Here is a 72,089-nt window from a genome sequence, read left to right on the forward strand (position 1 = left end):
GAACCAAGAAGTTTGTAAGGGCAAGGAGATCGCCTACTTCATGAAGATCTACCCGAGTGAGGCAAGTCCTTCGTGGGCGATGGCCATGGTGGGATAGACAAGGCTGCTTCTTCGTGGACCCTTCGTGGGTGGAGCCCTCCGTGGACTCGTGCAACCATTACCCTTCGTGGGTTGAAGTCGCCATCAACGTGGACGTACGATAGTACCACCTATCGGAACCACGCCAAAAATCTCCGTGTCTCCATTGCATTTGCATACTCCAAACCCTTCCCTTTACCTTCATATGCAATGTTTTACTTTCTGTTGCTATAATCTTAGAATTGCATGTGTAGGTTGATTGCTTAACTTGTGCTAATTGCTATAATCTTTCCACAACTAAAATTGGGAAAAAGATAGAATTTTATTTGGTCAAGTAGTCTAATCACCCCCCCCCCTCTAGACATACTTTCGATCCTACAGCTACCCACTACGGTTGGCCGAATTACTAGTGGATCATTTGACCATATCATTGAGAGGATTCGAAGTAAAGTTTAGGTTCACAATCAAGGTGAGTGGGGAACTCCTTCCATTCTTTACTCCTTCTAGAGGACTTCGCCAAGTGGACCCCTTGTCACCCTATTTGTTTCCCATTTGTGCTCAAGGCCTCACATCTTTTTATTTGTCGGAGTACAAATTGACAAAGGTATTCGGGTTAGTGTCCATGCACCCTAGGTTAATGACTTATTATCTGCTGATGATAGTTTGATCTTTCTCAGTGTTGATTATAATAATAACACATCATCATCATCATACATAGTCATATAACAACTCATCATCCGTGGTCATATATATATAATAACTCATCATCATTCTAGCACATGACAAGTAGTACGACCTCCTCATCATCATCTTAGTCATATAATGACTCATCATCCGTAGTCATATAATAACTCACCATCGATATAGCACATGAAAAGTTAACCAACATTAACTAATGGTTATCATCCTAGGTAATAACTCATCATCATTCTAGCACATGACAAGTACTAGCTAGGACCTGCTTCTCTCTCTAAGGTAAAATAGCATAAAACGGGATAGCCCCTCCATCTCCATTATGGAGAGTCGATATCCACATGTCTCCAATTTGTGGGTTGCGCACCATGTTGCCTCCAAGTAGTTCCCTGCGATCATTCATAACTTTTCTCCATCATTTGATTGTGAGGTCTTCATCTCTTCGAGAAATCGAGTATGGACTATGGAAAACCATAGGCAGACTTGGTCGTAAGCTAATAATATCTAGTCACCTTCCATATACATCATATGAGGCACACAATCCTTCGGGAGTTTTTGTTGAAGAACATAATAATAACATAGTTACCAATGTGGTTTAGCTTAAGAAGAATGTATGCAAAAGATGCACTAGTGACACAATAGTAAAACATCTTACCATGCTATTTCCATGAATGTTATCGTAGTTCAACACGTGGACTAGTGGCACGTACTGATCATAATTTTGGTTAGTTTCATAATTGTTCTTGAAAGTCTCAACATCATTAATAAATAAAACAAGATATTTTTCTCCTCGCGAGTTAGTTCTGAACCATAACTGTACTAGGTATTGTCTACTACCTTCCATATATTTCTTGGAGAATGGAAATGAACTGTCAATGGAAATAAGCCGTCAACTATTTTTAAATAAACAATATAAATTACTAACAAATTTGTTTGACAAACTCACATAGGGGTAGAACTGGAGGCATATCGACATCCACCCAAATGCCGACATTATTTTCAATATCATCTTCAAGACGATTATCAAAGGTTATTTTCATATCCTCCTGAAATCCATAGGCCTTGCATAGTGCTCTCCAATTTGAGCAACCAAAATGTGAGTGATTTACTGCATTGTAGAGCTTAACCTGAAAAGCATAACCATGTTGAGTCCTAAGGTGAGCTATCGTCGTCTTCATACTCTCACTATGTTCGAAAGAGCTTCCCCAAGACATATCGTCTTGCATGACAGGGGATGCACTACTCTAATTGTAAAAAACGAAAATTATACGTTGAAGCAAAGAAACAAAAGTCATGCTTAATTAAGAAAAAAAATACTTCTCATTGTTACATACCGTAAAAACTTCGAAGGTCTCGTCCATCTTGATGGTGAAGAACCTATCATTTTCTAGGTGAGCCATGTCGCACATCCCCCGGTAGTCACCGCAATAATCGCACTCAGGGATCCTATCATCGTCAGACATTTCATGTGTTCATAATTGAAAGATTAAAAATCAACGACAAATACCAGGAACTCAACACACATATCACTATTCAGCACGGGTTGACTTTTGGTCCATCGAGTCTTCCTTGAAAACTCTCATCTCACATGGTGTATATGGTGGGCACTCCCTCTCTGATATATTCGACCATCGGTGATGGTCTCTCCTTCCTTCGTTCCTGAGTGCATTACACCAAAATGTCTAGCACACGGGGACAAAGGAGAAGTGACCCCCACGACAATAGTCGGGATTCTTCCTCTCTCATATATGGTGGACACTCCCTTACTGATTTTTCGACCATCGGTGATGGTCGCTACTCCTCCTTCCCCTAGTGCATTACAAAGGTCTAGCACAAAGAGAAGAAGGAGAAGCGACCTCCACGACAACAGTCGGGATTCTTCCTCTCTCATATATCGACCGTCGGTGATGGTCGCTACTCCTCCTTGCCCTAGTGCATTACAAAGGTCTAGCACAAAGAGAAGAAGGAGAAGTGACCCCCACGAAAACAGTCGGAATTCTTCCTTCAAGAACAAATTGAAAGTCACAGAAGGAGCCCCGACAGACTGAAAGTCAACCCGTCACATATATCGAGTAATGATATAAAAAATGGCCTATGTTTTGCCGGAATGTCGTTTAATTCTCTTTCTGGCAAATCCAGGACCTTCAATATACTATATTCTAGCGCAAGTCATGCCAAAATCCACAAAAAATTCCGGCATGACCTTTGCTAAAAATAGGACATATCGAGCGCTTGAAATTTGCAGGAATGGAAATCAATCAACATTCCAACAAAATATAGGCCACTCAGAGGTCCCCTACAAACAAGAACACTAAGACATGGGGACTAGCACTTGCATTTTAATAGAAATAACACATACGTAGAAAGTCCTCGACATCAACGACATGGGGATTTGACTGGTCTAACCTTGAGGTTGGAGGGGGTCGGTGATGGGGATGACGGCGGGGACGATGCAAGGGCAAATACTTGATTTATGTAGAAAAAAATATAAACAAAAACATTATCATGTTGATTTTAGGACTTAGTGAAACCCTAAAAGCTATCAACTAAACCCTAGAAGCTATCCTAATTCAAAGTGTTATATATCAACTAAAACTATTAACCATGTCTAATATTTTACTAATTCAGTTAACCATACTAAATTAAAGTGTTATATATCAACTACAAACTATCAACTAGAAACTATTAACTAAATCAAAGTGTTACAGATCAACTAGAAACAGCAACTAAACCGTACTAAATCAAAATGTAGTAGGGAGGAGGGAGGAGGTGCTGTGGATGGAGGGGGGAGGAGGAGGGGTGGCTAGAGGAGGGAAGAGGGAGGGGGCGACGGATGGAGGAGGGAGGAGCGGGGGCGGCTGGAGGAGGAGGCTTACTGAGCCTAGGGGATGGCAATGATGACAGCCGTGATGCGGCCATGGCAGGAGGAGGATGGCCGCGACGGTGAGAGAGTGAGGATAGGGAGAGTGAGGAACGAGCGGCGCGGGGAGGATAAGGCTGGCTTAGCAGCATCGCAGGTCACGACCCGACGCCACTGCTAAACCCATTAGCTGTATCGCGGGTTTCAGGCCAACGTTGCTGCTATGTTGGGACGGGCAGTTGGGCCCGGGTTGGCCACAGTAGCAGCGTAGGCCATGAGCCAGCACTACTGCTAATGGGTGCACGCGCTGGTACTCTGGCCAGCCTGTGGGGGCATGACGGGGCCCACATAGTGGTAGCGCTGGCCCGTGCTACTGCTAATTCCCACATGTAGTGCGGGTGCCAGGCCCGTGCTACGGCTAAATAACAGTAGCGCTGCCCATTAATCCCATACTACTGTTAATTCTCTATTTATAGGGTATTTTCTAGTAGTGTTTGGGCGAATTGTAACCGAATTTTAGTTAATTTCTAAAGCTCCTAGTTTGATGCAAAAAAGGGCTAATTGTGTCCGTTCAGGACTCTGGACGCAAGGGTCTCACATATTGCTAAATTTCAAACTCCCTTCCTTTATCCTTTTCTAATCAAGAATATATTCATCATGGAAAGTATACTGAAATGGTACTATCTCCATTTCGTTGTATAAGTCATTCACGTAGTTCTAGATCGATAATTTAACTAACTAAATATATATTATATATGATAAAAAAACATTTATTTAGAAACTACATCTGTGTAGAAATATATTGATATACTTTTCATGACATATAATATATATTTAATTTTTTAAATCGATGACCTAAAACTACACAAATGACTTGTACACAGGGACGGAGGGAGTGTACTTCATGATGACGGTGATGAAGATCCGGCGATGGCGCCGAGTATATATGAATCAGCGAATTTGTGTGGATACTTACCAATCGACGGGGAGAAGAATGAGGCACGGTATTTGCGTGGCCTAGCCATGCATGCAACGTTACACAGTTTTCACATACGACATGCAAAATGCAATGTAGACAGCTGGTAGAATTGGTTTCCATGCCATGGTTTGGTTCCGGACTTCCGGTGGATGGATCACACCACCCACACCCACAGTCATACATATACGTGTGCGTGCTCTCATTTTCAACACCCAACCCCACTTTAGTTTAATTTGGTGTACACTAATAATCAACCCGGTTTGTATAATTTCCCTTCTTAATGCACGGGTTGTATTTTTATTATTTGTTACTATATTTTTCTGTAATAAATAAAGAATGCATGTATTTGTAGTAAAACATGGCATCAAGTTACGACCACCAGCTTGTTACATCTTCCATGTAAGAGTGTTATTGTTAATTACTCTGTAATTAAAGTTCTACCGAGGGATGAGAACCATGAAAAGCAAGATCTCAAATAATAATAAAGCAGAAATCAAGAAAGAGGAAACCACAAGAATGAAGACTACTAGAGCCAACTTCAATTTATTTTGGAATTGATGAAGTTACTAAGAAGTCACATTGAGCAGTCCGTCCATCTCTACCAACATAATTGCAAACCACGTGTGATGCGGTGTCGCGCACATCCGCATAGGTTTCACAAATGTATTTTCATCCTTTTTGAACATAAACTGTTTTTCTTATAAGCACCATGAAATTTCATCAACTCTGTCCCATAGAGAGACGATGGTCGAAAACATATCATAGTACTTTTGCACCCACCCACTCAATCCCCTCCCCCCCACCACCACCCACACACACACCCCAACCTCTTCGTTCGTACCCCTCTAAACTCATTGCGTCCCACCTTAGGGCCTCTTTGATTCACGGGCGTCGGGCGACAGACCCCGGGCAACCAGGGTGGGCTGATCCTTTGTAGACTATAAGTACAATATTAATATTTGGCATTGTTCTACATTGTAGCTACGTTGTTGGCCTCGGACATGACTTCAACCTGACATTGTTGTTGCTTTGATTGCTGGAAAACTGGAATGGAGAAAACACTGTGTGTCGAATCACGTGTGATTAGAAACCGGAAATATTTGCATCAAAGAGTATCTGACATTACACAAGAAATACAAATAAATTGTAACAAGAAGTTTGAGTTACTATAATTTTTCTCCAAAATGTAATGCAATAGAACAATTACTAGTAAAACACTCGTGCGCTGCTACGGACTATAATAGTCATATATATCAATCAAACATATGATTAAAGTCGTACTCAAAGACGAAGTTCATTTCTCTCTCATAGGTCCAGGCGTGTTCGGACATAAAACGGGGTCCAACGAGCTCCTCAAAATTCAACCTTCTGGATAGTCCAGACTCTCCCAAATATAGCCTATATATGGGTGAGAAATGTGGTTATTCGGATTATCCATCATATTATTTCCAACGCGCGGTCCCAACACAAAACCTCACCCCACGATGCACTCTTTCATTTTTCTATTGGACCCTCCTTCCCGCTCAGTTTCCCATCGCAGCTGGACATTTCTTGCTGGCTCCCTCTCCTTTAAAATCGGATGACGTCCATCTCATTTTTGCCATAACGCCCACTCTACTTCACACTATACTTCCCCTGGACCGCCAAAAAGCAGTTCCCCATGTGTATCACTTCTCCTTCACCGTCCTCACCATTCAAAAAATCCTCCATGCGTATATTGAGCATGGTTTTTAATAGGGCCATATCAGACAGTCAGTCACATTTTCTCTCCCTTTCATCAACCACCTCTTACACGTACTCCCTCCGTCCCATAATATAAGAGCGTTTTAGTGTTAAAAACGCTCTTATATTATGGGACGGAGGGAATAACTTCAATCCGTACATTCCCCATCATTTATGTTACATAAGTTAAACAAGCAAGGTTTAGAATATATATTTTTCTTAGAATTTTTAGAATTAGGCTCAATTAACCTACCGCTAACATTTGTAAATCTGGGATATGGCGGTGCACAATATTTGTGTGCATCTTACCAGCAACCAATTTGGAATACGCACTAGTATTTCTCTTTCCTCTCGATTTTCTTTGTGAATGCAGTCGCTAAAATACGCCCTATGAATCTCTTTGTTGTTGTTTTCTTTTAACTAGTAATAATGTACGTGCAATGCACGTATTAGATAGGATATTAGTGGCACGTTATATTAGGTAAGGTATATTTATGGCACATTGATATTTGGTAAAATATTAATTGCTTTCTTCACGGGAATGGTAAGATATTAATTACATGGCAGATTTCATGGGATAGCGTTGAGTCTAAACATGTTTATAACCATTCATGGTGGTGAGTAATAAGAGTGTTAAACGTGTTTCGTGCTCAACATTGAAGCGATTTGAACCGCTAGATCACATGATTTGACGGTAGAGATGGTTTGGATCTGCCCCATTAGGTCTTTTTATATTGATATAAATATAGATATAGATAATCAAAAATAAAAAAAGGGTTTCCTTGTGAAGCACCGCCAGATCAACGACTGTATCTGCTAATTTATTTGCTCATGGAAATGCATTAAAAGCGCACGATTGGAAACTCCCATTTTAATAGTATGGGAATGGATCCTCTACACATCTCTCTCTCCGCTCTCCCTCTCTGGAAAAGGCTGCTGCCGCTGCTTCTCTCTCCTCCTCTCTCTTTTCCTTTCAAAACCGATTTTTTGTCCAAAAGGACCCCCTGCCGAACGCTATTGTCAAAAAGGACTATCTGCAGATAAAAACGTCAAAAAGGACCCCCTGACTAGTGGCGGCAGGTGCGGCAGGCGACACGTGGCACCTGCCGCCACACCAGGAGGCGGCGGGCCCCGCCGCCACCGCAGGAGGCGGCCGCGCGGTGCACAACGGATTCGGCACAGTGCAACGGAACGGGTGAGGCCAGGTGGGCCACGCCGCCACTGGCTGAGGCGGCCGCTGCTGCCCATGCCGCGCCCAGGCCGACAGCAGCATCTTCACGGGAAGCGAGGCGCGGGCCCGGCCGCCACCGGGTGAGGCGGCAGCGCGCATGCGGCCCGACAGCCCTGACGGCGCTGATTTCAACGGCGCTGATTTCTATGACAGCGACCTGACGGCGCTAATTTGGACGGCGCTGATTTTCCTATTGCAGATGGCGCTGATTCCCGTGTGCAACAGCGACCCTGACGGCAGTGATTCCCACGAGCGGGAAAATGCACGCTGATGCTTCTTTCGCCCAAGAAACAGTCTTGCTTTAGCTTCTTTTGCCTCAGCGGATAGGACCGCACTGTGAGAATCGCTCTGGCTATTGCTTGAGAGGATGCGACGGCATCAGTCACTCGCTGCGGGAATCCAATACTGCGGGAAGCTATTGCGCCGACACTACAGGGATCCTAAAATTTACTGCTTAATTTTCTCGCCATTATTTATCGTCTGGGCTTATAAAAGGAGACACCGAGGCTCTCGTCCAGCCATCCTTGAAATCGCCACTGCGCAAAGTGTATAACACAATTTTTTTCAGTCGGTATGAGTTTGCCTTGCTCGGATCAAAGCATTAGGCCGAGGAAAATGAAGAACGCAAGTTTGCCTCCTGGGGTGGCAGTCCTGCGATGTTGGTGTGGCGATCTTTGCAAGGTGAAGGAGGTGACGGATTTTTCAGATTGGTTGGGCATGAAGTTTTTCATGTGCGCCAATTATGAGGAAGATCCTGCCGTAGCTATTTCAGAGTACGACAAGCCTCCGGTATGCTTTAACCATCACGAATAGATATTGTTGGTATTTTCATTGATTCTTTAGTAACATTCTTGTTTCTTGTTGTAGTCTCCTCCGCCTCTGTGCATGTACTATCATTGGATTGACACGGAGAAGCCGGCTTGGGCAGTGACTGAGATTCGTGAAAGAAGTCGCCGTGCGTGGAATAGTTTATTTGCGGAAGAGCGACGCGAGAAGGCGGAAGCTGAGGAGAAAGCAGAGCAAGAGAGAGAGTTAAAAGAATACTATGCGGAGCAACACCGTTTTTTTGAGGAAATGGGAAAGAAAAACAGGGAAGAGGCTCGTCGCATGGAGGAGCAGGAACGACAGCGAAAGGAGGCTCGTGAGGCAGAGAGGCAGAGAAAGAAAGAAAGGGCTCGTCAGGCCAAGGCAGCAGAAGAAGCTGGCGATGGAAAAGGAAAATATCCACGCTGGACTCAGTAGATTCCTGTGGTAGTATTTAAAATTCCGCAATCATTTGTATCTTTATTTCTGCACTTTAATGTAGCTTTATTTCAGGAGTTAAATGTAGGTATATTCCTACAATGTATCTTATTTTCAGTTGTGCCGTGTCGTAATGGAAAAAAAATATAGTTTAAGAATAAAGTAGTGGCATTTTCTTTCCCTCCACTAATATCGAACATCGTGCAACAACTACAAAATAAAATTAAGATAGAACATAATGCCCTACAATAACAGAGTACAAACTAATAATGCAAGTACATCCGAATTAAACGGTAGAACTGGAATAAAACTACATGAAGGCATCATCGTCATCCTCCATCGATGCAGAACTCTTGCCCTTCGAGGATGTAGAACTCTTACCCTTGGACGATGCAGAACTCTTGCTCTTCGAGGATGCAGTACTCTTGCCCTTAGACGATGCAGAACTCTTGCCCTTTGATGATGCAGCACCCGGAAGCGGCGGCATGAAGATATCATCTTCATCCTCGCTCTCCTCAGTCCATAAAAATGGATGCATTTCTGCAGTCCTTCTGAAAGTTTCACTCTTCGGCTCCACTACATTCTTCCACCTTGCATGCAACCTAAGAAGTTCTTTACGTACCTCCTCATAGGTCCTTTCAGGCCACCCAGACCTACGTAATTGGTGAGCCAACTCATTCATTATGGTGTCACTACCGGTGAGTTCGTCCCATGGAACTATCCTACTGTCCATCCTGAAATCGGTAGCTAGCCTCAGAAGAGTCCTGCTCATCCCAGGGTGAAAACTACGATCGAAAGGATAATGGGACATCTCGACTACACTACACTCGAATGCTTATCCACCTCCGTCTGAATGGGGTTTTATAGGTAGAGAGGAGAAAATGGCGGGAAAGAACGAGTGCAGTATGGCGGGAAAGGGTTGGCGGGAACATATGGCGGGAAACGAGTGGCGGGAAGATATGGCGGGAAGGGGTTGGCGGGAAACGGGTGGCGGAACATATGGAGGGAAAGCGTTGGCGGGAAAATATTGAGGGGAAAGCGTTGCCTGAAAATATTGAGGGGAAAGCGTTGACTGGTGCATTTTTATTTCAGCAAACATAGATGTTCAAATCGAGAAGTCTGATACACACATATATAGATACAATGGGTCGCGCACGTGCATAGATGAATCACCCTACTTAACGACGACCACCTGGCCTTTCCTTACGACCGGAAGGCGACAAGCGATTAGGTGGCCGGGTCACACGAAGACCGCGGCCGTACTACACTTTGGCTTCATGTGTCTGCGAGTCCTGCGTAGGTGGTGGAGTCGCGAATCCTTGTTGCGAACCTGAAGCGTAATTGTAGGCGTATGGTTGTGACTCCGGGGGGATAAAAGATGGGCCAATAACATCCCCTCCGAAGAACTCTGTAACTAATGATGTAACCGTGTCGCCAAGATCATGTGATGCTCCCCGGAGGCCTGTGTTGACGCCATGATCATGTGATGCTCCTCGGAGGCCTGTGTTGACGCCGCGTTGGGTGTTCTCATCGCCCCAATTAACATCAGGTGTGTCCTGCACATAGAAACATTTTAAACAAACTGTTAGAGGATAATATATGATATCATTGTAAATGCATTGAAATGTAAACATGACTACCTGAGCATATCCCTCTCCTATACTGTCTGGCCATTGTACTTGGTGCTGGTTTAAATCTGGTACACGAGTCTCCTCGGGCATGGGGATCCCTCGCGTGGAGAGAAACGGCTGAGATCCCTCACCTTGGGTGTATGCATCATATCCTGTGTACGCATATGGGTTAGGGGAAAGAAACTGCTCGGGCATCGAATCCAAGCCCGTGCCATGGTCCTGAGATGTTTGCCCCTGACGAAGCTGCATCGAAGAAGAGCGATGCAGTGGCAGAGATGAGTCATGGCGTGGCAATGTCGTTCTAGTACTCGGACCCTCCCCCCATTCCTCATGGCTCGTACGCGCCTCGCTCGGTCTGGACGACGGTGCCGCACTCGGTCTGGCTGACCTCGCTACCGGCATGTATGCTCCAGTGGCAACGTCGTCGCCTCTACCGCATCTGAACTTCTTTGCCACGAATTGTTGCAAAAGTTTCTGGAATGTCTTGCGATATGGGCCCTGGGCCGGCATGCTATCCGTAGCCATCTGCCCTACTTCGTTGACATTTTCAAGCTGAACAATATTTGGATGTTATTTAGTTCCAATGATTATGAAATGATGGACCTAAAAAAGTTACAAGTGATTACCAGGTGGTCACGATAGTAAGCTGCATGCAGCTCAACATGTCTCCGCGCCTGCTCCTTTTGTGTGAGATGTGTTGGTATAGTAGCTGGCTGACTGGCCAGGCTAGCACGTGTGTTCATGCAGTACCACTGCTTGTACGCTTGATCTGTACTTCCATCGTACGGCCTGCAAAATTAAATAATTACATAAACCGTTGTGATGAAAGCAAGGCATCTTCACGCATCGTATGATCATCGTAAAAAAATAATGTACATAAAATATACCTAAGTTGACGCACTATATCTGCTAGCGCTTCATTTGTCCACTTGTGTACCCATTCACTATTCTCTTCCCTCCAATCGTATAAACTCCAACCCCTGCCCATATTGGTTAGCCTGCAAATTATGTAACAAAGTGTGAGTTTAGTAAATTAAAAATGACACTAACTATTTAGGGATGTCACATCTTACTTATGTGTTTCCTCATTGATACGTCTGGGAAAAGGTGGTGGAATTTCTTGATAGAGACCGAACTGTCTCATTACACGCTCTGGGTTGTAAGGTTCAACACACCACAGGAACAATAAGTTGCAGCGAGTCAGCCAGAATGCACTATCGGTCAACATGCCTGGTGTGAAGTGTCGAGCATCAAAGACCATTTTTAGCTGGTCCTGAGTCCACGGGTTCCATGTGACTTCTGCCTCATCAAGTATCTCAAACTGCTGGTGGTACATAGGGTAACAATTTTTCGCAATATCTGGAGACCAACGTTTCCGTGCCTTTGTCCACCTGGTGGCCATAGTTGCGCTAGCACCCTCGCCAAAGTCATATGGGTATATGGGTTGTACTATACGAGGTCGTCCTACAGGGAGGTATTCCCAGGACCACAACTGTAGAAACTCATAGGCGACACAAAGTAATGGAGCTTTTTGTGCGAAAGAGGTTTTTTGCGTGGCATCACACAAGCCTCTGTATGTATGAGATAGCATGGCAGAACCGAAGTTGTATTTTGGCTGCTCGGGTAAAGGTTCATCTACCATATTCTCTGCAATGTAGATGAGACCAGGGACAGCAACGTCCCCATGTGAATTTGGAAATAGATTCCCGAGGAGCCACAACAAATATGCAAACAGATGTCTTTTTCTCGTCTCCTCATTGGCGAAGCTAGATAAATTAAGAAAGTTATCACGAAGCCAGACGAGTGGGATGCCCCGAGGGTTACCAGAACGTTGTGATTCTGGCATTTCCATCCCAAGACGGGCTGCTATATCTAATGCCAAAGATGGAGACACTCGTGGAGAGACTACCGGCTCACCTCTAATTGGTAGAGCAGTGATCATAGAAACATCTTTCAGTGTAGGTGCAAGCTCCCCAAAACGAAAGTGAAAGGTGTGGGTTTCAGGTCTCCACCGGTCAACGAGGGATGTCAAAAGGGATGGGTCCGAACGTACTTGGTCGTCGCATGATGTGAGCCTAGCAAAACCTTGTAATCCATAAGCGTCAAGGTGAGCAAGGAAATGATTGTGTATCGGCCATGTTTTCTTTATGGTTCGAAGTCTGAAAGGCCGATAATCATGCTTAGTATTTGGTTTCAAAAATAGGTGGCAACGGTGCCCGGCATCATGGGGCCCCTGCAAAAGCACTGGCACTTCACCCATAACCTGCACACAAACATACAAATATAAATTACGAGGAAGACAGAAATACAAATGCAAATCTAAATTAACTTAAAAAATACAAAGAGATACGATTTACATTAATTATCTGAAGTTAACATCAGGAGTACAATAATACAAAGAGAATGAATTTAAATTCAATATAAGTACACATAACGAGTACAAATATAAATAGACATGGCGAGTACATATATATCAACATCATGCGTTGTTGTTGGCTCGATACGGGCAGTCTTTGCGTGAATGTCCAGGACACCTGCAAACGCGGCATCGCCTTGGTTCTCCCATCTGGCTATGGTCCATGTCATTGCGATGACGCCTAGACTGACGTCATCCCTTTGCGGTTCTCATCAAGTCGGTGTTCGGAACCCATTTCGGCCCATCTGGCCACAACATTTTGTAGTTCATATCAATGCCCCAAGCCCAGAACTCACCGTTCCAAGTGTTGTACAGATTGTACATGTTAAAGTACGGCGATATGTATGGCTCGACGCTGATTTTTTGAACAGCAGCCGCCCGGAGCACATGACTGCAAGGGTAGCCCTCAAGCTTGGGCTTGTTACAAGTGCACTCACAGGAGGTTGAGCCAAGGGTGACAGCTTGCTTTTTTGATCCTCTGTGGTGACCCTTAACGTACTTGGCTCGCACATTGACCTCCCACTTATTCCTAAGTGTGTCCACTTTCCTGCAGCCATGACTTTGGGACTTCTTTGCTTTCTCGTCCAGATGTCTTTGCATCTTCTCGGACCATGGCTTGTTCAATTCAACTTGTGCTTTGGCGACGGTGACCCTGTCTGCAAAGTATGACAGGGTCCGGTTCCAAGTTTCTTCAATTAGGGCTGTGATAGGCAGTGCTCGCACCCCTTTAAGAACATCATTGTACACCTCTGACATGTTGCTGGTCATTATTCCATACCGAGCCCCAGTGTCGTGAGCTTGTGCCCACTTCTCCAAATGAGGGCAATTCTCGGTGATCCACTGGCTCAAATTTATGGCCGTCCTACGACCCCTCCGGTCTTCTCTCTGCGGCAAGGCCGCGCGGTCGATCTCACCATTGATACCTGCCCATATCGCATTCATTTTGGCTACAGTTTTTTGCATGCACATCCTCTTGAATAACTTGAACCAATCCTTGTTTTTGAATTTGGAGTAAAATTTTGCTGCCAAATGCCTCATGCACCACCTTCCCTCTAGATCGGGCCAGCCCCACTCTTCTTCCGACGCCTTAATTATTTCAAGAGCGCTTAATAATCCAGTGTTGCGATCAGAAATGATGCAAACACCTTTACGCTCTTTCACGACACCAATCTTCACGCAGCTCAGGAACCACAACCAGCTATCTTGTTCTCGCTCTCGACCAATGCATATGCAATAGGAAGAAGCTGATTATTTGCATCCGCTGCAATCGCCACCAATAATGTGCCCTTGTACTTTCCAGTGAGAAAGGTACCATCAACAGATAATACCGGGCGACAGTGCCTGAAGGCTTGTATAGTCTGGGCGAATGCCCAGAATAAGCGGTCCAGGATTAGCTCACCCGGGTTCATTGGGTTTGGACGTTCTCTCCGCCAAACTTGAGTCCCCCTATTAGCACTTGCTATTTGATGAAGCATTCTAGGGGCATAAGAATATGCCTCCTCATAGGTACCATACAAGTTCTTGAATATATTTTCCTTCGCATGCCTAGCCTTGCTGTAGCTAACAGGGAATCCAATTAGATCCTCTGCATCTTTTTGCAGAGCCCTAACACTAATGTTGAGACTTCCCTGCACAATTGTTTCCATCGTCTGTGCCACAAATTTTGCTGTCACATTGCAGTGATCTGAAAGAGTCCCAGTTTGCTCACAGGTATGCTCCACTATTTTTGTGATATGCCATGACTGACATACCCCAGGCTTCAGTCTAGCGAGAACTCTTCCGCGGCAACCTTTCGCGGTGTGGATGCATATGACCTTCAACTCTTTTTTATCAGACTGCTTCACTCTATGCTGGCGGTGGATGCCGATTGCATAGCTACCCATTGCCTGGTAAGCAGACTTCTTATCTGGGAAAACTTGCCCAACCTCCAGGCTTCCCGCTCCTAGGCCAGAAGCAGAGTGAAATTCGTTGGTGATGCTCATATCCTGTAAAAACCCAGGTTGCAGTGCCGCCGCGACCGCCCTCTGAGGAGGAACATCTTCTTCTCCGCTTGACTCCGAAGACGCAGAAGAATGATCATCATCATCTAGCGCCTCCGGCAATCCCTCCACGTGTTCGCTCATGTCAACGGCCGCCGACCAATATCCTGTGTCATACACAGGCTGGCCGCCCGTCGGTTCCGATGGGCCGATGCTAGGGGCTGATGTGATGGCCAACTCGACCTCACCACCCCTGCTACTGCATCCGGCAACATCAGTGACTGAAATGAACTCCACATACACCATCGGCTGACCATACATTGAGTTATTGGGATTGCTTGCAAACCTCATGTACGACCCCCACGACCGATCACCTGTGACAGGCCGCAAACCCCAACGGGCAACTGTCCCATCATTTCCTCCGTCAACGACGAAGGCCTCCATTGTCATTTTTTTTCCTGCATCACTGGGCCAAACACCGCTCGGATGCACCTTCTAACAGCTGCGTAACCCACGTTGACCATGTCTCTCACCACTACTGTAGTCGACTCACAGAAGGACACATCCACCCCGCATGGACCGTCGCGTAAGACGTTCCCATAGTACACTACTAAATTTTCCATAGTACCTAACCAACATACATGTTTACATTTCAAATAATTAGTAACTGAACATTTAGTAACGATGACAACATTTACATATCTTATGACTAAAATAATAACCGTATTTTCGTTATAAATATTCGGTTTGTTTTTAGAATCATTTGCTTAGACTTTAAGGGGTTGTTTGGTTAACGGGTATTTAAAGATCTATTTTTCTCAAATTTGTCTATGAGCGTAACAAACTAAAACTCTGTTTGCTTTTCTCTAACTACCCCAAAAATATCCTAAAATAGTTCTCGTAACATGCAAAAACTTAGCTTCTGGAAAAACGACTTTTCGTAAAATATGGTTTTCTACATAATTTCCTTACAACAGGTTATGACAAAACTGAGGGTAAGTACTCGCTATCCAAACAACCACTAAACATAATATTACGATAATAACATTTAAATATCATATGAGTAAAATATCTAATTTCTTCCGGCATGATATAATGTTTTTCATATCATACGATAAATTTCATTTATTTACAAATAATAATATTTGCAGCGGCATGACAGTACATCAATATAAAAAATATTAACAAAATTACGGCGTCATTTTATACCTTAGGTCCAATATGGATGTGCTTGCAAATGCAATTAAGCGTCCAAATAGTTCGAATAAATATCCGTCACCAGTAAAATATGAACAGAATCAACCTATTATCACATGAACATCAATATTACACACGGATTTTTCTTTCTGCTATCAAAAGTATGAAAATAACACTTGCATGTATGTGGTCATCATCTCAAAAGGGATAGCGAAGATGGTAACACAATTTATTCAATCACGTCATCTCTTCCTTGTTTGCTACTAAGATGAATTATTTTACCTAATTACATTTATCATTAAGTACATTACCACCTAATCTTAACATATAAAATTTAGATTATTGTGACATAACAAAGTAGACCTACGATTTCCTAACCATAGACTTATTAATAAACATACCACATGAAATATCATACCACATGCAATGAAAAATTACAGTGTAATTTTTTCTTAATTACCGTATTAAGAGCTTCTCGCATGTCAATACAAATGTATGCAACTAACATTGATACAACATCTTCAACCTACTCTTATCAAAAAAATAGTTTAAATGTTGTATCCGTCGTTTGAATTTTTTCCGAACATCTAAGCACTAACATCACATAGCTAATGACGAGCTAAATGACTAACTAATTACCACCGTGCATCACAAAAAAATCCATGTATTGCAAAGCTCATACCTTGATCTCCCCCTTCGTACTTCACTTAGCACGGCAAATCCTACTCCAGAAACTCCAAATGACTCCTCCAAGTGCTGAAATAATGCCTAAAACAACATAGAGTACACACTTAGGAACTAATCAAACAGAACTAAAACATCATGCATGCAAACAAAACCAACAAAAATGGATAGATCTTACCTTAATCTATCTTTTCTTCAACTTCACCATCTTCGAAAACCAACTCTAAATCGGCCAAAATCACGAGTGAAAGTAGCTACCAAGTATTTCCTTCTGTGTATTCTTCTAGACTTAGACAGAGTAGAGAGGCAGTGAAGGCAAGGAGAGATATTCGAGAGAGTGTATGCGCAGCCGCGGTTGTGCGTATATAAAGAGGAGGAGCACTGTATTGTCGGCAGAACGAGATACACTCAGCTACCGCAGCCTCGGATTCCAGCATTGCGTTGTCTCATCACACGCAGCAACTAGACCGCTCTCGGGTGTCGGCAAGAAGCGGAAATCACGCAGGCTGCGGGAATCAGATTCCAATTTACAAAGCATCTGCGGAAATCACGCGCTGCAGCAGGCCGTCCAAATTAGCGCCGTCAGGTCGCTCTCATAGAAATCAGCGCCGTTGAAATCAGCGTCGTCAGGGCTGTCGGGCCGCATGCGCGCTGCCGCCTCAGCCGGTGGCGGCCGGGCCCGCGCCTCGCTTCCCGTGAAGATGCTGCTGTCGGCCTGGGCGCGGCATGGGCAGCAGCGGCCGCCTCAGCCAGTGGCGGCGTGGCCCACCTGGCCTCACCCGTTCCGTTGCACTGTGCCGAATCCGTTGTGCACCGCGCGGCCGCCTCCTGCGGTGGCGGCGGGGCCCGCCGCCTCCTGGTGTGGCGGCAGGTGCCACGTGTCGCCTGTCGCACCTGCCGCCACTAGTCAGGGGGTCCTTTTTGACGTTTTTATCTGCAGATAGTCTTTTTTGACAATAGCGTTCGGCAGGGGGTCCTTTTAGACAAAAAATCTTCAAAACCCACGCCGAAGGAAAGAAAGAAAGAAAGGAAAACAAAACCTTCCCTGCTGCGCGCAGACGGACGCAGGACGCAGGACGTCGTACGTGCGATACGAGAGCAGGGGAGTTGGTGGCGGGCGGGAGGGCCGATGTTGGCGAGGGTGGTCGCGGCGGCCGTCCTGGCGCTCGCCGCCGTCGTGGCCTCGGCGTCCGCGGCGGCGGCCGGCGACGACACTTATCCGGTGCGGTGGGAGGTCGGGTACATGACGGTGGCGCCGCTCGGCGTCTCGCAGAAGGTTCGCGTGCAAGGAACAACAACTGATCTCTCTCTCCCTCTCCCTCTGTGTGTGTGATGTTGATTCCGTCTTCGGGCATGTTCTTGTGTTCTTGAAACTTCAGCAAAAAAAAAGGTGTCCTTTTGAATCGTTGTTGACGTTGTTTTGAGGAACTCGTGTTGGAAATGCTGCCTTTGCCTGTTTTCCTTCTCCTTCCCCCCGTGTTGCTAATTTCGCGGCCTCGAACGCACGATCCCGTCGTGCTGCCTTCGGTTCCTCTTGCAGGGGGGCGTTGATCTGATGGATTTTTGTCTTAATTGTTTTCAAGGAATTATTTTATCGTTGTAGGCAAAATAAATAAATATTTCTACGTGGGTTTTTGTCTTAATTTGAGACAGAGTGACGGCCTTAAATCTCGAAATAAATCTGTAGCGGCATCGCGATTTTCTTGTCCTAAAAATAGCAAGTTGCCCTATGTGTACTTGACTTTTCATAGATCATCAATCTTTTTGGGGGTTGGATTACTGCCTCTCTTTCTCGAGGTTCTAGCATTAATTTCTTGGAAAAATTAGGTTTTGTTTTTACATAAAATTCGTTTGTTCGTTTACTCATGCCAAGTAGGAGTATTTTTTCTGCAGCTCCCTTCAAAAAGAAAGGGATTTTTTTACATAATTTATTTATTCATATCCGGTGTGGATGCAAAATTACAAGTAGATGATAAAATTTTTTTTTGCAGGTGATTGCAATCAACAACCAGTTCCCTGGGCCACTCCTGAACGTGACAACCAACTGGAACGTGAGGGTGAACGTCCAAAACAACCTGGATGAGCCTCTCCTCCTCACCTGGTTTGTATTCTACCATCCCAGATTCAAAATAATTATTTATTCTGCATCGCAATTCTTTTCCATTCTTTAGCTATATATATGTTGGAATGTGCACAAATTTGTGAACATGGCGTGCGAATGAAGGAAATGTACAGCTACATCTTTAGTAGTTTCTGTTATCTGTGACGAATTCCCATCTTTAGCTGTAGTCCCATTTGCATGGTCGCAGGTACTATTAGGCATTGTGTCACGCAAATGCTTTCTCTATTTGGGGACGTTTATAAGCTTATTAATACGATCATGCCATGGCATAACCATATGTGCACATCACTATGCTTTTTCCCATGGATTTGCTCAGCTCATCTGTGGACAATTCTCTGTATCATTAGCCCATGCATTTATTGTTGCAGAAAATGTTAACTTCTTTCACTGTCTCTGTAGTTTTGTACAGCCCTTTCTTTCAATACGTATTTCCTGCACATCTAGTAAGCGCTGTTCTACATATAACAAACAACACGTCAACACTTGAAATGCTTACTCATAAGTAAGTTTGGAGATGGTAAAATGCTACTTCTCGAGGGCCCTTTCTGCACATTCCAACATTTAAATGCGCATATGGAGGTCATTGCGCGCCAATTCTGATCAAGTGAATAACTGGGAGTGCTCTCATCTCATATGTATGGCTGGCAGGGATGGCATCCAGATGAGGATGAACTCATGGCAGGACGGCGTCGCCGGCACCAACTGCCCAATCCCTCCCGGATGGAACTGGACCTACCAGTTCCAGCTCAAAGACCAGATCGGAAGCTTCTTCTACTTCCCTTCTCTCGGCCTCCAGCGGGCTGCGGGCGGCTACGGCCCTGTAACCGTCAACAACCGCGCCGTTGTGCCCGTCCCCTTCAACCAGCCTGATGGCGACATCACCTTGTTCATTGGAGATTGGTACACCAAGAGCCACACGGTAAGTCCTGATTCTTCGGTTGCAATATTCAGTTTAGTTTTTTTCTTTTTGCGAAAAATGTTCAGTTTATTGTCTGTCAGTGTTTCATAAATAGTCTGAGAGAACACTGAGTTCTTGACCCCTGACACTGTCTTTCTTGATTCCTGGCAGAAGCACAATACCATATAGAGTTGATACGTATTGTTCTTCTGGCAAGATATAGAGAAAATCAATCTAGTATTGATTAGAAATTCATTTCCCAGTTTATTCTTGCCTTAGACCGATAATAATTGGCAAGGGAATAATATGTTTTTACAGCAATAAATACAAGTATATCATCCAATGAGTTGTCTGATCCATGGACTGTGATTTTCTTAAACACTTTGCCTTTGTGCTTGAGAGGTGCTCTCTGTCACTTGCAGGAACTGAGGGACATGCTAGATGATGGCAAGGATCTTGGGATACCTGATGGGATTCTGATAAATGCAAAGGGCCCTTACAGATATGACACCACACTGGTTCCAGAAGGCCTTCAATATGAGATTGTTGGAGTTGAGCCAGGTAACTTGTCTTTGATCACAAAAAAGAATGACCTTCGAATCTGCACTTGTATATGTGCCCAACTCTCATATTTTCTGGATTATTGTATATTCCTGGTTTAAGCTAGTTATGCATACCAAGTTGTAGTCGACAGCAATTCAATGTCTCCAGGTATGGTGAATATAATTATGAACTGTTTGAGTTAGAATTTGGCGAAAATGTGACTAGAAAATGAAGTGTATCTAATGCTGAGCACAATAGTATGGCATATTATCCTTGTTACAAAATGGTCAGATTTATTACATTTCTTAGTGTGACTTGGAAATTGCACGAGTCAAGGAAACAAGATTAGAAAATTCTAGCTACACTAGGATATCAGTGTCAAGATTGTTAACATACACCTTCCTGATAGTTATTAGCACCACTGCTCCCGAACTCTTTATCATATGAAGTATAATACTCCAAAACCCCAATGCTCTAAACAGGCAAAACATATCGCTTCCGCGTTCACAATGTTGGCACCTCAACCAGCCTGAACTTCAGAATCCAGAACCACAACATGCGTCTCGTAGAGGCTGAAGGAACATACACTTATCAGCAGAATTACACCAACCTCGACATACATGTCGGACAATCATATTCTTTCTTGGTGACCATGGACCAAAATGCAAGTACAGACTATTACATCGTGGCAAGCCCGAGGTTTGTGAGCAGCGAAGCTCGCTGGCACGATGTCAATGGTGTAGCAATCCTGCAGTACTCAAACTCCAAAGGCAGTGCTTCTGGCCCCCTCCCTGATGGTCCAGATGACTTCTACGACAAGTACTATTCCATGAACCAGGCAAGGTCTATCAGGTTAGTGACTGATGGGTGACTTGACAACATTGCTGTAATAATATTTTGTTCATGTAACTTAGGAACATGATTGTTCTTTACCATCAACTCTTGAAACTTGTCTCCATGATGAGTCCTTGCATTGTTGTTCCAGGATGAATGTGAGTTCCGGTGCTGCACGTCCAAATCCACAGGGATCATTCCGCTACGGCTCGATCAACATCACGCAGACCTTTGTGTTGAAGAATGAGTCACCCTTGCGCATTGACGGGAAGCGTCGAAAGACGATAAACAGAGTGTCGTACTCACCTCCTGAGACTCCACTGAGGCTTGCTGATCTCCACAACCTTACAGGGGTCTACAAAACTGACTTCCCCACAATGCCAAGCAATGCGCCACCAAGGATGGCTTCATCTGTGCTAAATGCTTCTTACAAGGGCTTCCTCGAGATGGTCTTCCAGAACAATGAAACCGATGTTCAGACCTACCATCTGGATGGTTATTCATTCTTTGTAGTCGGGTATGCAACATTCTTTGTAGGATACACTTTGCATAGTCTTTAAACCAGCGAGTAGTTACTCATGTAAATGGGCACTGTCATGTTGTGGAATTCCAGGATGGACTATGGTGAGTGGACGCCAAACAGCAGGGGTTCATACAACAAGTGGGATGCCATCTCTCGCAGTACTACACAGGTAAAAGACATCATCTGACCATCATGTGTCAAAGCCATACTACACTTGTGAAGACAAATGCATTCATGGTCATTCTGATACACAATTTTCTCTCTTTTTTCTTTTCTTTTTCCATTCCAAATCAACATCAGGTCTTCCCGGGAGGGTGGACTGCTGTTCTGGTGTCGCTCGACAACGTAGGCATCTGGAATATACGTGCCGAGAAGCTGGACAATTGGTACAATGGGCAAGAGGTTTATGTGAAAGTTGCTGATCCACTGGGCTACAACGTCACCGAAATGATCGCTCCAAACAACACTCTCTACTGTGGTCTGCTGGAACACTTGCAAAAGTATGTCCTGAGCTGAAACACTTGATTTATCCTCTACTGCACCCCTGCTCTTGCGCTGCAATTTCTTACTGTGCCTTTTTATTGTGAAAACCTTTCAGGCCACAGATACATGAGACAAGCAAGAAGTCATCAGGGCATGCCGTGGCTCGATGGAGCACCCAGCTTCTCGCAACCGTGTCACTGATTGTCACAGCTGTGATTTGCAGTTAAATTTGACAAATTGCTAAAAGTTGTTAGTTAGGAATTGTGGGGATTGATAGAACATACATGGGGACGTCAACCATATACAGACTGTAACAGGATGCGTTTTAAATTTTCCTACAGATTCTAATGGTGACTATTAAGTTCCTGAGAAGCACTTTGCGCAAAGGCCAAAGTATTTATACTTGGAAATGAAACGCTGTTAGTTTCTTTACTTGTACGTGTTCTCTTCTAGTCCTTGATGCTTGATTTACTGGTGACTGCTGCTAACCTATGAGCAATTGGAATTTAGACTGAATTTTCTGCATGATGAATGCATTTGCATAAATATGTATACCCGAGCAGTGCAACAAATGCAATTTCATTGATGGATATACTCGTGGACATGTTTTCATCGATCAGTTGTTAAGTAGATTTGGCACTTGTAAACCTGTTTGTTAAGAAAAAGGAAACTCACATGATCAGGCTTTAGAAAACAAGATGACCTTGTTTATTCCTGTCAAAGTAGCGGACAGTGGAAAGATCAATACTCCATCCGTTCACAAATAGTATAAGATATTCTAACTTTTTTCTAATTTGGATGTATATAGACGCATTTTAGTGTGTTTCTTCACTCATTACTCATTTCAGTTCGTGAATGGAGGGAGTACTTATTAAGAGTTTGCATCTCCATCGACACCCACACTCCCTTTCGACCTCTCAACGACTCCGAATAGAGGAGGCAAGTAGGTGCCTTAGCCTCCTTTCAGTTTCTGCAACTCAAGAGCCTCATCTTCACTTGAAGCAACTTCTTTGATTCGACTGCTTATGACCACCTTATTCCATTGAAATTATTGTGGCCTATTAAGCCTTCTAGTTCTAGGTCCATCCAAACATCTGTATTCTTCAAATCATCGAGTACAAGCATGCATTCTCTGTTGCAATGTTCACCCAAGGATTTCTACGAGATCTCTCCCGCTAATTGTATCAGATGGGCATGCACCTTTCAGGATGTTCCGAATCATCTTCCCTTATGATCGCATACACATCCAACTTCTGTGACACTGTGATCCAAATATGACAATCAAAGCAGTCAAGTCTTTATGCTCTCATCTTCACAGATGTCATTGACAAGAGTGGTTATCATAGATCGTCCCATGCATGCCCCAAAGGGTGATGACCGAGGTCCAACTTGTTCTTGCAGCTAACCATTGTATCAGCATTATTTTTCTCCTTCAATGCCCACCGTCTCATCAGCTGGGTAAGGAAAGATAAAGAGGAGTCTTCAGTGTTGGTTGAAACTCTACTACCACCAGGCAGTTGAATCTCATACTGAACACGCAAATTCCGGAGATTCCACAGTCGTAAGCAATAAAAAATATCACATTGCGCTTTTAAGTCTACAAGCTTTACTTATTCAAAAGCTAGATTACATTTCTACAACAGAGGAACATAAATATACCACACTTAGTCCTTCAGTTCGAGTAACTTAAGTTACTCAACTGAACATTGGTGACCAGCTGAGTGGTTAGTGATTAACACATTCTCAAAACACAACAGCGTCGCCATTTTCTGGCCCGTCAATTTCCTAAAAGAAGAAAAACGATGCAAAATTTTGGTACATCATACATGGGCGACTAATTGATACACCCACTTCTGGAAGATCTTGTCGCAATCGGCAAACAAACTGTCAACATGCGTTGTGAGAGCATATGCCATCTGCTGGCTTGTACCAGGCATGCTGTCGCCTCCTCCAGAAGAAACAAAAGAAAATGCATAATGCGACAGAGATATGATGAGTCCATTAACTCAAGACCATGGTGATACGCCTGCTGCGTGATTGTATTAGTAGCTGCTGAGCGACTCCATTGACTCAGGCGTACAGGTGTGTTTTTTCATTTCTGATGTGGCGATAGATGATCTGAGGAAACTCTTATCTTATCCATGTCTCCATGGTGATTAGTACTCTACATCCAAAGCTGTCATCCTTTTTATGCCAAAAAATGCTGCCATCATTTTGCCTGATTGCCTAAAAGCAGTTTGACTTTCAAGAGCTTGACCTTGGCAAGGGAAGTTTACAACATCTATGGAGTACACAGTATGTTGCAAAGTCAGTCATCTTCTAGCTTTCGACAAATTGTCATCCCGTCCCCAATTGGCACCTACAAAGGTGCCCACCCTTTGTTAATTAAGATCAAGTACTAGATAACACATGAGAAGGATGATGCGCTGAATCATAGTATAAGCATATCAAATAAAATTTTGAAACAGCTGAACAAATACAGATATACTATGCACAAAGTAAAATACTCCCTCCGTCCCATGATATAAGATCGTTTTGCAAGCTATATGATGGGGCGGAGGGAGTAAATCCTAAGGTCCACAAGATATGTATGACAGCAGTATGAACATGCCACAATATCAGGAAAATAAATTTCTGAAATTTGGTTATGTACTGCACTGGCACTGCAATACTACGACACATCATTGCTGGTGCCCCTCACATGCTCTAAACAACAGACTAAAGTACAGATATCCCAAGACTTTACAACCAACAGTTGAAAATGGTGACTAATAAGTAAACAAGTGTCAAAAAACATCTTATATTTTCATATGGAGGGAGTATGAGATAGACAAGACGTATGAGAGAGAGAGAGAGAGAGAAAGAGAGCTACCATGCTGATAGTGACACGTTTATCCTCCAAAAGTTTCTTATTGAAATCCCTTATACTGATAGTCTTTGGGTCATTCACCTAAGGAAAAAATGCCAAAAGTGTTATCTAATCTAATATAAAATCTCCATGTAACACCTTTTTTATCATGTCAAAGCTCAAAAGAAAGGAAAAGAACTCACTAGCGGATCAGCAACCCTTCCATACCACAGGACATTGTCCATTACAATTAAACCACCAACTCTTACCTGAAACATAACAAACATAAATACATATATTTTATCTCATCATATAGAAAACATAAGACCCAAAGTGGTCGGACCCTTCCCCAGACCCTGCGCAAGCGGGAGCTACATGCACTGGGGCTGCCCTTTATATAGAAAACATAAATGCTACGGTCGCTGTATGGAAATTGTAGCTAAAATCATAAAAGGTTTGCCATGGGGAATCTTGTATGAAACTACGAGAGGATACTATGGCAAACATAAGCTGAAAGACTACAGGTATTATATCTGAACGAGCAAACCAAAATCTTACTAGCTTAAGTAGAAGCTCAAAATATTCCTCGTACATTCTCTTGTCTGCGTCAACGAACGCAAAGTCATAACTAGAAAAACAAATGATTAGTTAAAACATGCAACGATCAACTAATAAGATGAAGGGTTATACCATACAAAAGTTATTATACCTGGAAGCTTCACCACAGTCGAGCAATGACCTTAGGGAATCTACAGCTAAAGCATGCTTGACATCCACCTAAGCAATTTTTAGGCAGGTAAGAACAGAATCTAGCATACAAGACTACACATTAGTCCTTGAATACTGGTATGCTACACACTCTAGGGGATCCCAAAAAGAGACAAATTTCGATTGTGAGTTTTAGAAAATAAAAAGGAGGCAATTATTATTATTATTTAACCCTAGACCTACCTATGAAACAAATGTGATGTATTACATGTTGGTAATCCTAAATGCAGAAAGTATAGCTACATAAGTCCATACAAGGTTAAATAAATCTAATAACATAGGCGTGGAAAATAAATAATAATGAATAAAGGAGGGAGCAATGAAACTAAAAAGAAGGTTTCGTTGTCCTCCTCACTTCTGATTTTCCCTCCATTATCTAAATGGTTGAGAAATTTAATGTTAAACCACAAAATATGTTGTCCAACGTGCTGAAAGTTACATGCAATTAACTGAAATTACATGCTATGGACCATGAAGTAAACTACAAGTAGATAGAATGATGTAGTTAAGTTGTTACCACCAACTGATCATATCAAGCAAGAGGCTGAAAATAATTACCTTGTGTGCAACCCCAGCAAGCTGATAGTATCTCTTGGCAACTTCTAGACACCTTTCATCCCTTTCACAAGCAACCAAACGACCTGATTCAGGAAGTGCTAATGCGACAGCTAGTGACGAATATCCCTGCAAGAAGATTGAGCAATGCTAAAATAAGCGCAGTGCATTTCCAACAATCTTGTTACTTCTGTACAAGAGTATCTCCTTCACAAGGTATGAAATGATTATCAGTAAGTGCAGCACTTGACAAGTTGACATGCACAATGCACAATCCATGGGTATTATTGTCAAAATACTGTTCAAGGGAGGATGTAAAATCAGGCTTTCAGTACAGAAAAATACCATTTGAATACCATTCGAAGGTTTATTGTGCATATGCTTTTGGAAAAATACAGTGCCCAAAGATGATTTTCTGATTGACTTATGCACACTAGTTATTATTCACGCACTCTACGTTTGGTTTGCTAGGATAACGCATCAGCAATTAGTACAATAAGTATATACGTCAATACAGAATCCTTCGGTTACAAGTAATGATAAGCATTTACTTGCTGAGAGTGGAAGACAAGAAAATCCAGATTAGAAAACACTTGGCTCACATACAGTATAGACGCCAACTTCAATACATCGTTCTGCCCCAAGAATTTGCACAAGCATTGCCAGAAGCTGAGCCTGTGCCGGAGAAACCTAACAAGAGAAAGCAACCAGCTGAAAAATACTTGCCGTCATACTGAAATTTGGTAAAGTATCTACATATTTTTCAAGAATAAAATAGAGCTAAACAATGTACTATATCATCAAAACAAGACAGTGGTATACACATGCATTCCATGCATGCCCGGAATACACAAAAGTTTGAACTTGCTAAAATAGCAAGACCATATGGTTAACCGGACCATCAGTTTTTTCAAGCCTTAACGCATGAGTAGAGGATATAGCTGCCACAACAAGGCAGCTTAAGTTGCACTGTTGTGGATGCAATGCAGGTAGTCTTAGAATCAGATGCGTCACGCATGCACTGAGGCACGCACTCTCAACTCAATGTGAATATCCTAACCCAGTTGAGTTCATGTGTCATGTGTGCTGCCTGTGTACCTGCATCTGGCTCCCCCTCATGGATGCCGTCTCTTCCCGCAGATCCCGAAGCACCTAACGACCACACAGGGTAAGGGCAGGATAAACAAGCACACGATGGGTCAGAGCCGCGGCGAACAGCAGCGAATTTGTGAGAACGGAAAGGGGGAGGGGGAGGGGGCGGACGGGGTGCTCGCGGACGTTGGAGAGGAGGTAGTCGTAGAGCGGCGGGTCCATGCCCAGCTGCTTCCGCCCGCGCCGCGCCTCCTCTACCGCCAGTGCCGTCGTAGCAGCCGACGCTGCCGCGGAGGAGGAGCACAGGCTGCGGCGGCGGCGGGGGCGGCGGGGGCATGGCGGAGAGCAGTGGCCGAGAGGAGGGGGGGTGGCAGCGGAAGCCAGGGTTCGGGCTTGAGGAGGCCCGACGCCGAGTCCGAGAGTCGCGGACGCGAACGCCGCCGGAGGAAGGGAGGGGGATACGGCCCAGCGACGCATCGCGTTTGCTCTTTTTCTCCAGCACTCAAGCGGCAAGCTTTGGCTGACGAGACGCGGATTAGCTTAGCGTCTCCGAGCATGGTTTTCAAAATCGGACCCAAGGACGAACCGGTGAGCCTCCCAGTTTACGCTTTCATCGATCGAACCGTTTGTTCTTCGGTTTAATCACAGTGAGATATGTACACATGCAAGGCATCTCCGACGGCGACCCGTAAATTTCCTCCTTCACGGACTGGACTAGAGCACGGACACAAATATCGAAGGCCGTCATCCAACGTGACCCGCATACATTTCAACCCGCATTTGAACTAACTGGACGAAATTCATGCAAATCAGCTGATATTCTCAAAATTCGGATAGAAAATAGCACAAATCATCCATACATAACATGCAAATTAAGTCTAGTATAACAATGTCTTATATTCGACTAGATTAACTGGTTGTCCAACATTTTTTTCATCAACAGATCATGCTCTCACACGCATACTCCTCCTTCAGCTTCATCCAATAGTGTGTACGTAAATCACTGTCCCTCTGTGATGTGGTACATCAGCAACACGTGCAGGCTACATAATGTGTACACCAACATTGAGTGAACAAATCAATCAACAAGTTGAGCAAGAGAAAGCAAAACTTATGATCTCGTCCTCTGCCGCGTGCAATGGTCACCTTGCCTTCAGCTGACGAACCATGTTACAAAACTTGATGACACTGATCTGGATAGCGTACCAGCGATACGATAACGACCTTACGCTGCGTTGTTGAATGAGTACATGTCGTAAGGCGCAATGTGCTTTCGTGCGTGGTTAAACGATTCATGCACTTGATGCCAGAAGGCCTCCCTCCTCCTGCTTACGAACACTCCGCAGATACGACCAACTACGCATCGCACAACAACTCATCCTCCATGGTCGAGTAGCTCGCCATCCTTCATACTCTACAAAATGTCATAGCGTCCGAAAATAAGCTCAATGGCATTTGACTAAACACCTGCCAAGTGTGGTGTCCGCCATGAAGGTCATCTACAAGGGGCAGAGTGTACCTGGGTACAAACGGCTCCAGGGTGGACAGCGCCGTCGTAGAGACGAGCGGGCACGTTGCTGCTGGTTGCGGGCGTCCCGCAATGCCTATGTAGAGCGGCGGCGGAGGTGGAGGGTGCGGATCCACAAATTTACTCTCGCATCCGTCCGCAGATAGGGGGGGACCAGTCCGCAAATATGGATGCAGAAGACAGCCGTCCACCCTGCCTGCATATATCTGGCCTCCCTCATTTTTTAAAGTCTGCACGTTCAAATAGCAGCATACATAGAGTTCACACGTTCAAATAGCTGCATACATAGAGTACATGCGTTCAAGAATCGTCTGCATCATCGTCGTCTCGTCTGTGTAGTCCTCCTCGTCGAATGAGCCGTCGGACGACACATTATAGTGCTCAGACATGTTCAAATCGGAATTCATTGCTAGAAAGAAGAAGGGAAAACTTTTTTAACTCCGGCAATTCATCGAATAGTTGCCGTGCATGGTGAGTATAGCATGAGCGGATGGTACCTGGCGGGGCGGTCGGAGGAGAGGGGTTGAATGGCGACGGAGGAGAAGCGAGGTGGAGCCCAACTGGAACGTTGGAGGTGACATAGACGTAGAGTTCCGGCAGGGGTGTGGCATGGCGGACGGGGTGGTGGAGAGGTGGTGTAAGGGCATATATATCTCTTAGTTGTTTTGGTGATTGATGACAATGCGTTTGCGGACTAATCGTGTGCATTGAGTATTTCAGACATTTCATCACTAGGCACAAGACGATGTGGTGCCCCCCGGAGACTATTGAAGACGGTGTTTCTCTACGTTTCTTTTCGGTAGATTTGAGTCATAGGAAAGCCGTACTATTAAGAGGGGGTCCGCTTTGAAAAGGTTTGGGTGGAATCATCACGTACACGTCTACTCCTTTGCACCGCCTTTCCTTTGGCACTTTGAAGCATCCTCCGTCTTTTCTTGTCTATGCAAAATGTCGTGTTTGCTGATCTGGGGCATGCGGTAGTACTGCTCCTAGGAGCGGTAGTACCGCAGGCCCTTGCGGTAGTACAACAAGTGCCCACGGTAGTACCGCTTCCTTGGAGCAGTAGTATTGTGGTCTCAGGCCAGGTGCTGCTGCTATTGCAGTAGTAGGGGCGGATGTAATTTTTTACACCCGCGCCCTATGCGGTAAACCATGCCAGGTGCGCGGTAGTACCGTGCGCTCTGGCCAGGCTCAGCAGCTTGCACGACAGTAGGAGCAGATGTAATTTTTTACATCCACACCCCACGCGGTAGTACCGCTCCTGGCTTGTAGTACTACTGATACGTCTCCAACGTATCTATAATTTTTGATTGCTCCATGCTATATTATCTACTGTTTTGAATGTTTATGGGCTTTATTATACACTTTTATATCATTTTTGGGACTAACCTATTAACCCAGAGCCCAGTGCCAATTTCTGTTTTTACCCTGTTTTAGGGTTTTGAAGAAAAGGAAAATCAAACGGGGTCCAATTGACCTGAAACTTCACGGAACTCATTTTTGGAAGGAAAGAAGCCCAGAAGACTTGGAGTGCACGTCGGGGGACCTGCGAGGAGGCCACGAGGCAGGGGGAGCGCCCACCCCCTAGGCGCGCCCTCCACCCTCATGGGCGCCTCGTGGCCCCCCTGACGTACTTATTCCGCCTATATATCTCCATATACCCTAAAAACATCCGTGAGCACAATAGATCGGGAGTTCCACCGCCAGAAGCCTCCGTAGCCACTGAAAACCAATCTAGACCCGTTCCGGCACCCTGCGGGAGGGGGAATCCTTCTCCGGTGGCCATCTTCATCATCCCGGCGCTCTCCATGACGAGGAGGGAGTAATTCTCCCTTGGGGCTGAGGGTATGTACCAGTAGCTATGTGTTTGATCTCTCTCTCTCTCTCGTGTTCTTGAGGTGATACGATCTTGATGTATCGTGAGCTTTGCTATTATAGTTGGATCCTATGATGTTTCCCCCCCCCCTCTACTCTCTTGTAATGAATCGAGTTTCCCCTTTGAAGTTATATTATCGGATTAAGTCTTTAAAGATTTGAGAACACTTGATGTATGTCTTGCCTTGGATATCTGTGGTGACAATGGGATATCACGTGATTCACTTGATGTATGTTTTGGTGATCAACTTGCGGGTTCCGCCCATGAACCTATGCATAGGGGTTGGCACATGTTTTCGTCGTGATTCTTTGGTAGAAACTTTGGGGCACTCTTTGAGGTCCTTTGTGTTGGTTGAATAGATGAATCTGAGATTGTGTGATGCATATCGTATAATCATACCCACGCATACTTGAGGTGACATTGGAGTATCTAGGTGACATTAGGGTTTTGGTTGATTTGTGTCTTAAGGTGTTATTCTAGTACGAACTCTAGGGCTGTTTGTGACACTTATAGGAATAGCCCAACGGATTGATTGGAAAGAATAACTTTGAGGTGGTTTCGTACCCTACCATAATATCTTCGTTTATTCTCCGCTATTAGTGACTTTGAGTGACTCTTTGTTGCATGTTGAGGGATAGTTATGTGATCCAATTATGTTAGTATTGTTGAGGGAACTTGCACTAGTGAAAGTATGAACCCTAGGCCTTATTTCCTATCATTGCAATATCGTTTACGCTCACTTTTATCATTAGTTACCTTGCTGTTTTTATAATTTCAGATTACAAATACCTTTATTTACTATCCATATACCACTTGTTTCACCATCTCTTCGCCGAACTAGTGCACCTATACAATTTACCATTGTATTGGGTGTGTTGGGGACACAAGAGACTCTTTGTTATTTGGTTGCAGGATTGCTTGAGAGAGACCATCTTCATCCTACGCCTCCTACGAATTGATAAATCTTAGGTCATCCACTTGAGGGAAATTTGCTACTGTCCTACAAACCTCTGCACTTGGAGGCCCAACAACGTCTACAAGAAGAAGGTTGTGTAGTAGACATCAACTACCGTGTCGGATTTTTACATAGATCCCAACTCAGCAGAAGTTGCCATGGATGTATCTTTATATGTTCGTGCCTTCCCAAAATCTGGACCATCCCTTCCTTGCGGTAGTATCACAAGGGGGAGCGATAGTACCGCGCCAGCGGTTCTACCGCCCTCTGCTTCATTGCATCTGGGATGTTCTGGTTTCTGCTGCTTGGGCGGTAGTACCGCGGGGCCCTGTGGTGGTATTGTGTGCCCTTGCGGTAGTACCGCGTCCCCGGCGCGGTAGTACCGTGCTACGCAGGCTGACTTGGTGGATAACGGTTGAATTTGTTCTTCCACTATATAAGGGGTGTCTTCTTCTCCGAGTTGACCACCTCTTCCATCCCCAAGCTCCATTGTTGCTCCAAGCTCCATTTTCGCCCGGTCTCTCACCCTAGCCAATCAAACTTGTAGATTTTCTAGGGATTGGTTGAGAAGGCCCCGATCTACACTTCCACCAAGAGAAATTTGATTCCCCCACATTTTCCTTTGCGGATCTTGTTACTCTTGGGTGTTTGAGCACCCTAGACGGTTGAGGTCACTGCGGAGCCATATTCCATTGTGGTGAAGCTTTGTGGTGTTGTTGGGAGCCTCCAATTAAGTTGTGGAGATAGCCTCAACCTTGTTTGTAAAGGTCCGGTCGCCGCCTCCAAGGACACCAATAGTGGAATCGCGGCATCTCACATTGTGTGAGGGCGTGAGGAGAATACGGTGGCCCTAATGGCTTCTTGGGGAGTATTGTGCCTCCACACCGCTCCAACGGAGACATACTTCCCCTCAAAAGGAAGGAACTTCGGTAGCACATCCCCGTCTTCACCGGCTCCACTCTTGGTTATCTCGTGCCTTTACTTGTGCAAGCTTATTTGTGTTATATCCCTTGCTTGATTGTGTACTTGTTCTTGTTACATCATATAGGTTGCTCACCTAGTTGCATATCTAGACAACCTATTTTCATGCAAAGTTTAAATCGGTAAAGAAAAGCTAAAAAAAATTAGTTGCCTATTCACCCCCCCTCTAGTCAACTATACCGATCCTTTCAATTGGTATCAGAGCCTCTTCTCTTTCTTAAGGACTTTACCGTCCGAAGAGTATGGTTGATACCGTATACGGTGAGGAGGAGCACTCTGGTGCGAATCCGATCTCGTCTACGGCAGATGGGGGACCCGCGGTCTCTCGTGAGGAATTCAATGTGGCTTTGGACACACTGAAAACCTCCATGACGACCGAGGTTGAAAGCATGTTTAATAAATTCTTACAAGGGCTTAAACTATCTACCGCGCCGGTGAAAGTGGGTGATCCCACTAACAAGGTGACGGATACTAACTCCGACAAGGGGGGAGCTACTAGTGAAAAGGCTCCTTCTTCTAGTGGTAAAATTGGCAACGAAATATTTGCCCATGTGGAACCTCCACTTACTTATGGTGGACCGATTCTTTCCACTCATTTGAATCATGCCGGTCCTCCCCCTAAGATTGTAAAAATTGAGGACTTTGATTCTTGGGTTTATCGCTTTAAGCGTCATTTGAACCATGTTAATACTAACCTTTGGAGAATCATTGAAGAAGGTTTTTATCTGCATGACCGAAGCAACTTCACCCCTAGAGAAGCCGCGGACAATCAATTCAATGAGAATGCTCTCTTCATCATCCAAGATGCAATTCCTCCTGAAGATCTTGCTCACGTCTGGCCATTCACCATGGCCAAGGATGCATGGCGCCACGTTGTGTCCCTCTACCAGGGAAGCGCAAGCATTCAACGCTCCAACTATGAAGTGGTGCAAGATGAAGCCGATGAGTTTGCAATGAAAGAAGATGAAGAACCTCATGAGCTCTATCGGAGATTAACTACTCTCGCGGTCTCACTCCGAGATTATGGGAGCAAGGATACGAATGACAATTGGATCAAGCGCAAATTCCTCAAGGCCATGATGCCTTACCACAAGGCCGTGTCCTCCGTCATTTGTCAAAGGCAGGACTTCCACACCTCGTCCTCAAGTGAAGTGTTGGCTGAGTTTGTGGCTATGAGCATCTTGGACAAGACCGCCGACAATGCGGTGTTACGCTCTCAACGAGCAAAGAATCCCAACCTTGCCTTGAAGGCCAAGGTTGTTGTGGAAGAAGAGGAAGAAGAGGAGAGCAATCCCGAAGATACAAAGTATGCTTATCATGAACACATGGCTCTTGCTTCAAGGCAATTTTGGAGCAAGAAGAACACAAGGCCCAACTTCAACAAGAACAACTCAAGTGACGCAAAGGTCAAGCAACGAGTGAGGACTTGCTATAATTGTGGCAATGTGACCCACTTTGTTGCGGAATGTCCTTATGATAAAAGGGAAGACAATGGTGGCAAGCTCATCCGAAAAGACAAGGCCAAGTCTTTCCTCAACAAGAGCAACTTCATCAAGAAGACTCCTCCCAAGGGGTTGGTGGCACAAGAAGAGTACCATAAGGATGGTGGTGATGATGAAGACGGTGAGTCAGTTGCCATGGCCTCCGTTGCCATTGCGACAACTCCACGGGTGTCTCTCTTCGACTCACCCAATGAGAACATCACCGCCAAGTGCCTCATGGCTAAAGCCATCAACAAGGTAACTCCCAACATCAAAACTACCATCATTAATAATCCTTCATTGATGGATTGCATTGATGAACATGAGGGGTCTAATGTGGAGGAAAATGAATTTGAGTCCTTTATGAGTAAACTCAAAGGGAAATCCAAGAAGCACTTTGTTGCTCTCTTGTAACAACTTGGTGAAGTCAATGACATGATCGAGGCTCACGAAGATACCATCTCTAAGATGGAGGGGCATAGTCGTGACTATGCCGATGAGATTTTGGATCTTTCCAATGCTCTCGAGGAAGAGCGAGGTCATCGTTTGGCTCTTGAGGAGTCATACAACGGTGAACACGCTAAATTAAAGAAAGATCTTGATCATGCTCTTGTTGTATCTCGTGTGCTAAACTCCGAGAAGGTCAAGCTTGGGGTTGATCTTGCTAGACTCAAAGAGGAGTTTGACTTACTTGACAAGGCTCACAAGGTCTTGAAGGGTGCTCATACTAGTCTCAAAGTGTCTCATGATCAACTCCAAGTAAAGCTAACCAAGGAGAAAGCCACCTTTCCTCATATGGTCTTAATTGATAATGCAAATGCTACTAACCCATGTTGCGAGCATGTGCATCTTGTTGAGGAGAATGCAAAGTTGAAGAAGCAACTTGAGAAAGGCATTGTGTCGTGCATAGAAGGTGAGAAGAACCCAATGACCTTTTGAGCAATCAAAAGGAAGTTGTGGCCAAGGAAGGAATTGGGTTCACACCCAAGTCCAAGAGCAAGAAGAAGGATGACGAGGCCAAACGACCTCCCCCTCTCAAGCAAATGTTTCTGAAGGAGGGAGAGGGTAATTCTAAGAAGAAGAGCAATGTGAAGGGTAGTGATGCAAAGAAGGGCAATGCTACCCCTCCCAACAAAGCCGGCGTCTTTAACCCTTCTTATGTATTATGCCATGCTAGTGATGGACATGTTTATGCCAAATTTGTTGGTTCTTCTTATGAGTACATTGAATGGTCTATTTGGGTTCCTAAGACCCTTGTTACTAACATCAAAGGACCCATTACAAAATGGGTATCTAAAACCAAGCATTGATCTCTTGTAGGTGTTTGCTTTCGGTGGGGGATCATGGTTACTCGACAGTGGAGCCACTAATCATATGACCGGAAGTAAGGACTTGGTGGTGGACGTTCACAAGATTCCATCTATGCCCACCAATGTCGAGTGGGGTGATGCCTCGTCCTCTAAGGTATTGGGACTTGTCAAGGTTGTCATTTCTCATGATCTCACGATCGAGAAGGTCATGCTTGTTGAGTCCCTTGCATACAATTTACTTTTTGTTAGTCAACTTGCACTCATGGGCTTTGCCACTTTATTTGATGTTGATACCATGGCCCTCTTGTGGAGCAAGACTCTTAAAGTATCCTTCTTTGGGCATGTCGGGAACGGTTTTTATGTGATTAACTTTTTGGAGCGACCCACTAAGACCGCGACATGCCTAATGGCTAAAGTTGACGTGGGATGGCTTTGGCATCGCCGTTTAGCCCATGTCAATATGAGATCTTTGCAAAGTCTTCTCAAGGGGTACCATGTTCGTGGACTAACAAATGTTAGTTTTGCTAAAGATCGTTCTTGCGGTGCTTGTATCGAAGGAAAGCTACATGAAAAGGCTCACCCTCCCACGACTATGATTTACTCGAAGAGGCCTTTGGAGCTCCTTCACATGGATCTCTTTAGGCCTCCATCCTTTGTTAGTGTTGGGGGTAGAAAGTATTGCTTGGTGATTGTGGATGATTATTCAAGATACACTTGGGTATATTTCTTCAAGAGGAAGAGCGAGACCCAACAAACCGTCATTGACTTTGCAAATGAAGCTCAACGTCAACACAATGCAAAGATCTTGACAATAAGAAGTGACAACGGCACCGAGTTCAAGAACTACACCTTGGATGAGTTTCTTAGTGGTGAGGGGATCGAGCATAAATATTTCCGGACCTTACACCCCTCAACAAAATGCTATAGCGGAGAGGAAGAACCGGACGTTAATGGATGCGGCAAGGACCATGATGGCGGAGTTCAAGTCTCCATACAACTTTTGGGCCGAAGCCATCAACACCGCATGTCATGCATCCAATCGGCTCTACCTCTGCAAAGGCTTAAACAAGACTCCATATGAGATACTCACCAATAACAAGCCCAACCTCAAGTACTTCTGGGTGTTCGGGTGTAAGTGTTTCATTCTCAAGAAAGGTGTTCGTTTGTCTAAATTTGAGGCTAGAGCTCATGAGGGCATATTTGTTGGTTATGCTACAAACTCCCATGCTTACCATGTCCTCAATAAGTCCACGAGACTTATTGAGGAGACATGTAATGTGGAGTTTGATTAGAATAACAGCTCCCAAGTGGAGCAAAGTGGCACTTGTGATGTAGGTGATGAAATTCCTCCCCAAGCCATAAGAATGGGTGTTGGTTTTATCCTACCCATTGAGGATCCCCTAGTGGCTGAAGGAGAAGGACAATGTTCCACTCACGTGGAGCCATCACCAACCCAAGGCCCACACGCTTCCGAAGAACAAAGTGAAGGCCCGCAATCTCATAAACAACACCAAGGGCAAGATCAACCTCAAGATGGTGTTCAATCACCAAGTGATGCCCAAGGTCAAGTTCTCTCATCCAAGCAAGTTCAAGATCAATAGCAAGCTCAAGATCAAGAACGAGCTCAAGACGACGCTCAAGATGATCAAGTAACCGCTTCTCAAATCTCTCCAGAGGAGGAATTAGAGCACTGTGCCGCCAAGATCGCATCCAAGCTATCCACCAAAGATCATCTCATGACAAATGTGCTTGGAAGCTTAAGAAAGGGGGTAAGCACTCGTAGACAATTAGCAAACTATTGTGAACATCATGCGTTTGTCTCTTGTGTTGAAGCCCAAAAGGTCTATGAGGCGCTTGAGGATCCGGATTGGCTTAATGCCATGCATGAAGAACTCAACAACTTCGAGCACAACAAGGTGTGGAGATTGGTGCCAAGGACAACGGGGAACCATAATGTCGTTGGAACCATGTGGATATTCAAGAACAAGCAAGATGCTCATGGAATTATCATTCGCAACAAGGCTCATTTGGTAGCTCAAGGCTACTCCCAAGTCGAGGGTATCGACTACGGTGAAACCTTTGCTCCCGTTGCTCGCCTTGAATCCATTCGCATGTTGATTGCTTATGCTTCTCATCATAACTTTAAGTTACAAAAAATGGATGTGAAGAGTGCTTTTCTTAATGGTCCTATTAATGAGTTGGTATATGTCAAGCAACCCCCCGGGTTCGAGGGCCCCTATTTTCCCGATCATGTGTACCAACTCGATAAGGCACTCTATGGCCTTAAGCAAGCCCCACGTGCATGGTATGACCACATTACCAAGTTGTTGCAAGATCGTGGTTTTGAAATTGGGAAAATCGACCCCACTCTTTTTACTAAGAAGGTCAAAGGGGAGTTGTTTGTGTGCCAACTATATGTTGATGATATTATCTTTGGTTCCCCTAACAAAGCTTTAAATGAGGAATTTGCCACACTCATGACCTCCAAGTTCAAGATGTCCATGATGGGAGAGTTGAAGTTCTTTCTCGAGTTCGAAGTCAAGCAACGAAGAGAAGGAACCTTCATCAACCAAGCCAAATACACTCAAGACATGCTCAAAAGATTCAAGCTAAGTGATGTCAAGCCGGCTTCCACTCCAATGCCCGTCAAATGCCAACTTGACATATATCCCAATGGTAAAGCGGTGGATCAAAAGGTATATCACTCCATGATTGGCTCCTTGCTTTACCTTTGTGCATCTAGACCGGATATCATGTTGAGTGTGGGAATTTGTGCATGGTTTCAAGCCGCACCTAAGGAAAGCCACTATGTGGCGGTCAAGCGGATCTTTCGATATTTGCCTCATACCCCAAACTTTGGATTATGGTATCCAAGAGGATCTAACCTCAACCTTGTGGGCTTTTCCGACTCCAATTGGCGGGAGACAAAGTGGATAGGAAGTCAACTTCCGGAGGGTGCCAATTTCTTGGTTGCTCTTTGGTGAGTTGGTCTTCCAAGAAGCAAAGTTGCATGTCTCTCTCATCCATGAAAGCGGAGTATGTGGCTGCCGGTAGTTGTTGTGCACAACTTCTATGGATGAGGCAAACTTTAAAGGATTACAGTGTCATTTGTGACAAAGTGCCTCTTTGGTGTGACAATGGAAGTGCCATCAATATTTCTCTCAACCCGGTGCAACACTTCAAGACGAAGCATATTGAGATTCGGTATCACTTCATCGGGATCATATTAGGCGAGGGGAGATCAAGCTCAACTATGTCAACACTCTTGATAACCTTGCAGATATCTTCACGAAGCCCTTGGATGAAGCAAGATTTCGCGAGTTAAGGCATGAGCTAAATATCATTGATTTGAGAAATGTTGCTTGAACCCTTGCACACCCCACCATACTCAACTTGTTATCCTGTTTAGGTGTCGGCACGGACATAGGGGGGAGTGTTGTTCTCTCAATGAACTCTTCCTCCCCCCATTATGCATAAATTGATCAACTCTTTCACATTAACCATTGTTGATGGTACTTGTGCTTCAAAGACGAGTTTTGGACATGGGACCAAGGATAATTCTTCGCAGTGCCATATCAATTGACTGAAACATAGGTGGCTCCGGCCACCGCCCTCTCTTTGGAGAGGTTGGGTTGCTTGTTTAGTCCTTGTTGTCTCTTGTCCTGTTTCTTCATGCCGAGCTTGTGCGTGTTGTTGATGGTACTTGTGCTTCAAGATCAAGAGCAAGCTCAAGATCAAGAACGAGCTCAAGACGACGCTCAAGATGATCAAGTAACCGCTTCTCAACTCTCTCCAGAGGAGGAATTAGAGCGCCGTGCCGCCAAGATCGCATCCAAGCTATCCACCAAAGATCATCTCATGAAAAATGTGCTTGGAAGCTTAAGAAAGGGGGTAAGCACTCGTAGACAATTAGCAAACTATTGTGAACATCACGCGTTTGTCTCTTGTGTTGAACCCCAAAAGGTATATGAGGCGCTCGAGGATCCGGATTGGCTTAATGCCATGCATGAAGAACTCAACAACTTCGAGCACAACAAGGTGTGGAGATTGGTGCCAAGGACAACGGGGAACCATAATGTCATTGGAACCATGTGGATATTCAATAACAAGCAATATGCTCATGGAATTATCATTCGCAACAAGGCTCGTTTGGTAGCTCAAGGCTACTCCCAAGTCGAGGGTATCGACTACGGTGAAACCTTTGCTCCTGTTGCTTGCCTTGAATCCATTCGCATGTTGATTGCTTATGCTTCTCATCATAACTTTAAGTTACAAAAAATGGATGTGAAGAGTGCTTTTCTTAATGGTCCTATTAATGAGTTGGTATATGTCAAGCAACCCCCCGGGTTCGAGGACCCCTATTTTCCCGATCATGTGTACCAACTCGATAAGGCACTCTATGGCCTTAAGCAAGCCCCACGTGCGTGGTATGACCACATTACCAAGTTGTTGCAAGATCATGGTTTTGAAATTGGGAAAATCGACCCCACTCTTTTTACTAAGAAGGTTAAAGGGGAGTTGTTTGTGTGCCAACTATATGTTGATGATATTATCTTTGGTTCCCCTAACAAAGCTTTCAATGAGGAATTTGCCACACTCATGACCTCCAAGTTCAAGATGTCCATGATGGGAGAGTTGAAGTTCTTTCTCGAGTTCGAAGTCAAGCAACAAAGAGAAGGAACCTTCATCAACCAAGCCAAATACACTCAAGACATGCTCAAGAGATTCAAGCTAAGTGATGTCAAGTCGGCTTCCACTCCAATGCCCGTCAAATGCCAACTTGACATAGATCCCAATGGTAAAGCGGTGGATCAAAAGGTATATCGCTCCATGATTGGCTCCTTGCTTTACCTTTGCGCATCTAGACCGGATATCATGTTGAGTGTGGGAATTTGTGCATGGTTTCAAGCCGCACCTAAGGAAAGCCATTATGTGGCGGTCAAGCGGATCTTTCGATATTTGGCTCATACCCCAAACTTTGGCTTATGGTATCCAAGAGGATCTAACTTCAACCTTGTGGGCTTTTCCGACTCCAATTCATGGGAGACAAAGTGGATAGGAAGTCAACTTCCGGAGGGTGCCAATTTCTTGGTTGCTCTTTGGTGAGTTGGTCTTCCAAGAAGCAAAGTTGTGTGCCTCTCTCATCCATGGAAGCAGAGTATGTGGCTGTCGGTAGTTGTTGTGCACAACTTCTATGGATGAGGCAAACTTTAAAGGATTACGGTGTCATCTGTGACAAAGTGCCTCTTTGGTGTGACAATGAAAGTGGCATCAAGATTTCTCTCAACCAGGTGCAACACTTCAAGACGAAGCATATTGAGATTCGGTTTCACTTCATCGGGATCATATTAGGCGAGGGGAGATCGAGCTCAACTATGTCAACACTCTTGATAACCTTGCAGATATCTTCACGAAGCCCTTGGATGAAGCAAGATTTCACGAGTTAAGGCATGAGCTAAATATCATTGATTCGAGCAATGTTGCTTGAACCCTTGCACACCCCACCATACTCAACTTGTTATCATGTTTAGGTGTCGGCATGGACATAGGGGGGAGTGTTGTTCTCTCAATGAACTCTTCCTTCCCCCATTATGCATAAATTGATCAACTCTTTCACATTAACCATTATTGATGGTACTTGTGCTTCAAAGACGAGTTTTGGACATGGGACCAAGGATAATTCTTCGGGGTGCCATATCAATTGACTCAAACATAGGTGGCTCCGGCCATCGCCCTCTCTCTGGAGAGGTTGGGTTGCTTGTTTAGTCCTTGTTGTCTCTTGTCTCTCTTTCTTCGTGCCGAGCTTGTGCGTGTTGTCTCTTGTGTCAGCGTTTTGGTGCCGCGGCATGCCACGGTACTACTATTGGGATATAATGTTTTCGTGTAAAGCAAGGAGCCAATCATGGAGCGATATAACTTTTGATCCACCTCTTTACCATTAGGATCTATGTCAAGTTGGCATTTGACGGGCATTGGAGTGGAAGCCGGCTTGACATCACTTAGCTTGAATCTCTTTGAAGGTTGCTTTGCAAAGGCCCTTTGGTCTTCTCTGTTTTGAAACCTGCATTTTCTTGGGCACACGGTACTACCACAGCATGCCACGGTACTACCGCAGGAGCTGTGCACTGTACTACCGCACCCAGCACGGTACTAATTTTTTACTACCGCCTGGGGGAGCGGTACTACCGCCCTTAGTGCGGTACTTCCGCCTAGGTGGTACTACTGCAATGACACGCGGTAGTACCGCGCTGTCGAGAGCACGTGGGGGTTAAGAGCGGGCAGGGGGAGTTCCAACTCCCCCACACCGATTCACTCCTTCTCGCATGCCGTTTCTCTCTCTCCTGCCCAAGAACGGCGTCGGAGACCCTCGCCGGATCTCCGTCTCCGGCCGCTCTCCTTGCATTCCGTCCGGTGGGATCGTTCCCCACCACTTCCTCTTGCCATGGAACAAGGTTTCTCCCCAAATCCCTCTCTATTCGGTTTGTTCTTTCGTTTCTAGGTTTTTGGGGAGATGCATGTTGTTCTTGCAATTTTAGGCTAAATATGTGCAAGAGTTGGATGTAGGAGAGTAGTAATGCGTAGATATGGTACTTGATATGTTGCCCCGTGGTAGATTTGATCAACCATAGTACCGCTTCGTTGTCACGGCTGTGCTCAGATCCTGTTGAGGTTGGGATCTGACACCGTGCGGTACTATCGCATCTCCTGTGCGGTACTACCGTGTGAGGCACGTCACTACCATTTTACTGCCGCTCCAAGACACGGTACTACCATGCCATCCTAGCGCGGTACTACCGTGGCTAGGAGCAGCACTAAAATTTTAGTACCGCGCACCCATGCAGTACTACCGTTGTTGTCAAATCTCCCATGTGGCACTTACCAAGTGCGAGTCCTACTTGTTTCACTAGTTTTGCTGTGGTCTTTGCATTGATCCTTCTCGTTTCTCTTGCGTGGTTTGTATTTTTGTGTCATAGGTGGTGGCTCCGGTGCCCATGCACTCCGTTCCAATCCCAGCCGTGGCACGGGCTCCAAGCATTTGCGCAACCAAGATGAAGCTCCAGAGGGCTCCAATGCCCCCCAACGCAGGACCAAGACCACTGCCACCAAGCTCAAGGAGCCCTCCAAGGGCATGGGTGAGATACCACTTGCTGAGTTTGCCACTCGAAGGAAGATCAACCCCTATGTGAATCCTCGTGCCAACTTCAGAGGGAATGATATGTTCTGGACCAAGCAGTAGTATCTCATTTATGTGGATGTGATCAAGGCCAAGCAGAACACCTATGTGGACGTGCACTGGATTGACATGCATCACATGAGGGATGATAAGCACCGTGCTTACTTTGGTGAGGCTCTGGACCTCGTGGAGCAGTTTGGCATTGAGCACATGATCTCATTCCATTTGGATTATGACCCTGAGATTGTGGCCCAGTTCTTTGCCTCGGTCCACTTCCATACTGATGAGGAACGGCACATGACCTGGATGACCAACGGACAACAGATGACTACTACATGGAAGGATTTCATGGATTTGCTTCAGGTTCCTGATGAGGGGCTCAACACACCCGTTGGTGTATGCCCTCATGCCAATTCCGAGTCAGCCAACAAGAACAAGCTTCAGCCCTACTATGTTGAGAAGTTGCTTCCCAGTGGCAAGAAGGCGTGGGTGCTGAACTCCTTCATTGACATCATGTATCGCGTCTTCCGCAACTCTCTTTTTCCACGCATTGGTGACAAGGACAAAGCGCATGCCTATCTTGTGGATATGATGCTCATCTGTGAGAAGGCGCGTCTCTCTCAGACTCAACCACTTGATGTCTCACATATCATGTGGTGCAAGCTTCAGTTTGCGGTGTTCACCCGTAAGGTACCCATCTATGGACCTTACCTGTTTTTGTTGATCTCGAGGACTTGGGAGAAGCTCTGTCCCGATGATGAGTTTCTTGCCCCTGACTGGATTCGTCATGAGCCCATCAAGCTCCGTGTCAAGCCCTAATGGGCCAACACTACTACTTGTGCTGAGACAGCGGCTGCTCAGATAGATGTGGATGCAGATGAGATTGAGGAGGATGTTGATGAGGACAGCTCTGCTGGCTACTCGCCTTCATCTCCCGAGCCCTCTTGGGCTAAGAAGCTGAAGAACAAGATGAAGGCTCTGTTCTACATGCAGGCTAAGGGGCAGTACCAGTCTCATGTTGCTCAGAAGGAGAGTCGCCACCGCGACAAGCAGATCTTGAGGACGTTTGGCGAGCAGATATCCAGCGGGTCTGAGAGGGTCATCACTCCAGAGGTGGCTTGGATGGCGAAGTAGGGCTACAAGTAGACTGATTCTGAGGAGGACAAGGGGGAGACCGTCCCTGTTGTCGAGTCTGACGAGGAGCGTGTGAGTGATTAGTCCGCTTGAGCCACCACTTGTGTCGTAGGTGTCCTCTCTGCCTTTTTGGTGTCTCGATGCCAAAGGGGGAGAGAGTGTAGGATTTGCGAGTTGTGTGTCATGTTGTCTTTTCGCTTTGTTTTCATTCCATTGAACCTCATTTGCTTTGGTTGGTTTGTGCTTGTGAGACCTTTCTATCATATGGTGTAAGACATATGCACTCTATCGTACCTTATTGAGCTTATACTATCTTGTGCTATTTACATTATGCTCATATATACTATCTTGCTTAGTGTTAGCCTTATTGTTGCAAGATATGCCTTATCTATAAAATATAAGGGGAGTGTTGATCCTAGTATGCGTGTCGTGCAGTCCAAAGCACTCATCTAGACACCACACATCTAGGGGGAGCCCGTCTATATTTTAGAGGTGTGGGGTTTGCCCATGTTCTATGTTTTCTCACTTTATGCAAATCCCGTATTGTCATCAATCCACCCAAAATGGGGAGATTGTAAGGGCATATTTATCCCTTAGTTGTTTTGGTGATTGATGACAATGCTTTTGCGGACTAATCGTGTGCATTGAGTATTTCAGACATTTCATCACTAGGCACAAGACGATGTGGTGCCCCTCGAAGACTATTGAAGACGGTGTTTCTCTATGTTTCTTTTCGGTGGATTTGAGTCATAGGAAAGCCGTACTATTAAGAGGGTGTAACATCCCAAATTTTCAATTTGGAATGTTTTACAATTATTAGCTAAGCATCTATGCATTTTGTTTGATTTGAGTGGCATTTGGAAATTTCAGAGGCATTTGAGTTTTATTGGAATTTGATTTTGAATTTGGCAATTGAAATTTATTTCAAAAATACCCGATGAATACTTGTGCATAAGTATGAGAGGAGCAAACATGACACTCCAAAAAAATGTCAGAGGAAAATATTGCCAAAAAGTTGAATTCAAATTTGAATTTATTTGGAATTTGTAGAAAATGTTTTTTTTGTTTCTGTTTTGCCTCTGGAAAAAAATTCACGTTGTAGGATTTATTTTTCTGATTTTATTGATATATATATGTCCTATATAAAAATATTATAGGTTTCTCTATAATTAGTTTTCTCTTTCTCTCTAGTAATTCAAAAAAAGGAAAAAGACCCAGGCGCGAGCCAGGCCAACCGGCCCAGCCGACGCCCGAGCCGTAGCCCACCAGCAACCGAGCCGGCCTGCCTCAGCGCCCGACGCCCGAGCCGCCTCCGCTTCGGTCGCCCGATCCCTTTCCTCTCTCCCTCTCTCACTGGAGCACCGACCGCACCCCGTTTGCCTCCTCCCGCATGCCGCGCCAGAGCGCGACCGCCGTCGTCCGTCTCCGCGATCTTTTTGGGATCGCGATCCCGCGTTGCCCCCTCGCCCAAGATCATGCCCTATATAAAGCCCTGCCCCTTCTCTCTCGCACCCCTAAAACCCTAACCCCGAAACCGACCATCGGCCACGCCCTTGCCGAACGCATCTCGCCGTCGTCGCCTCGGTTCGCCGCCACTCCCGACGCCGGTGAGCACCCTCTGCCCCTCCAAGCTTCTTCACCCGAACCTCCTCTTCGTGCCACACCTCCCTGTCCAGGAGCTCCCGACGCCATCGTCCCGAGCTCGTCCACTGCCCGCCGGAGCAGGAGCTCACCCGAGCTCGCCGCAGTCTCCTCCGACGTCCCCGAGCCCCAGCGACTCCACCACCGTCTCCGCCTCGCTCCGCCGCATCGTCTCGACGTTGCCGCCGCCGCCCCGGACCACCGGAGCACCGCCGCCACCAACGCCCAAGCCCACCTCGCCGTCGACCGCCGTTGTAAGCTGCCGGACCCCACTCCACCGTTCGATCTGCAATCTACGGCATAGATTAGAAATAGTGAATGGCTAGGTTTTTTGATTAGATCGGTTTTAGTTTGGTTTTTTTCCAGTTTAGCTACCTGGTTTAGTTAGACCGGCCCGCGCGGTTTATTTCTATTTAGCCGTGGGCGCAATTTAGTTAGTTTCTCCTGAGCGTTAGATACGCCCAGTAGCGCGTGTTGTTTTTTTGTTTAGTATTATTTTTTTCGTTTCTATTTTTATCAGAATAGTTTCTCTTTTGTAAGTCTATATCTTTTAGCTTGTTTAATATTTTTAGTTGATTCTTTTTTTGTTAGTTTACAAATTTCTTGTAGTTTCTGTATAAAATATGTTTAGCCATGTTTTTGTTTATAAAATAGTTTTATATTAATTTTAGTCAGATTAGTTTTTCTGCTATAAATTGAGCTAGAATTATTATTTTTAGGTGATTCTTTTTGTCCCTGCTTAGTTTTCTCCATGCCTAGTAGTAGGAATTTGTTAGGGTATTTTTTTAGATTTAATTAAAATTTGTTTTAGTCAAAATCAAGCTTTTCTAGTTTTTATTAGCTTGCTGCTATTTCCTATTGTTCTAGTAGTATAGAATCTTTTTTTAGCTCTGTTATAATTTATTTTAGTTTGGTTTATGTAGTTACAGAGGGTGAACTTTTATTTTTAGTAGAATAAAAAAATAATTTTAGTTTATTGCTAGTATTGTTTTAGGCATAATAGGAGTTCTATAATAGCTTTTGAGGTGATTCTTTTTGCACCTAGTTTATATGATGTTTTCCTTTCTGTTAGTTAGCAAAACCCTTGTCTAGGTTCTGTTAAGAATAGTTTTAGTAGGATAAAACTATTTCTTAGTTGTTGCTTGAAGTGATACCTTGATTTGCTTTTCTTCGGGTTTTCATTGGTTTTGGTTTGAGTGCTTGTCTGTTTTCCTTTAGCTTGCTGTTATGATATTTAGTGGAATATTTATTTGTGCTATTGTTTGACTCGATAGAATTTCCGGAGTGCGAAGCTTGCTATCTCGAGTCACTAGCGTTTGAAGACCGTCAGCCAAGCAAGTCATTTGATCATGTTTTACAATACCTATGATTTTGTTGCATTAGAATTATTCCTCCCCACCATGCATGCAGTAGGAGAATTTTAAGTTATGTCTTGAGTAGTATCATGAGGTAGGATGAACCCAATTCCCCTTACCATTGCCCGGGACAATGTAGTTTACTTTGCTATGCTCGTAGACGGGGTTGGTTGAGAGATTCATAGGGGAGATGTGAGAGTCAAGATGATGACAATCCCATGACTTCAAGCTCAAGATGGACTTCAAATTCACTACTAGGTGGAGGACGGTTGACGGGCACCCTGGAGGAACCAGCGGATGGCCGGGATGCATGGAGATGCGCCATGACATCTTGCGGAAAGCTTCACCCAGCCACGAAGAGACGGATGGATACCCCTTGACCGGAATCTTACCTGTGCAGCCGCAAGCCATTATGGGCTCTGGTTGGGTTGACCTTAGGCGTGACTCTGGACGGACGGTGCCAACAGATGTAGAAGAACGATAGGACATGGATGGGCACCGGCAGTGCCCAGAGAAACTCTACGGAAGACCCTGTTTTGCTCGTCCCGTCTTCAAACTCCATGCAGTGCGAGGACATAAAGGAGGGAACGAATCTTGCGGGTAAAGTGCATAAGACTCTGCAGAGTAACAACCTAATCGATTAGCCATGTCCCCGGTTACGGACAGATGAGCCTCTGGAATTGGTGTATTTCGGAAATCTCAACACCGAACAAATAAATTAATTGAGTGGTTAATTAATAATTGGGAATGAGACATTGGTTGGAGGAACCATCTCAATAACAACCAACATTTTGTAGAAATTGCAAACAAGTCCTTTGTTGTAGGGAAAAACTGGCTTTTTCGCAAAAACATAAAACTTAGAGCCCCACAGCCAAATTGCATATAGTGTTAGCAATTTTATTGTTGTTCTCTCTTCATGACTTGCCGGCATATTCAAAATGCTGACCTACACGGCTGCAGCGTCTTATGTTGCAGAGGAGTTTTCCGACCAGGAGTGAGGCTACGATCCACGCTTGGCGTTTGCCCTTTGGAGTCGGATGGACTCGCTATTCGTCTACGCTTCCACAACTTTATTTAGTTTATTTCTCATGAGTTGGCCTTCGGCCGAATTTATCATGATGTAATAAAGACTCGATATGAGAATCGTGTAATAAATTCAGGTGTGACTAAACTTTGAATCTTTTCATCAATGTACTGTGTGTGCCAGCATGATCTTGGGATGGTACAGCTACACAGAGACTTGACCGATTTTGGGTCGGGTCGTTACAGAGATGGTATTCAGAGCACACGTTGACCGTAGGACGTAACCCCTAGGATTGGAAAGCCATAGGAAGAACTATTTTATTTTATGTCCTTATCATTCCATAATTCTCCCCTGTTCATTTCCGACTTCTCTCCGATTTCAACATTCTAGATGGCTGTCAAGTTCACCCCAGTTCTGCTCCCGGAGTTTTGCCAGCCAGATGAGACAATGCTTTTCCACAGGAGGCTGGTCCAGATCGCCAAGGAATTAAAGATTGCTCTGTCGTCTATCACCGGGACCCCTATCATGGCATTTCCAGAAGACCCTCGCTATAGGATTAAGGTACACGTACCAAGAAGGACTTTCGTAAGTCTCTCGGCGCCCGTTGACTTCAGGTTCACTGCTCCCACTTGGATCCTCGGGAGAGACATAGCAGTTCATACTGCACTTGGACGCGTCCAGGAGGAATACAGGGCCGAGCTCGTTGGATCAGACCACACCATGATTTCTCGCAGGACTGCAGATGGAGAGCTCATCCGCACCATAGATGATGATTCCATTCACTCATATGTCCAAGACTTGGAGGCTCACATCAGGGCTCTAGAGATTCAGATGCGCACGAGCTTGAAGACGGTCCAAAAGTTGCATCTTCGTGAAATGGAACTGGAGGATGCAGCACGTGAAGCCCACTATGAGCATGAAGAAGAAGTCAAGGATTTTATGGATAGACTCGAGGACCGGGAGAAATATATTGCCACACTGGAGGAGAAGATGGATCTGGGAGAAGACCTTTTTCCGAGTGGAGATGATGGACCCCTCGTGAGCAATGACCAGGATTATGAGGAGAGCTCCACCGAAGGAAGCCTCAAGAGGAGGCACCGCACCAGAGGACGCAAGGATAATTGATGAAGACATTTAGTCGACCGCCATGTTATTTTATTTTTCGTCGATCAGTTAGGCCGTTATTTTCGATTAGTCGTGAGATTTTGTAATCCGAGATTGAACCTTGTTTGAGATGAATGAATAAATGATTGGTGTGATTATGTTTGTGCATTCATTTGGGTAGTGCTGTTTTCTCATTAGACCCTTATTATATTCTAATTTCTCATCCACTCCAAAACACCAGATGCCTCCGAGACGTGACCCCGGTTTCACTTTTCCGCCGGAGCTCACCCAGCTGATTCAACAGCAGAATGCCTTAATGCAAATGCTCATCCAAAACCAAGGCAACAACAACAACAATCCACCGCTACCACCCCCTGTCGATAACCTGACCCGGTTCCTAAGGCTGAATCCGCCGGTGTTCTCTAGTAGCACCGAGCCGATTGTAGCTGATGATTGGCTCCGCAAGATCGGAAGGGATCTAGCAACTGCTGGATGCACGGATGTTGAGAAGGTGCGTTTTGCCGCACATCAACTGAATGGACCTGCAGCCTCTTGGTGGGAGAACTACACTGCCACTTATCCGGTCGCCACTATGACATGGGATCAGTTCCAGCAGGCTTTCCGCATCGCTCATGTCTCAGATGGAGCCATGAGTCTGAAGAAGCGTGAGTTCTGCAACTTACGCCAGGGGAACCGTACTGTGGGGCACTATGTGGATGAGTTTAGCAAATTATCTCGCTATGCCCCAGATGATGTGGCCATAGATGCCGCAAAATAGGAGAAGTTTCTCAAGGGACTCAATGAGGAGCTGGGAATGCAGCTGATGGTGGCTACCTTCAACAACTACCAGGAGCTGGTAGACAAGGCCACTATACTTGAAGGCAAGCAGCAGCAAATTGAAAGCCGCAAGCGGAAATATGGCCAGGGAAAGTACAACTTCAGAGCTCAGCAGAAGCCCCGCTATGCCCCATACTCGGGAGGACATACCCATCACACCCATGAAGGACATAATCATGGAGGACATAACCATGGAGGGAATGGGAACAATCGCAACCACGATAACAACTCCAAGTCAGGCACTTGAGGCAATGGCAACCAGCACCATCCTGCTCCGGCTCAGAAGGATCTGAGTCATATCACATGTTTTAAGTGCCAGAAGGCAGGACACTATGCCACTGATTGTACGGAGGCCAAGCAGAGGAATGGAAATGACAACGGCAATGGAAGCTCAACAAATAAGCCCAGCCCTTTTCCTCGTGCTCAGGTGAATCACATTGACGTGGAGGACGTCTATGATCAGCCAAACACTTGGTTGGTAAGATTTTATTAAATTCACGTCTAATATTGGTACTCTTTGATTCCGGTGCAACACATTCATTCATATCAAGGGTAGTTGTGGAAAAGTATGGGTTACCCACTAGGACCCTTAGAACCCCGCTTCAGGTCACTTCCCCAGGAGGAGAGATGATGGCAGACTTAGGCTGTCATTGAACCCTCAGCTTTAGAAATCATGATTTTCCCGTAGACCTCATAGTCTTGGAATCCCAGGGATTGGACGTGATCCTAGGCATGGACTAGTTGACGAAGTTTGAAGGGAACATCGACTGTGCCCGCAAGACGATTTTGCTCACCACCCCAGAGCAGAAGAGGATCAAGTATGTATCCAGACGCACACCGATGAAGAATCAGGTGAATTCCCTCACGGGAGTTGTTCAGGAGGAAGTGCCTGTAGTACAAGATTTCCAGATGTATTTCCTGAGGAATTACCAGGAATGCCAGCAGACAAAGAAATAGAATTTTTGATCGAGTTATTACCTGGCACAGCCCCAATATCCAAGAGACCTTATCGGATGCCCCCGAATGATTTGGTAGAGATCAAGAAGAAGATCAAGGAATTATTGGAGAAAAGATATATTCGCCCAAGTTTGTCACCTTGGGGAGCCCCAGTTCTTTTGTAGAGAAGAAGGATGGAACCCTGAGAGTGGTTGTGGATTATCGTTCATTGAACGACGTGACCATCAAGAATAAGTTCCCTCTGCCGATGATTAATGATTTATTTGATTAGCTAGTCGGAGCCAAAGTATTCTCCAAGATCGATCTTCGATCAGGGTATCATCAGCTGAAGATTTGTGAACATGATATACCCAAAACAGCTTTCACCACCAGGTATGGTTTATATGAGTATACCGTCATGTCATTCGGATTGACTAATGCCCCTGCGTATTTCATGAGCATGATGAACAAGGTATTTATGGAATATCTGGACAAGTTTGTCGTAGTATTCATCAATGACATATTGGTTTTCTCCAAGAGCGAGGAAGAACACAAGGAACATCTGCGCCTAGTTCTGGAGAAACTCCAAGAACATCAGTTATATGCCAAGTTCAGCAAATGTGAATTTTGGTTGAAGGAAGTTGGATTCCTCGGACATGTTATTTCAGGAGAAGGAATAGCAGTCGACCCCACCAAGGTTGAATCGATCACCAACTGGCAGTCCCCCACCTCAGTCAAGGAGATCCGCAGTTTTCTCGGACTTGCAGGATATTATCGAAGATTTATTGAGAATTTCTCCAAGATTGCTAAGCCCATGACGGAGTTGTTGAAGAAGGAAACTAAGTATGTTTGGACCGAGGATTGTGAAGCCAGTTTTCAGGAACTGAAGAAACATCTGGTTACAACCCCAGTGCTCATTTTGCCGGACATACACAAGGATTACTAGGTATATTGTGACGCTTCTCGCCAAGGACTCGGAGGAGTGCTCATGCAGGAAGGAAAAGTTGTAGCTTATACCTCCAGACAGTTACGACCTCACGAGATGAATTATGCCACACATGATTTGGAGTTAGCAGCCGTAGTGCACACACTCAAGACCTGGAGACATTTCCTTGTCGGAAATAGTTGTGATGTTTACACGGATCATAAGAGCTTGAAGTATATTTTCACGCAGAAGGAGTTGAACCTTAGGCAGAGGAGATGGCTTGAATTGATTAAGGACTATGACATGAGATTGCATTATCACCCAGGGAAGGTAAATGGTGTAGCAGATGCCTTGAGCCGTAAAAGCTATGTGAACACCCTCATAGCTGGAGGATTACCTCAGGAATTAGCCGATGATCTTAGAGATCTTCGATTCGAGATAGTACCAAGAGGATTTGTCGCCACCTTGGATATTCAATCCACTTTGACCGAAAGGATCCGAGAAGCCCAGCAGACGGACAAGGAAATTGCAGAGATAAAGGAAAAGATGAGTAACAGAAAGGCTAAAGGTTTTCGTGAGGATGAACACGGAACTTTATGGTTTGAGGATCGCATCTATGTGCCCAATGACCTAGAGGTCAAGAAGCTAATTCTTCAGGAGGCCCATGATTCACCGTACTCGATTCACCCAGGAAACACCAAGATGTATCTAGACTTGAAGGAAAGTTTCTGGTGGACAGGTATGAAGAAGGATATTGCCGAGTATGTAGCAGTATGCGATGTTTGTCAGCGAGTAAAGGTGGAACACTAGAAGCCGGCAGGGTTACTTCAACCTTTGCCGATACCCGAGTGGAAATGGGAAAAAACTTGGAATGGATTTTATCACAGGATTACCCAGGACCCGTTCAGGTTATGATTCTATCTGGGTAGTAGTTGATCGCTTGACCAAGGTAGCTCATTTCATCCCCGTGAAGACCACATATACCAGCGCTAAGTTAGCCAAGATATACATGACCAAGATCGTATGTCTGCATGGAGTTCCAAGGAGTATCGTGTCAAATAGAGGAACACAATTTACCTCAAAGTTTTGGAATCAGTTGCATGAAACTTTGGGTACGAGGTTGGGATTCAGCACAGCTTTTCATCCGCAGACAGATGGATAGACCGAGAGAGTCAACCAGATTTTGGAGGACATGTTGAGAGCCTGTGCTCTAGACTACGGGTCTAGCTGGAATGACAACCTGCCATACGCAGAGTTCTCGTACAACAACAGCTATCAGACCAGTCTGAAGATGGCCCCTTTCGAAGCTCTATACGGAAGGAGGTGCAGAACACCATTGCTGTGGGATGGTGTTGGAGACCAAAAACTTTTTGGTCCCAATCTTATCAGAGACTCTGAAGAGAAAGTCAAGCTGATTCGAGATAGACTCAAGATAGCCCAGTCGAGACAAAAGAGTTATGCCGACAATAAACACAAGGAGATAACATATGAAGTTGGAGACCGAGCATATCTTCGTGTGTCCCCACTTCGTGGAATCAAGAGATTTGGTGTTAAAGGAAAGTTAGCACCCCGGTTCATTGGCCCATACAAAATCCTCGAACGCAGAGGACAAGTTGCATACAAGCTGGAACTGCCGAAAGGATTGTCAAGAGTTCATGATGTCTTCCATGTGTCCCAGCTGAAGAAGTGACATGCGGAGATGGCCGATATTCCTTTGAGGGATACAGTGCCCCTAGAGGCCATACAGCTCGACATTGATCTGACTTATGAGGAGAAACATGTCAGAATTCTCGAGACTGCGAACAGAGTTACCCGCAGCAAGATCATCAAGTTTTGCAAGGTTCTGTGGAGTCACCATTCCGAGGAGGAAGCTGACACATCTCCGTCGTATCTACTTTTCCAAACACTTTTGCCCTTGTTTTGGACTCTAACTTGCATGATTTGAATGGAACTAACCCAGACTGATGATGTTTTCAGCAGAATTGCCATGGTGTTATTTATGTGCATAAACAAAAGTTCTCGGAATGACCTAAAACTTCACGGAACATCTTTTTGGAAATAATAAAAAATCTTGCAGAAGATGAAGACTAGGGGGCCCACACCCTAGCCATGAGGGTGGGGGCGCGCCCCCTACCTCGTGGGCCCCCTGGAGCTCCTCCGACCTCAACTCCAACTCTATATATTTGGTTTCGGAGAGAAAAAAATTAGAGAGAAGGATTCATCGCGTTTTACGATACGGAGCTGCCGCCAGGCCCTAAAACCTCTCGGGAGGGCTGATCTGGAGTCCGTTCGGGGCTCCGTAGAGGGGCATCCGTCGCCATCGTCATCATCAACCTTCCTCCATCACCAATTTCATGATGCTCACCGCCGTGCGTGAGTAACTCCATCATAGGCTTGCTGGACGGTGATGGGTTGGATGAGATTTATCATGTAATCGAGTTAGTTTTGTTAGGGTTCATCCCTAGTATCCACTATGTTCTGAGATTGATGTTGCTATGACTTTGCTATGCTTAATGCTTGTCACTAGGGCCCGAGTGCCATGATTTCAGATCTGAACCTATTATGTTTTCATCAATATATGAGAGTTCTTGATCCTATCTTGCAAGTGTATAGTCACCTATTATGTGTTATGATCCATTAACCCCGAAGTGACAATAATGGGATACTTACCGGTGATGACCGTAGTTTGAGGAGTTCATGTATTCACTATGTGTTAATGCTTTGGTCCGGTACTCTATTAAAAGGAGGCCTTAATATCCCTTAGTTTCCGCTAGGACCCCGCTGCCACGGGAGGGTAGGACAAAAGATTTCATGCAAGTTCTTTCCATAAGCACGTATGACTATATTCGGAATACATGCCTACATTACATTGATGAATTGGAGCTAGTTCTGTTTCACCATATGTTATGATTGTTACATGATGAACCGCATCCGGCATAATTCTCTATCACCGATCCATTGCCTATGAGCTTTCCATATATTGTTCTTCGCTTATTTACTTTTCTGTTGCTACTGTTACAATCACTACAAAATACCAAAAACATTACTTTTGCTATCGTTACCTTTTTGCTACCGTTACCACTACTATCATATTACTTTGATACTAAACACTTTGCTGCAGATACTAAGTTTCCAGGTGTGGTTGAATTGAAAACTCAACTGCTAATACTTGAGAATATTCTTTGGCTCCCCTTGTGTCGAATCAATAAATTTGGGTTGAATACTCTACCCTCAAAAACTGTTGCGATCCCCTATACTTGTGGGTTATCAAGACTATTTTCTAGCGTCGTTGCCGGGGAGCATAGCTCTATTCTTTGAGTCACTTGGGATTTATATATGCTTATCATTATGAAGAACTTGAGAGATCCAAAAACCAAGATTTATCCCTCAACTATGAGGGGAGGTAAGGAACTTCCATCTAGCTCTGCACTTGATTCACCTTCTGTTTTGAGTAAGCTTGCGACACCTAAACCTGCTTCTGCTATTCGTTCTGATATGTCGCATGTTATTGATGATGCCACTTCTGCTATGCATGATACTTATGATGAAACTACTTCTATGCTTGATACTACTGTGCCACTTGGTGAATTTCTTGATGAACAACTTGCTAGGGTGAGAGAGAATGAAAATATTGGATCTGATAATATTGATGAAAGTGATGATGAAGACTCTCCCCCTAATGAAAATGAATCACCTGTTATTCCTGAGGGTTATGTTTTTGAAAAAGAAGCTGCTTTAGCTATTTTAGCTTGCAAAGGTAGATACAAGCTCAAGAGGCTATTAGCTAAATGGAAGCAACAATCTCTTAATGCTAGAATGAAACCTGACCCTGCTTTTGCTACTTCACCTATCTTTTTTACTGATAAGGATTATGAATTCTCTGTTGATCCTGATATAATTACTTTGGTTGAATCTGATCCTTTTCATGGCTATGAATCTGAAACTGTTGTGGCACATCTTACTAAATTAAATGATATAGCCACCCTGTTCACTAATGACGAGAGAACTCGCTACTTTTATATCCTTAAAATATTTCCGTTCTCATTAAAGGGTGATGCTAAGATATGGTTTAATTCTCTTGATCCTGGTTGTGTGTGTAGTCCCCATGATATGATTTATTAATTCTCTGCTAAATATTTCTCTGCTCATAAGAAACAAGCTGCCCTAAGGGATATATATAATTTTGTGCAAATTGAAGAAGACAGTCTCCCACAAGCTTGGGGGAGGCTTCTCCAATTACTTAATGCTTTGTCTAATCATCCTCTTAAGAAAAATGAAATACTTGATATCTTTTATAATGGACTAACCGATGCTTCCAGAGATTACCTGGATAGTTGTGTTGGTTCTGTTTTCAGGGAAAGAACACCGGATGAAGCTGAAATTCTATTGAATAATATGTTGACAAATGAAAATAATTGGACACTTCCTGAGCCAGCTCCTGAGCCTATTCCTAAACCAACTCTGAAGACGAGGGGTATCCTATTTCTCAGTCCCGAAGATATGAAAGAGGCAAAGAAATCTATGAAAGAAAAAGGTATTAAACCTGAAGATGTTAAGAATTTACCCCCTATTGAAGAAATACATGGTCTTAATTTACCGCCTGTTGAAGAAACATATGATCTTAATCCATCTCCTATTGAAGAAATACATGGTCTTGATAACCCGACACAGGTAGTAAATGTAAATTCTCTTTATAGATATGATAAAGCTGAAATCCCATTTACTAAGTTTGCTACCCCATGCTTAGATGAGTTTGATAAATTTATGGCTAAGCAAGAAGATTTCAATGCTTATTTTGGTAGAGAATTAAAACGCAGTGCTGATATGCTTGAACACTTGGGTGATTATATGGCTAATCTCAAAGGTAAACTTAAACTTATTAGTAAACATGCTTCTATGGTTACTACTCAAGTAGAACTAGTACTTAAAGCTCAAAATGATTTGCTCAATGAATTGAATAGTAAGAATAATGATAATGTTGTTAGAGTTATGACTAGAGGTGGTAGAATGACTCGGGAACCTCTGTATCCTGAAGGCCACCCTAAGAGAATTGAGCAAGATTCTCAGAGAAATAATATAGATGCACCTAGTCCTTCTAAAAGGAAGAAAAAGAAAAATGATAGGACTTTGCATGCTTCTAGTGAACCTATTACTGAAACACCTGAGAATCTAAATGATATTTCTATTTCTGATGTTGAAACACAATCTGGTAATGAACCTGAAACTAGTGATAATGTTAATGATAATGTTCATGGTGATGCTCAACCTAGTAATGATAATGATATAGAAATTGAACCTGCTGTTGATCTTGATAACCCACAATCAAAGAATCAACGTTATGATAAGAAAGACTTTGTTGCTAGAAACATGGTAAAGAAAGAGAACCATGGGTTCAGAAACCCATGCCTTTTCCTCCCAAACCATCCAAGAAAAAGGATGATGAGGATTTTGAGTGCTTTGATGAAATGATTAGACCTATCTTTTTGCGTATGCGATTAACTGATATGCTTAAAATGAATCCTTATGCTAAGTATATGAAAGAAATTGTTACTAATAAAAGAAAGATACCAGAAGCTGAAATTTCCACCATCTTGCTAATTATACTTTTAAGGGTGGAATACCAAAGAAACTTGGAGATCCAGGAGTACCCACTATACCATGCTCCATTAAAAGAAACTATGTTAAAACTGCTTTATGTGATCTTGGAGCCGGTGTTAGTGTTATGCCTCTCTCTTTATATCGTAGACTTGATTTGAATAAGTTGACACCTACTGAAATATCTTTGAAAATGGCTGATAAATCAACTGTTATACCTGTCGGTATTTGTGAGGATGTGCTTGTTGTAGTTGCAAACGTTACTATTTTAACGGACTTTGTTATTCTTGATATTCCCGAGGACGATAGTATGTCTATTATTCTTGGAAGACCCTTTTTGAATACTGTAGGGGCTGTTATTGATTGCACTAAAGGCAATGTCACTTTTCATGTTAATGATAATGATCATACGGTACACTTTTCGAGGAAACAACCTCAAGTTCATAGTATCAACTCTATTGGAAAATTTTCATCGATTATATTTGGAGGTTTTGAATTTCCTCTTCCTACTGTCAAGAAGAAATATGATATTCTTATTATTGGGGATGTGCATATCCCCGTTGAGGTAACATAGTGTTATTCGAAATTTCTCTGGTTCCATGTTATTCGGAATGAGTTCGTTAACAAGACTTGATCAACCTTGTTAGTGGATTCCTTTTGATGAGCATGAGATGGATGAAACTAGAAGGCACAACTCTCTGTACCCTCCTTTTACTTTCTGTTATTTATATTAAATAAAATAAAAATAAGTATGTTTCTGTCTGTTATCTGATTATCCGTGCAATATGAAAATACCCCGAAAATAAAAGTTCTCCAAATGCCCTAAAATTTAAATATGATTTTTCTAGAATATTTAAGAATATTTGGCACCAGAACACAACAGGGGGGTCATCCACCTGGCCACGAGGGTGGAGGGCGCGCCCTACCCCCTAGGCACGCCCCCTATCTCGTGGGCCCATGGTGGACCTCCTCCACTTATTCCTGCACCCACACACTTCTTCTTCCCCCCACAAACACGAATATCCAGTTCATACCCGAGTCCAAGCTCATTTTGCTGCCATTTTCGATCTCCTTGCTCAAAGCACCTCTCACAAAACTGCTTGGGGATTGTTCCTTGGTATGTGACTCCTCCATTGGTCCAATTAGTTTTTGTTCTAGTGCTTTATTCATTGCAAATTTATGCTGCCTAGGTGACCATGTTCTTGAGCTTGCATGCCAAATTTATATGGTTCCAAGTAGTTTTGGTGCATGATATAGGCTCTAGGCACTTGTAGGAGTAGTTGCTAGCAATATTATTGAGCTTTGTTCACTTTTACTTTGAAGTTACTAAAAATTTTAGAATTTTTCAGAAAATAATGAAGATATTTTTTAGGGGCTCATCGAGCCGAAGCTCGAAGGAAAAGGCACATAAGCCCAAATATAATCTGCCTCGCACCACGGAGGTTTGGTTGTGTGAATGGCCTTCCGATGATTTCTTGAGAGCAGCCAGGATTTATGAAGATTTTTATGAATTGGCTGAGAATGCACGCCTCACCGCCTTCCTCCACGACCGACGCGAACAATATCTCTTACTCATCAATATTTTTGTGCAAAACTTTCATTTCCATGCTAGGAGCTCACCACCTGTGGTGGAATTTTATTTATATGATGAGCATAAGGAGATGTCACTTTATGATTTTTGTCGGATTTGTTTGATCCCTTTCGAGGGCAACATAGAGGAACCACTTTGTGACAATGTGGATGTGTTTATTGATACCATCACTGTAGGGGAAACGAGGAAGGTTTCCGATGCACGAATCACTAGCATACATTTTCATGTTTTACGCTACTTTGCAATATTTGCTAGTCATTGCTTAATTGGTTGCGGAAACTGTGGAAACCTTAGTATTCCTGATATTATTATTTTGTTCCATGGTTTATTCAGTGATAACTCTATTAGTATGGGCGGTATTATTGCTAAACGGTTAAGTCTGAACCGTACCAAGGGGCCATCTTTGGAGGCATTTATGCTTCACGCCTAGCTGCATAATTCAACATACCTATTAGGCATTATGAGAAGGAAGAAAAATTGTTGCCCACTGTTTATTTAGATTATAAGAGTATGGTGGCACATGATTTTATTGTTAAGAATAGGGAAGGAGAGCTTAAATACAAATTGTTCTTTGATAAACATCATCCTGAGACTATTACCCTGCCTGCTCCTTCCTTGTTTGATTTATCTGCAGGTAAATACCTTGTTCCGTTAGAGGCTATTCACGCCTACCGGAACCCTACATAAGCCATAGCGCCAGAGTCGGAAGCACAAGTTGATCCTCCACGACAGTCTAATTTCTATTGGGATCCGAAAATGATTGCCAACCAGTGGCAATCAGAGTCTTCTTCTTTGCAGTACGACCCCAACTATTATTATGGATATCCGTCAGGCCAACCGTGGCCATAGACCAACTTATGCTAAAAGCCTAAGCTTGGGGGAGTACGTATTTCTCACCGACGTTACATTTATGTTCGCACACTCATTGCTAGATGTCGGTGCTCATACTTTTTCATTGTATCATCCATGATTCGATTATTTTCCTTTTTATGCTTTCTTCTTGTGTGTTTAATAAACCTTAAGAAAAACCAAAAAAATAGTTGTAGCTTTTAGCTAGTTTTAATTTCCATGCTTGTAGTAGTAATTAAAAAGAAAACCCAAAAAGATTTCATGTTCTTCTTTTGCTTGTTGGGAGCTTTCCAGTGTAAATAGTTTCTTTTCTTTTCTTTTCTTTGGGGGTCAATAGGAGAAGACCATGATTAAGTTGTTGAAGTGGCTCTTATATGCATTATTGTTGATCTGACAAAAGAGCCCATATTAGATTCTAGCTTAGTCCAATGCACGTACATTGTTATTATTATTCACATCGTTCGGTCGTGCAAGTGAAAGGCAATTATGATGATATATGATGAACTTATTGAGATGAGAAAAGCTGGTATGAACTTGACCTCTCTTGTTTTTGTAAATATGATTAGTACATCGTTCCTGATTCAGCCTATTATGAATAAACATGTTTGCAATGACAACTAGAGATCATAGTTTCTTGTGCCATGCTTGATTAGCTAGGAGTTTATAATGGTTTACCTTGCGTGCCAACATGCTATTAAAATGGTTGTGATGTGGTATGATAGGGTGGTATCCTCCTCTGAATGATTTAAGTGACTTGACTTGGCGCATGTTCACGCATGTAGTTGAAACAAAATCAACATAGCCTTCACGATATTTATGTTCATGGTGGATTATATCCTACTCATGCTTGCATTCGGTGTTGATTAATTTTAATGCATGTTATTGACTGTTGTCGCTCTCTAGCTGGTCGCTTCCCAGTCTTTTTCTAGCCTTCACCTGTACTAAGAGGGAATACTGCTTGTGCATCCAGCTCCATAAACCCCAAAGTTATTCCATATGAGTCCACCATACCTACCTATATACGGTATCTACCTGCCGTTCCAAGTAAATTTGTATGTGCCAAACTCTAAACCTTCAAATAAATATCATGTTCTGTATGCTCAAATAGCTCATGTATCAACTAGGGATGTCCGTATCTTCCATGTTAGGCGGGTTATTCTCAAGAGGAGTGGACTCCGCTCCTCACTCACGAGAAAAATGGCTGGTCACCGAGATGCCCAGTCCCATGCTTTATGCAAACTAAATCAAAATAATTGTAAACAAAACTCCCCCTGGGACTCTTGTTAGTTGGAGGCACTCGTTGTTTCGAGCAAGCCATTGATTGATGCTTGTTGGTGGAAGGGCGAGTATAAACTTTACCATTCTGTTTGGGAACCGCCTATAATGTGTGTAGCATGGAAGATATCACCATCTCTTGGTTGTTATGTTGACAATGAAAGTATACCACTCAAAATATTATTCATCTCTATTTCAAAACCGAGCTCTGGCACCTCTACAAATCACTGCTTCCCTCTGCAAAGGGCCTATCTATTTACTTTTATGTTGATTCATCATCTTCTTATCAAAAAGCATCAGTTGGAGAGCACCGCTGTTATCTGCATTCATTACTGTTAGTTTACATTGAGTATGACTTGACTGGATCTCTTTTACCATGAATTACAATGTCTAGTCAGTCCTTGATCTTTAAAGGTGCTCTGCATTTATGTTTTGCAGTCTCAGAAAGGGCTAGCGAGATACCATCTTGTTATATCATATTATGATTGTTTTGAGAAAGTGTTGTCATCCGAGATTTATTATTATTGCTCGCTAGTTGATTATGCCATTGATATGAGTAAACATGAGACCTATGCGTTATTGTGAATTTGGTTAGTTCATAATCTTTGCTGAAAACTTGAATGCTGGCTTTACATATTTACAACAACAAGAGCAAACAGAGTTTGTAAAAGTTTTTCTTTATCACTTTCAGTTTGTCAACTGAATTGCTTGAGGACAAGCAAAGGTTTAAGCTTGGGGGAGTTGATACGTCTCCGTCGTATCTACTTTTCCAAACACTTTTGCCCTTGTTTTGGACTCTCTTGCATGATTTGAATGAACTAACCCAGACTAACGCTGTTTTCAGCAGAATTGCCATGGTGTTATTTATGTGCAGAAACAAAAGTTCTCGGAATGACCTGAAACTTCACGGAACATCTTTTCGGAAATAATAAAAAATTATTGCAAAAGATGAAGACCAGGGGGCCCACACCCCAGCCACGAGGGTGGGGGGCGCGCCCCCCTACCTCGTGGGCCCCCCTGGAGCTCCTCCGACCTCAACTCCAACTCTATATATTTGGTTTCGGAGAGAAAAAAATCAGAGAGAAGGATTCATCGCGTTTTACGATACAGAGCCGCCGCCAAGCCCTAAAACCTCTCAGGAGGGCTGATCTGGAGTCCGTTCGGGGCTCCGGAGAGGGGAATCCGTCGCCATCATCATCATCAACCTTCCTCCATCACCAATTTCATGATGCTCACCGCCGTGCGTGAGTAATTCCATCGTAGGCTTGCTGGACGGTGATGGGTTGGATGAGATTTATCATGTAATCGAGTTAGTTTTGTTAGGGTTTCATCCCTAGTATCCACTATGTTCTGAGATTGATGTTGCTATGACTTTGCTATGCTTAATGCTTGTCACTAGGGCCCGAGTGCCATGATTTCAGATCTGAACCTATTATGTTTTCATCAATATATGAGAGTTCTTGATCCTATCTTGCAAGTCTATAATCACCTATTATGTGTTATGTTCCGTTAACCCCGAAGTGACAATAATCGGGATACTTACCGGTGATGACCGTAGTTTGAGGAGTTCATGTATTCACTATGTGCTAATGCTTTGTTCTGGTACTCTATTAAAAGGAGGCCTTAATATCCCTTAGTTTCCGTTAGGACCCCGCTGCCACGGGAGGGTAGGACAAAAGATGCCATGCAAATTCTTTTCCATAAGCATGTGTGACTATATTCTGAATACATGCCTACATTATATTGATGAATTGGAGCTAGTTCTGTGTCACCCTAGGTTATGACTGTTACATGATGAACCGCATCCGGCGTAATTCTCCATCACTGATCCATTGCCTACGAGCTTTCTATATATTGTTCTTCGCTTATTTACTTTTCCGTTGCTACTGTTACAATCACTACAAAATACCAAAAACATTAATTTTGCTATCGTTACCTTTTTGCTACCGTTACCACTACTATCATATTACTTTGCTACTAAACACTTTGCTGTAGATACTAAGTTTCCAGGTGTGGTTGAATTGACAACTCAACTGCTAATACTTGAGAATATTCTTTGGCTCCCCTTGTGTCGAATCAATAAATTTGGGTTGAATACTCTACCCTCGAAAACTGTTGTGATCCCATATACTTCTGGGTTATCAGAAGCCACCTGGGAGCGAGAAGAAGATCTCCGCCGAGACCACCCGCACCTATTTGCTTGCCAACCCGAATCTCGAGGGCGAGATTCATCTTAAGGTGGGTAGGTTTGTAACATACCAAAATTTTAATTTGGAATGTTTTACAATTATTAGCTAAGCATCTATGCATTTTGTCTGATTTGAGTGGCATTTGGAAATTTCAGAGGCATTTGAGTTTTATTGGAATTTGAATTTGAATTTGGCAATTGAAATTTATTTCAAAAATACCTGACGAATACTTGTGCAAAAGTATGAGAGGAGCAAACATGACACTCCAAAAAAATGTCAGAGGAAACTACTGCCAAAAAGTTGAATTCAAATTTGAATTTATTTGGAATTTGCAGAAAATGTTTTTTTTGTTGTTTCTGTTTTGCCTCTGGAAAAAATGTTCACGTTGTAGGATTTTTTTGTGATTTTATTGATATATATATTTCCTATATAAAAATATTATAGGTTTCTCTATAATTAGTTTTCTCTCTCTCTTTATAGTAATTCGGAAAAAAGGAAAAAGACCCAGGCGTCAGCCAGGCCAACCGGCCCAGCCGACGCTCGAGCCGTAGCCCACCTGCGACTGAGTCGGCCTGCCTCAGCGCCCGATGCCCGAGCCGCCTCCGCTTAGGTTGCCCAATCCCTTTCCTCTCTCCCTCTCTCACTGGAGCGCCGACCCCACCCCGTCTGCCTCCTCCCGCATGCCGCGTCAGAGCGCGACCGCCACCGCCCGTCGCCGCGATCTTTTCGGGATCACGATCCCGCGTTGCCCCCTTGCGCAAGATCATGCCCTATATAAAGCCCTACCCCTTCTCTCTTGCACCCCTAAAACCCTAACCCTGAAACCCACCACCGCCCACGCCCTCGCCGAACGCATCTCGCCGATGTCACCTCGGTTCGCCGCCACTCCCAACGCCGGTGAGCACCCTCTGCCCCTCCAAGCTTCTTCACCCGAACCTCCTCTTTGTGCCACACCTCCCTGACATCATCTCCCTATCCAGGAGCTCCCGACGCCATCGTCCTGAGCTCGTCTACCGCCCGCCGGAGCAGGAGCTCACCCGAGCTCGCCCCAGTCTCCTCTGACGTCCCCGAGCCCCAGCGACTCCACCACCGTCTCCGCCTCGCTCCGCCGCATAGCCCCGCCGCTACCCCGGACCACCGGAGCACCACCACCACCAACGCGTGAGCCCACCTCGCCGTCGACCGCCACTGTAAGCCGCCGGACCCCACTCCACCATTCGATCTGCAATCTATGGCGTATATTAGAAATAGTGAATGGCTAGGTTTTTTTTATTAGATCGGTTTTAGTTTGGTTTTTTTCCGGTTTAGTTACCTGGTTTGGTTAGGCCGGCCCGCGCGGTTTATTTCTGTTTAGCCGTGGGCGCAATTTAGTTAGTTTTGCTTGAGCGTTAGATAGGCCTAGTAGCGCGTGTTGTTTTTTGTTTTTGTTTTATTTTTTTCGTTTTTGTTTTTATCAGAATAGTTTCTGTTTTGTAAGTCTATATCTTTTAGGTTGTTTAACATTTTTAGTTGATTATTTTTTTGTTAGTTTACAAATTTATTGTAGTTTCTGTATAAAATATGTTTAGCCATGTTTTTTTATAAAATAGTTTTATATTAATTTTAGTCAGATTAGTTTTTCTGCTATAAATTGAGCTAGAATTATTATTCTTAGGTGATTCTTTTTGTCCCTGCTTAGTTTTCACCATGCCTAGTAGTAGGAAGTTTGAAAGTGTGTTATATCGACTAGAGGGGGGTGAATAGGCGATTTTTATGAAATTCTTCACTGAGGAATTTGCCGGTGAGGAAATTCCTTAGCGAAGAACTACTAGCAGTGGAATAAGTACTCAAATGTAAACATAATAGAACACAAGCATATTCATCATGATGAAATGAAGAGAGGCACAGAGTACAGGAAGCGTAAGCACAGGATGAAGACAAACAGACTGAAGAAATTGAACTGAGGAAATTGAGAAAGTCTTCACTCAAAGTCTTCAAACACAGATATGAACAAACACACAACACAATTATGAGAAAATGAAAGAGTTGAGGAAATAGAACCAGTAAGCTTGGTGAAGACAATGATTTGGTAGACCAGTTCCAACTGCTGTCTCAGTTGTACGTCTGGTTGGAGTGGCTGAGTATTTAAACTCAAGGACACACAGTCCCAGACACCCAATTCTGAACACGTAGCTCAGGACACCAAGTCCTCACTGTATTCTCCTTGAGCTAAGGTCGCACAAACCTCGCCCAATCACTCGTGGTAAGTCTTCAGGTGACTTCCGAACCTTCACAAACTTGGTCACTCGGTGATCCACAATTTCTTTTGGATGCTCTAGACCATGACGCCTAACCGTCTAGAAGAAGCACAATCTTCAAAGGTAACAAGCGTTGGATCCACGCAGGATCAATATCTTCAGTGATGCTCAATCACTTGGGGGTTGTAGGTGTTTGGGTTTGGGTTTTTCCTCAGTTGATGATTTTCGCTCAAAGTCCTCGGAGGATGGGTTGCTCTCATATGACAAGTGTCAGTTTCTCTCAGAGCAGCCAACCAGCTAGTGGTTGTAGGGGGCGGCTATTTATAGCCTAGGGAGCAGCCCGACATGATAAGACATAAATGCCCTTCAATGATATGACCGTTAGGTGGATAGATATTTTGGGACAGCTGGCGCATAGCACAGCAACAGTCGGAATTTTGAGTAGCAAAATCCTCAGGGCTATCATGTTCCTCACTGTGTAGGCAATCCACACTGGCGAATTACTAACTCCTTAGTGAGAACAAATTCCTCAGAGACCAGAAGAACTATGTCTCCGTCACTGAAGAATATGACTGGACTGTATGAGATTTCCAATGGCTTCACTCGAAGGGATTGGTAGGTGTAGGATTTTGAGTTGAGCATCACATGGAAATTTTTCCTTAGTATTTCCTCGACCCCCTTTAACAGTACAATGATTCCTATGACTCAAGAAAGAGAAAATGAAACTATCAAAACAAAAGTCTTCACGCTTCATGTTCCTCGAATGAATACCAAGTCTTCAAGGTCACACCAATTTCTTCACTTTCAAAGTCTTCAGAAAGTCTTCAGAAATCCAAAGTCTTCAGTCGAAGAACTTCATTTTTAGGGGTCGACTTTCTCTGTAAATATCAAACTCCTCATAGACTTATAGACCTGTGTACACTCACAAACGCATTAGTCCCTTAACCTAGAAGTCTTCAATACACCAAAATCACTAAGGGGCACTAGATGCACTTATAATCTCCCCCTTTTTGGTGATTGATGACAATATAGGTTAAGTTTTCAACGGGGATAAACATATGAAGTGTAAATACTGATATTGAGGAATTTGATTGCAAGATATAGAAGAACTCCCCCTGAATATGTGCATGGTGAGGTATTTGCTTTTGAAGCATTGCACACTTCAAGAGTAGAATCATGGAGATCTCCCCTATATCTTGTAATTCTTACACGCATTTGACATATCGTAATGAAGAATTTGAAATGCATGATGAAATATGGTGACTGATGTAATTCAGCATGCGTGCGTTAGCATATATGAGGAATAAGCATGCAGAAAAACATATCAAAAGTATCAAAGCAGCATCGGGTTTAAGTTTACAACTCAACCCAATAAAGTCCCAGAAGAATGAGAGTTGTAACTTAACAAAAAAAATGCCCATATAGAAAGACCTGCTTGAAGACTAACTCAAAATTCTCCCCCTTAGTCATCAAATGACCAAAATGATCGAATATGAGGACTAACGCCCCTGAAGAATATCAAGTTGATGAAGGAGCGCCAGCGTTGTTGGGGTTGTTTGTCGTGGAAGGGCCTGCCGCAGTGTCGTCCAAGTATTCATTCTCATCAGTGTCGCGCGATGAAGAATATGATCTGGCCACCAAGGAAGGAACCTTGACCTTCTTGAATTTCTTCAGTGGAGGTGCAGACCAGTCAAAATCTTCCTTGAGACCCATTTTCTTCAGATATTCTTCACCATACAGATGTGACAGTATTGCCCAAGTGCGACCGAAGACTTCATGGAGGTAGTAATGGTTTTTCTTCACTATATTGTGTGTAGCAGTCATGTTGTGAAGAAGTGAACCAAACTGACGTTTTGTGATAGCCTGGCTTATTAGGGATGATAGACTACTTATATAAATAAGAAATTCCTTCTTTTCCGGAAGCCCATTCGGACAGAACTCCAAAGTTAAGCGTGCTTAGCTTGGAGTAGTTTTAGGATGGGTGACCGACCGGGAAGTTTCTTCCGGGTGCGCGCGAGTGAGGACAAAGTGCGCAGAAAAGACTAGTATTGATCTATGGGGCCAGTCTAGATCCCGCCAGGAGTAACAACCACCGGCGGGTGTGTCTGGGGTGTTACAAGTTGGTATCAGAGCCGACCCTCGCGGTTACACGGATGTTTGCAGATAGGTGCACGGTCATGTTGTTCATGATGTTTGTGACCCGTCATGGCACACGGCATGGTACATGTACCGGACTGGATGCACAGACGTATGTGCTAAGAGGGAATGTTCCTGTGGCCCGACGAGGACGTCGGTTCCTCTGAGTGGTGGTGTATGTGATAGTCTGGCTTATTAGGGATGATAGACTACTCATATAAATAAGGAATCCCTTCTTTTCCGAAAGCCCATTCAGACAGAACTCCAAAGTTAAGCGTGCTCAGCTTGGAGTAGTTTCAGGATGGGTGACCGACCGGGAAGTTTCTCCCGGGTGTGCACGAGTGAGGCCAAAGTGCGCAGAAAAGACTAGTATTGATCTATGGGGCCAGTCTAGATCCTGCCAGGAGTAACAACCACCGGCGGGTGTGTCCGGGGTGTTACAAGCTGAGCAGTTTCAGGATGGGTGACCGACCGGGAAGTTTCTCCCGGGTGTGCACGAGTGAGGCCAAAGTGCGCAGAAAAGACTAGTATTGATCTATGGGGCCAGTCTAGATCCTGCCAGGAGTAACAACCACCGGCGGGTGTGTCCGGGGTGTTACACGCTTAACCCATTTATGATTTCGATCCACCTTCTGGTGAAGGCTAAGAAGAAGCTCATGATCAGTCATCACACGAGGAGCAGTGGCTTGAGGAGTAGACTTGGGTGCATTGGCAGAGTCGTCATTGGTGGAATAAGAGGCAGCTTTGCGAAACTATCCATCCAATGGACGAATGTCTTCATCTATAACAGCTGGTGCCTTACCCTTTTCATCAACTGAGGAATAGGTCCGCTTGAGGACTTCAATTGGGGGCAAGTAGTTGAGGTGATTCTGAAAATCAGCTTTGTAGTTGAGTGAAGACCTTGTCCTGAGGAATCTCATAATCCAAGGTGCATAAGGCTTCAGCTCAAACGGAGACAGTGCAACATTTGCCAGAGTCCTCATGAAGAAATCGTGATAATTGACAGGAATGCCATGAACGATATTGAATGCCAGATTCTTCATGATGCCAACAATTTCCTCATCAGATGAGTCGTGGCCTTTGATAGGACTCATTGTCCTCGTAAGAATACGATAGACAGTTCTGGGCACATAAAGTAATTCCTTCATGAGGAATTTGGTTCGTGGGGCCTGACCTGGCTTCAAAGGTTTCATCAGAACCTGCATGTAGTGATTTGTAAGCTCAGGTTCACTATAGATGCAACGAGCTTCTTCAAGGGGAGGACTGAGTGGTAAGGCACGAAGCAATTCAGTAGCTGGTGCAGTGTAGTGAGTGTTCTCAAACATCCAGTCTAGCACCCATGAATTCACATCTTCAGAATCTCCTGTGATGTGCAGCGTCGCATAAAATTGAAGAATCAGTTCTTCATTCCAATCACAGATGTCAGAGCAAAAGTTTAACAGTCTAGCGTCGTGATGAATACTGAGGACTGGCACGAAGCACGGTACAGATTCCATATCCACGTGAGGAATATGCTCATGGTAGAAGATTTTCTCTTTGTTGAACAGCACTGAGGAATAGAAATTTGCTTGACTAGCAGTCCAGAAACGCCTCTTCCTTATACGAGTAGAATCATATGGGTTGTAGTCTTCGAAGAATACGTGCTCGCCGAAGAAATCATCAGCCTTGAACTTTTGCTTGCGTGAGAATGGATCCTTTGGCTTGGGCAGAGGAGTGTCAGTGAGTTGCATCATGACCTCAGGAATCGCAATCTTAGGTTCTTCAGGCTGAGGAATTTCTGGTTCCTCTTCAGTGGCAGTCTGCGTCTTCAGATGTTCAGCAGCAGCAGTTTCTTCAGCACTAGTGGCTGGAATTTTCTCACGTATAGATGAAGTGGGGTGAGTTTTTTCAGAGCCCATTTGAACAGTTTGTGCAGGGGACTAAGGTATTTGCTGCAACGGTGTGAACATTGGAGAGTTTGGATGCTGACTTTCCCAGAATTCATCACTCATCACTGGTGTGGAGCAGCCAACGTCCACATCTTCATCTTCCATTTATTCAACGCCAGCCTCTTCAGCTGTGAACTGAGGCATAGGCGAGGAGATAACATGTGTTGAAGGGATCGTATCCACTTCAATTTCTTCATCAATCTGCTCTGACGAAGCAGCAGAATGATTTTCTTCATCAGATCCGCTAGGGATCTCATATTCTTCACCAAAAAGAACAAGGTTCTTTGATGGCATGGTTGAGATCGGAATAGCATCAATGGGATTAGCAAATGAACTGGTCAAAGGCTTCATCTTCTTCGGAGCTGAAGAATCTGAAGTAGCTGATGCTTTCCTTTTCTTCACTGTTGCACGCTCTGCAACCTTGGTCTTCTTCACATCTGATGCAGATGGAAGGATCGGAGTTGGTGTTGGCGCAGGAGGAGCAGAGGATTTTGGTTGATTTTCTTCAGGCACGACTGATGCAGTTGCCATGATTTCTTCAGTTTCTTCAGGCGCACCACTAGTGGATGCCCTGGCAATTTTTTCAGCGGCTGGAATGCAGTCATCAGCCCTGGAACTCACATTTTCTTCAGCATCCTGATTTTCATCAGTGGTGCTGGCATGTTCTTCAGTCGGCTGAGTAGATGCTTCAGCCTGAGGAATTTCCTGTTGCATTGGGGCAGCAACATTGGAAGTGAAGTTATCAGCAAGTCTCACAAAACAAACCTTGACTCCAAGCCAATCAGCGCGGTATGCGTCAAATTCATCACTGAGTTTCTTGATCTCAATTTGAATAGCGACAAGTTCTTCAGTTGTCATAGAGACAACGTTTTTCTTCAGATAGCGCTCCTTCTTGTACTGTGCTTTCTTGATCTGCCTGGCCTTCCCAAATTTTCATTTTTCTTCTTGAATGAAATGGGTCAGCATGTGACTTTGGCCAGGAGTCAGCTTGAAATCAGGCATGGGAGTGTTGGGGTACTTGTGCCAAACATCAATGTATTCGAGGATCAACTTGGGATCCAAAAGCAGTGACACATCTGTTCTCTCTCCACTCTCTAGCCCATCTCCTCTCTATCTTCTGAATGCGCACCTTGCGCTGCTTTTTGTCTTCCTCAGGAGGTGTGCAGTACCCAGCATATATATCATCAGGGATCTCAAACGCTGTGTTGACCTCAGCCCTCTTTCCTCCGTTCTATGGCTTCTTACCGTCAGCCATTTTCTTCAGTTGAGGAATTTGAACAATTGAATTCTCTGAAGAAGTATGCAACTTTTCTTCGAGGAACGTTGCAAATGAGTTAAGTTGATGAGAACCTAGTGATTCAGCAGCTGACATGAGTACCCGTGAACATAGTATAGTTGCGAGGAATTTGGAGAGGTCATATGCGTTCTCAAAAGGTTTTATAAATAACAAATTTGAGGAATTTGACCAGATGAGTCTTGAAGAATTTCACTAAGCGTTCTTTGTCTTAGGTTTCAGAGATGTGTAGATCAAAAATCCACACATTTGAGGAATTTTGAAGAGAAACATAGCTTAGAGAAACAAATCAAGAACAGATGATATGAGAGGTGTTTTAGTGTGTGAAGATATGAAGAAAAACACCTTTGAAGATTTTGTAGATAATCATTCGAATCAACGAGGGCAGTAAAAGTAACTTTTAATTACCCTGGATGAAGAATACGACGAACAGTGAGGTGGAGAGGTGAAGTTCGTCTGTGTAGATCTTCCACGCCCTAACTCGGCGGAGGAAGACGGCTACGGCGGCGGCCGAGTGAAGATTTCCGCGGCCGGCACGAGTACGGCGGCGACGAGGTCGAGGCAGTGAAGCTCTTCCTCACCGGCGACGATGAAGTAGCGGCGGCGCTAGGGTTTGAGAAGCTCGAGCTGGAGAGAGGTCGAGCGGAGTAAAAGAAGTGAGGAAGGGGAAGAGAGGTATTTATAGCCACGGTGAAAAACTGTTCGCCCAAAAAAATTGAAGGAACGTGCCCCTGATCCTTCTCATTCACTTGACATGTGTCACCCACGTACTCAGAGGTGGAGATCGTGTGCGATCGTAAGTGAAAGGATAAGTGTATCGTGGGATACAGAACGGTTTGAGCGGCAAAGCCGAAAATTTAGATAAGATAGGTTTTAAAGTTCCATTCGCAATTTCTTCAGCTGACAAGGACACAATGAAGATTTTGAACGAGTTTCAAATAGAACGCACATGAAGAATTTGTGACCAGATTGGGTTGAGTATAGCATAAAGGGGGAAAGGGTCCGATCACATTCACTTAACAAAAAACCAATTTGAAGAATTAGCAATAAGTAAATGCTGTAGAGGACATAAACTCATATATATTTAAACATATAAGACTGCTAGCCAACTTGTCTCCACGATGCTTCCTCAATTAAGCCTTGGTTGTCCGTTGGATCTAGCATCTAGCTTTCTTCGCGTCCGAGCCACCGGATCTTCACGACTGTCAAACCCGATTTTCACCTCGCTGTTGTTTTCAATGGCCAATGGCGGGTGGGCTCGCGCCGCGTGCCGGTTGGCTGGGTTTGTTGTCCCCGCGTGCAGGAGATTTCAGCCTATCCGCTCCGCGAGTCTGGCAGCCAATCTTGTCCTCGCCT

At 44.3% G+C, this 72,089-nt stretch overlaps 4 protein-coding genes across 4 annotated transcripts in view; 2 read left to right on the forward strand and 2 right to left on the reverse strand.

Annotated features, from left to right (window-relative positions):
• Positions 1–10,067: 10,067 nt before the first annotated feature.
• Positions 10,068–11,838, reverse strand: LOC123153373 (uncharacterized). The gene is made up of 5 exons (XM_044572525.1): positions 11,612–11,838; positions 11,324–11,434; positions 11,063–11,225; positions 10,446–10,988; positions 10,068–10,361 (listed from the first exon to the last, which is right to left on the reverse strand). The coding sequence occupies exons 1-5, from the start codon at positions 11,836–11,838 to the stop codon at positions 10,068–10,070; spliced, it is 1,338 nt and encodes a 445-aa protein (XP_044428460.1).
• Positions 11,839–17,738: 5,900 nt separating this feature from the next.
• LOC123147370 (monocopper oxidase-like protein SKU5) lies at positions 17,739–22,547 on the forward strand. Its single transcript, XM_044566607.1, has 9 exons — positions 17,739–17,988; positions 18,704–18,813; positions 19,483–19,753; positions 20,155–20,293; positions 20,758–21,127; positions 21,261–21,626; positions 21,723–21,801; positions 21,933–22,132; positions 22,231–22,547. Exons 1-9 carry the CDS (start codon positions 17,842–17,844, stop codon positions 22,340–22,342), a joined length of 1,794 nt encoding a protein of 597 aa, XP_044422542.1. The 5' UTR covers positions 17,739–17,841; the 3' UTR covers positions 22,343–22,547.
• Positions 22,548–23,677: 1,130 nt separating this feature from the next.
• On the reverse strand, positions 23,678–27,917 carry LOC123147372 (O-methyltransferase MdmC). Its single transcript, XM_044566608.1, has 9 exons — positions 27,550–27,917; positions 27,385–27,438; positions 26,893–26,976; positions 26,290–26,415; positions 25,673–25,740; positions 25,522–25,591; positions 25,167–25,232; positions 24,988–25,065; positions 23,678–24,474 (listed from the first exon to the last, which is right to left on the reverse strand). The coding sequence occupies exons 1-9, from the start codon at positions 27,853–27,855 to the stop codon at positions 24,424–24,426; spliced, it is 903 nt and encodes a 300-aa protein (XP_044422543.1). The 5' UTR covers positions 27,856–27,917; the 3' UTR covers positions 23,678–24,423.
• A 44,054-nt stretch (positions 27,918–71,971) lies between these two features.
• LOC123153375 (CASP-like protein 4U1) overlaps positions 71,972–72,089 on the forward strand; it is a 960-nt gene continuing 842 nt past the window's right edge. The window contains exon 1 of the mRNA XM_044572527.1: positions 71,972–72,089. This exon is cut by the window's right edge and continues 503 nt beyond it. Coding sequence (XP_044428462.1) covers positions 71,972–72,089 — 118 coding nt within the window.

This window comes from Triticum aestivum, chromosome 7A, assembly GCF_018294505.1.
Source record: "Triticum aestivum cultivar Chinese Spring chromosome 7A, IWGSC CS RefSeq v2.1, whole genome shotgun sequence".
Taxonomy (NCBI): domain Eukaryota; kingdom Viridiplantae; phylum Streptophyta; class Magnoliopsida; order Poales; family Poaceae; genus Triticum; species Triticum aestivum.

Excerpts from the sequence above, each read along its gene's own strand:
- LOC123153373 (XM_044572525.1), bottom strand. The coding sequence starts at position 11,838 with ATGGCCACCAGGTGGACAAAGGCACGGAAACGTTGGTCTCCAGATATT. Across the intron at positions 11,226-11,323 it reads GATATAGTGCGTCAACTTAG|GCCGTACGATGGAAGTACAG; the intron begins GTATATTTTATG and ends TTAATTTTGCAG. Across the intron at positions 10,989-11,062 it reads CTTACTATCGTGACCACCTG|CTTGAAAATGTCAACGAAGT; the intron begins GTAATCACTTGT and ends AATATTGTTCAG.
- LOC123147370 (XM_044566607.1), top strand. The coding sequence starts at position 17,842 with ATGTTGGCGAGGGTGGTCGCGGCGGCCGTCCTGGCGCTCGCCGCCGTC. Across the intron at positions 21,627-21,722 it reads TATTCATTCTTTGTAGTCGG|GATGGACTATGGTGAGTGGA; the intron begins GTATGCAACATT and ends GTGGAATTCCAG. Across the intron at positions 21,802-21,932 it reads TCTCTCGCAGTACTACACAG|GTCTTCCCGGGAGGGTGGAC; the intron begins GTAAAAGACATC and ends AATCAACATCAG.
- LOC123147372 (XM_044566608.1), bottom strand. The coding sequence starts at position 27,855 with ATGCGTCGCTGGGCCGTATCCCCCTCCCTTCCTCCGGCGGCGTTCGCG. Across the intron at positions 27,439-27,549 it reads CCAACGTCCGCGAGCACCCC|GTGCTTCGGGATCTGCGGGA; the intron begins GTCCGCCCCCTC and ends TGTGGTCGTTAG. Across the intron at positions 25,741-26,289 it reads TTGCTGGGGTTGCACACAAG|GTGGATGTCAAGCATGCTTT; the intron begins GTAATTATTTTC and ends AAAATTGCTTAG.